The sequence below is a fragment of the Pinus tabuliformis genome, chromosome 1_2 (assembly GCF_031772625.1).
Source record: "Pinus tabuliformis cultivar Carrire ecotype Pingquan chromosome 1_2, CPIR1, whole genome shotgun sequence".
Lineage (NCBI taxonomy): Eukaryota > Viridiplantae > Streptophyta > Pinopsida > Pinales > Pinaceae > Pinus > Pinus tabuliformis.
Window position 1 is genome coordinate 876,060,558 of NC_142298.1, and position 72,089 is coordinate 876,132,646.

Below are 72,089 nucleotides of genomic sequence, written 5' to 3' on the forward strand. Positions count from 1 at the left end.
CTTAGACATCTAGGACACTAGGTGTAGGAAGAGCTTCCTTTAGCTACCACATTTAGCTAGATATGTATGATCCAGGTGTATATGATATTATGTCCAATGTGTACTATTTTTATTTTGTTCACTTAAACACTTTGTTCGAACTCTTAATGCTTTGGCTATAGGTTTTAATATGAGTTTTTCTATGGTGTTTCATAAATTTTCTCATAGAAATGTGTCATCTTGATGGTTTGGGTATATTCTTCGTGATTTGAGTAGGTGCTATACATTGATCTTATTACACCCCTTATTTACTTTAGTCAGAGTTTATTCCATGTCTCTCTTAACAACACATGTGAAGGCCTTCTAAGCTATGGCTAGCTTCTAATAGGATATTTTTAAGCTCTAAGTGAACTTCCTAAAAAATAATGGGCTACCTATAACTATTTAAGTTTATTGATAACATTGTTTACATATTTAAGCATATTTTTCACCTCCTTAAAGATTGATAGCTATTTCCCTTATGTGTAAAACTATGTTGTAGAGGCTACAACCACCCTCCAAAATTTTTCCTTAGCTTTGTTTTGGAGCCCCCCTACCAACCTTTCACAGCAACATGTCAAGCTTCATCAAGTACACAAGCTTCAAGGATTTTCTTGCAAATAGACAACCTGTCCATCAAAGCTTGTTGCATTCCCCTCACAAGTTGTTTCCCCTGAACTTGGTCTAGCTGCAGGCTAGCAACTCCATCAAGAAATTGCACAATTCTAGAGCACAACCAACCTTCCCTCCAAAAACTGCGTAACTTTGTCTGGCAGCTTGCTGGGATCTAGAATTGGGCAAATCTGCTAGTCAAGTTTCACCCAGAAAATTGCGTAATTCCTCCCAGTAGGGTTGCTTATCCTAGGAATTGTGCAATCCTGGGTAGCGGTCAGCTACTTTGACTAGAAATTACACAAATCTCCTTGGCAGCCAGCATAGCTCCCTCCCAAAAATGCGAATTTCTCCCAGCGGTTGAGCAGGCTCTTGCATGTGCAGTTGGTTGGACCGGTTCCACTTGGGACCACGAAAACATGGCTTGCATGCATGGGTTGATTTTTCTAGGAATAGAAAAAGAAACATGAAAAAAGAATCCCTAGATTTTAGGGATATTTTTTTAGCAGTTGGAGGTTACATGCAAAGATTATTTTAGAATATTTCCTCCCAGTGTCACTTTTTCCTACATTTGTGGCATGAGCGTCATGAGCTTCAAACATATTTATTCGACACTTTAGAGCTCATTTATTCACATCGTTCTTCGATCTTTTACATCCCACAACACATCTAGGACTCTTCAACACATCCAACTTATCTATTCACAGGTAAGTGGTCTCAACTTGTCTTTTGTAGAATTTCTGTCACTTTTTGTGTTTTTTCTTGTGTGAGTACTATTTTCTTGATTTATTTGAAATATTGTTGTCGTTTACATGCATACTAGCTTGTACTAGCACCACTTCAATTTTCGTTAGCATCTCACTGCTATCGCATGCATGAAACTGTTTTGCATGGACAGTCGCTGATTCAGAGACCTTCTCCACCCACATGCATGTTGTTCTGTTTTCTAAATTTTTCATTCATTATGTGCATGCACGATCATTTTCTTATGCTTACGCTGAGTATCTCCATGCATTCACCTTCACATTTGCTTTTAGTTCCTGTCGGTGGGTCTCGGTAGCCTTGGCATGGACTCTGCGACGCCAAGACAACATTGCACAATCCTGAGAACGAAGGCTCTATCTTCCTCTCAGGAAATGCACATTTCTACCTAGGAGATATCCTCGAGGCTTGCATTGCACAATTCTAAGGGACAGTGACTGCTGGCCCAGAAAATTGCGCAATGTAGTCACTGGGCCTGCAACCACTGATAGCTAAAATTACGCATTGCGTAATTCTAACAGCCAACAGGCCAACCTAGATTATGCATTTCACAAATATGGCAGCGATTCAGCCTCCCTAGACAGCCTAGACTACCTTTTACGTAGTTCTAGCAGCTAGTGAGCCAGCCTCCCAGAAGAAATTGTGCAATCCTTGCCTATCAATCCGCAGGTATGTTGCATGTCTTTCCTTAAGTTTTCTTTGGTTTTCACTGACATATTTCTTGCCATGCATGTCTCTTTGTCTCCATATCTAGCAGGCGTTCATCCACCTCTTTGAAGTTCAAGAACAATGGCCTCAAAGAGAGCAGGATCAAAGGACATTGTCAGAAGTGCAACTGGAGCAGCAGTTGAGTGAGTGTCCGCAAGTTTACCGATCTATGAAGATACCAAGCTGATTCTATATAAGGACATCAAGCTGAAATGGCAAGATGTCAACGATGCATTTGCAGGAACATTTTGGGAAGACCTCAAAGACTGCCAGGTAAATGTGAACATCCACAAGTCTGACTTGTACTGAATTGCATGTAGGTATCCCTTGCTCCCATGCGCAGACATGATACATTGGATCGTATCGAACACCAATCCTGAGACGATGACATTGAAAAGTGTCGGTGGGATGGAGATTGCCACCTTAAAGGCACAAGATTATGATAAGATGTATCAGATGATAGAGCTGATAACCATCATGGAGACACCCTTCATCTTACCCAGCAGTAATGCCAACTCCAAAGACATTTTGAATAAATGGGTGAAGGAGCCAGCTAAATTCAAGATGACACCCAACCATATCTACAAGATGAAGATACTATTAAAGGCATATCAATAGTTGGTCATCTTTTCATATCGACTATATGGGAAAGAAAGCACGAAAACCTTCCCAAAGAGTTGGGTGATAATGTTGGACCAACTGGCTAGAGAGGGTAAAGTATGTAACTGGTCCAGCATGTTGGATCATCAATTGAAGGAATAGGTAACAAGGGCTTGACATCCGCCCAAAGGTATGCAAGCAAAGATCTACATGTCTGCCTACATCTTGGATGCAATCTATGCCCAACAGGAGTTCCCAGGCTTGAAGTGGGCATGGACATCAACAGAGATTGTTGTGAACACTTACTGTAAGATGTTGTCCAAATACAGCTTTAGAGCAGTTATCACACAGTTGTTCAATCATTTTCTCACCCCAGTTTACAAGATGATATTCAAACATGATCCACCTTGCATGTTGAAGGTGACAATGGAGGCACTAACATACATTATTGATTGGTATGCCTCACCGTTTGGCACCTTCATACAGATTTACAGTGCGGGGAAGCCTCCAGATGTTCTACCAAATTTTCTCTTGGACATAATCGTCATGCATGAAGTATCAAATCACATCTCGGCATGATTGACAGATAGGCTGCACTAGAAGAAGAAGGAACCTTGGCTTGCTCTTTCGCTACACATTGGGTTATATGAGATCCAGAGTTTCAAGCATGCGGGGGTCGAAGCTGTGCAGATGAAGAAGTACCCATTCAACCTCCAAAGTTACAATCCGTATGACCCACATTGTCTTGAGAAATATCACTACATGAGTGTACAATTGAACTGGATCCATGGGGCATGTCATTGGGCTGAGGAGGACCCATGGAGATATTGTTACAACTCCTCCAGACTTAATGAACTAGTCGGCTTTGTTGTGGAATTGCTAGCGAAGCAACATGAAGCAACATCCCAGAAAGCTCCAGAAGTAGCAGCAGAAACATAGGTGAACATACTAGTGCATGACAAGGGTAAGAGGAAGATTGTTGATCGCATGGAGGAAGAGCAAAGCTGCAAGTTCTGAGCATATCCACTTGTGGAGAAAGAAGTTATGGCTATAGAAGTGAAGAGGAAACAATACGATAAGTGAAATGCACAAAGGCAGAGAGAGAAAAGGAGAATGGAGGAAACAAAGACGAAGTTGCATGAGTTGAAGGAACAACTCTTGAAGGATTAGGATTTGTATAGACATGAGAAGGAAGTGCAGCAATAATAGGTACAACAGGGGGCACATCTTATGCAGACTGATGAAAGAATTCCCATATAGGTAGTGGACTCATCAAAATAGTTGGCATTAGTCAAATAAGGTGAGCCATCGTAGGAGTATGAATTTGCTTAGGAGATAGAGCGAGCACTTGAACAAATGGATACGGATATGGAGCAGAGGGAATTACAGTAAGACACCGACCTCATGCCTCACCACCAAGAGGTCGACCCACTAGCTTCACCACATCCAAAAGATGAGAAAGTCCTAAAAGACCAAGGAGACACTAAGATCCTTGGAGATCATCCGAAAGGAGAGATGCACAACATCTCGTTTGACGAGTCTCAACATAGAGTTGTGCAATCTCGTAGAGTGTCAACTCCAGAAGATCATACATCTCCTGCACATTATGAGGAACAAGTAAATTTTTCTGACATGCACAAACATCCAGCAACATTAGACGATGCTACCAGAGCTTATGCCGAAGCTACTAGCTCGAGTGTTTTGTTTCCGATAGCTAAGAATGAGGGAATGATGAAGGAACTACAAATGGCCAAGTTGGGAGGAGAATTGGTTACAACATCTACCCTATCAGAATTGAAGAAGTAAATACTAGATGAAGTGTTGTCCCTTGACACAGTCATGTAGGCGTTGTATTCCAAGTTTGGTACCATGCATAAGGCAGTCATCCATCTCAATGGATGGAATCATCGATGTTCTAGAAGAGCATGTATCTTGTCCAACGTGCATGGTGTTGTTGATTACATGCAAACATGGACGATGAGATACAAGGGAGCCCCACATCACTTGCCTAAGATGATCAAGCCCAAAGCAGTCGAGCAAAAGGCATGCATCCGGAGTCAAATCTGGAACTATGAAGAGCTCCTGTAGCTCATCACTACTCTACAGGCTTCCCATGCAGGTGTATTCAAGAGTATGGATGTTATGGTGTGTGCACATGTAATCCCATATATTGGGACTCTCACCCAGGCAAAGAAAAAGGAGCAGGTCTGACTAGATCTTGACTCATACTTTGACGAGTTGATGTGCATAGCCACCAGCCTAGACTTGCCAGTCAGTGTAGACACCATGCACAAGTATGTCGCTGGTATGGCCGCGCTGAAGACAATGATGCATATGCTTTCATACGAATTAGATAGAGGAACCCAAGTAGTGTACCGGGATGCTATGGAGGCAAGAGTCAGGTTCCAGAAATATGTCACCTTGGAGTACATGGACACCATTGTGGACTATCGATCTTGGCATCATTTCGCTACTATCGATCATTGAGAGGATGTCAAAGAGTTAGACTTCCCGCAGTCGTCTGAGTCATAGTGATGTTTTGCATGGCTTTCTAAAGCCATTTTGTCTCACATGAGTACATGTGCATTGTAATGTAACAACTTGTCAAGTGTAATTTCAAGTGTCGATAGTTGGACGTAACAGTCATAGAGTAGATGAAGATTCATGAGGGTAGATGAAATGTCACAAAGGGGAATGTCGAGGGTCACTCGACCCTTTACTATAAATAGTCCCTCATAACTCTTTGTAAAGGATTTTGGTCAGCCAAGCTTCGATAGGACTATCTTGGAGAAATCTTGGGCAATATTGTAACGCACCTTGGCTTCTCCACTGCGCAGAGCTAGTATATCTCTTTGGAGGAGCAGGTGGTTATGGTTGTAATATTCTACAATTGGAACTAGCAGGTGTACATGGATGTATTGTATGACTGGAACTTACATTTCTTAATATAACAGAGCCAACACGTTTTCATGCATATTTTGTTATTTTAGTTGGACTATTTTGGTTGTTGTAGCAACATATGTTATTTAACTTATGCATTTGTGTATGAACTATTTTGTATGAAATTGTACGAATCTTGTTGCAGATGTGCTATTAGTTTGAACATCACTTTGGATTTCTCACTATATTGCTTACCAGCCGACTGTTGTACCTTAAGAAACCAATTTCCTAGCGGTAGAGAAATTGTGCTTAAGGCATTAATAATTATTGTTTGTTGTCACTTATTTGTCACTTTATTATCTGTTGTACTCTCAAATGAAGGACCTGGAAAACTTGGTCTTTAACCTTAATACACATGTGATTCGAAAATCTCAGAATGCCATTTGTTGCTAGGTATAAATGATGATGAAGAAAGTTTGAAGGAGAAGTGAAAGATAATATGCTGCTTAACACAGAACCTACTATCTGTCACTTAGAAGAATTATGAAAATGAGAACTTAATGATAGACAATATGCTGCTTGACACAGAAACTACTATTTGTGACCCTTGGAGAAGTTAAAGATAATATGCTACCTTACACAGAAACTATTATCTATAACTTAGAAAGAAAGGTGAAAACTTCAAGTATAGGAGCTCTCTTTTAAGGAATTTTAACTTTATCTACATAAGCAAATAAAGAACTACAACTTCATTACTATACTTGAAAGAAGAAAACATAAGATGACACATGACAGAGAAGTTACAAAATTATACCCAACAATTCATGGAAACTTCTGATTCTTTCATTAATCAACAATTATATCAAGAATATAGTGGCCTAGTCTCTGGGTTCTCCAAATTTGAACCCCTCTTTGTAAATTTTCATCTTTTTATACATTGTGGAATAGTTGTTGATTTCTGAAAATGTCAAATTATTTAACTGCTTCTCTAACTATCTGAAGTAAAACTATTACAGAATTTTACAGAGGGTAAAATACACCTTAAAGAACATGAAATAATAGGAAAATAACTTAATTTAGAAGAGGATGATAACTGTTAGCTTGCTCTATTAATCCGCTGCAAAGTTCCTTTGTATATGCCTTAATGATGTTTAATTTGTTTTAGCCGTAATGAAATGTGTTTGACTTGTGTAAACCCGGGCTTACATATGTATCAAGCATTTTGATTGGCAAAAATACAAAGAAAACATACCCGATTGTCTTCCTCTTTAGATTCAGCTCTAACACTTATTTTCCTCTTTACACAACGAAATCAACGCAAACCTTTGATTAATACGAAACTCAAAAAAGATTAATCTTGCTCCATAAATCCGTCGGATCTGCCTGTTTAGTGCTCCATTGACTTTGCATTGCAAATCGCAATTGGCCCTTTCAAATGTTATATCAATGTAAACCTTTACAATACGCGATAAGGCAGACACACCAAGAGTTTAAAACATAATGCATATATTTTTAGGTCCAGTCATTCTCCACCATATATTTCAACCCCACGATCCGACTGCTGATATTAATTTAGGGTGGGTTATTTGCATGAGAGTTACCTGCCCGAAATGAGTGGCTTTTCTCTGTCCTTTAGTGCTACGTGTCAACCATTGAATGGAATTGGGCACTTACCTCTAAATACTGTTTACCACTTTGCATCCTGTTGAAATCATGCTTATAGTTTTAAAACCACCCTTTTTCATCTTGGTTAAAGCCCAGACTTGTTCGTGCACGATGACCATAGATCTTCGACCATCGATGGTGGTGACACACCTTCGGATTTCTCTTCTAGTAGCACTTCTAGTTAATCTCCGCCATTCATTCCTTCATTCCAATCTACATGATTTAATCTGGATCGTTCATTTCCTTCAACCTTATATGTTGATCTCCAAGATCCAACAGTTCCTGTGCGTTCATTCTTCATCTGTCCACTCACTTTGACTTTGTGCCATTTCTTCAGTATCTTGTGGTTCCAAGGGCTTTAAAACATAATATATATGTGTTTTGGGTTTGACTATCGCAAATCGCAATCGGCCAAAGCTGAGGTGCTATGTTATAACTGCCCACTGTGATTTGCAATTGCGATTTAATCGCATCGTTGCGCCATTTCTTCAGTATCTTGTGGTTCTAGGGCTTTAAAACATAATATATATGTGTTTCAGATACGACTATTGTGAATCACAGCTGGCCAATGCTGAGGTGCTATGTTATAACTGCCCACTGTGATTTGTAATTGCGATTTAATTGCATCGCTAACACACACACACACACACACACACACACACACATATATATATATATATATATATATATATATATATATATATATATATATATATTGGTTATGGCTACATATAACCATTTATATTATGATTTGGTTTGATCCTTGGCTGTACCGAGGCCGATTCTTTTATTCTTACTTGTTCCTTTAGTGATTTCCGATATACCATTATCACTTCTTCCTTTTGCTTTTATCTATTTTTTGAAATATTTTCAAGTTCTTGAATGAAAAATGAATACTACAAGAAACAAAAATGCATGTTACAACATCTGGCTCCACTCGGGGATAGTGCTTTTTCTATAGAAGCACTAAGAACCGTGGATTAGTGCCTTCACTTCGGGCATGGAGTCATATATCGCTTCGCATAAATTTAAATTCTATGGCATTTCTACACTGATTTCACTCTAGTATTTACAATGAAATGATGCTTATTCCTCAGAAAGAAGTAATGCTTTAAGTATTGCCCATTGACAAGCAGCTGTAGAGTTTCACCATCAAGATTCTCAAGAATGAAGGTATTATTGGATCTTACTTCAGCAATTCTAAAAGGGCCATACCAAAGAGGATCAAACTTCCCATGTTTACCCTTATCTTCTCTTATGGTATCCCATCTCAATATTAAATCTGCAACTTTAAAATCAATTTCCTTGGCTTTTCTGTAAAAAAAAAATTTCATCTTGGATTGATACATAATCAAGTTGTCTCTTACCTTGTCCATGTTCTTGCTTAGCTCCGCCACTTTATTCACTCTTATTATCAAAGAATTTGGTTCTTCTTTCGCCTCCTAAATCATTGCAATCATTGGTTTCACAAGTTGACTTGGAAACAAAGCCTGAGTTTCATGTACTAATACAAAAGGTGATTTCCCTATAGATCTTCTTGTAGTTACTCTAGCAGCCCATAGAGCAAACTTTAAGCTAGAATCCCAATCTCTTTGATTTTCTGCAAAGGTTTTCTTAAGGATCTTCATCAAAGTTTTGTTAGTAGATTTAGCTAATCCATTTCCCTGCAGATGGTAAGATGTTGAATGGGAAAAAATAACATTATAGTTATGACGAAAAGAAATGAACTTACTTGAATTGAAGACTTGAGCATTGTATGTTATAATTTTAATGGGGGATCCAAATTTGCTAAAAATATTTTCTTCCAGGAACTTCATTACTATCTGATCTTTTTCTCTCTTAGTAGGTATAGCCTCTACCCATTTGGTGAAATAATCCGCTGCTATGAGAACCCACTTGTGTTGTCTACTTGAAGGTGGATTGATTTCTCCAACAAAGTCCAATCCCCATTGTCTAAATCGCAACTCTATGAAAATTGGAATCAAAGGTAAAGGGGCTAATCTCTTTTTCTAGGAAAAATTTGACACTTATATGTTTCACCAAATAAGGAAGGCCAATAAAATCCCACTTGAAGGATCTTATGTGTAGTTACTTTCCAACTGTAATGTCCTCCACATAACCCCTCATAATAATCTTTGATTGTTTCTGTAAATTCATCCTCTATTAAACATAGCAATAAGATTCTAGCAAGATCCTTCTAGTACAATTTGCCTTCCACAATCACATATGGTTGTGCCTTGATCTTTAGTGCCCTATACTTTGTTCTATCTAAGGATTGGGGATAGGAAAGAAAGAACAAATAATGAATTATATGTGTATACCATTCTGAACACACAAAAATTTATACCCGATCTTCATACCTGGATCTTGCTTTCCTTCACTTTCTTCAATTGTTTTTTCATCCACGGGTGCTAGCAAGTTGATTCCCAATGCCTGAAAGTTTGATTCTGTCAACATTTTTTCCAATCCTTGTCCTTTCACCAACTTTGTGGGTTTTATGTCCAAATCATATTCTTGGATCTTGGCTATCCATTTTCCTCTTCTGCCTTCTACATCTCGCTGTAGTAATACATCTTTCACTACAACATTTGGCACATAAGCAATGATTTTTTATCGCAGCACATCAGTTCTAAAAGCTTTCATGGCTTTTACTAGAGCATACACCTGTTTCTCAAGAATATTATATTTCAGCTCAAAATCCCTAAGAATCTTACTAAAGAATGCAACTGGCTGCTCTTTGTCTTCATCATTCTTTTGCAATAAGATAGTAGCTATTGAACTTGATGATGAAAATGAAAAAACTTGGAAAGTCTTTTGGTAATCAGGGATGATTAAGACTGGAACTACCTGTAATGCCTCTTTAATCTTGGAAAATGATTCTCTAGCTTCTTTGGTCCAATTCACTTCATTCTCCTTCTTTAGCATATTAGTAATTACTTTTACAATTTCTGCATAGTTGGATACAAATATTCTCAGGAAGTTTATCTTTCCTAGAAACTTTTGAATATCCTTTTTACTCCTAGGAAATGGTATTTTTTGCACAACTTGTACTCTGGCTGGATCTATTTTCACTCCATCTATGGAAACAATGTGCCCCAATAGTTTTCTTTCTTCCAGAGCAAAAATGAATTTCTTGGGATTTAAGGAAAGTCCAAATCTTCTACATTTGTCAAAAGTCTTTTCCAAATGGTCCAAATGTTCTTCATCAAACTTTGAGAAAATAGTAATATCATCCAAATACATTACTACAAATTTATCTCCAAAATGTCCATAGCCCTTTGAAATGTAGCTTCTGCGTTCATCAATCCAAAAGGCATTTGGCATACATAAAGGTTCCCCAGGGAGTTGTGAACATCGTTTTCTTATCATCCTCCTTATCCACAACCACCTGGTTATAACCAGAAAATCCATCTAGTATTGAAATTATAAAAGATCCCATTATCTTTTGTAGCACATGATCCATTTTAGGAAATGGATAGTTATCTTTCAAGGAAGCCCTGTTGAGATTTCTGAAATCCACACATAACCTTATTTCTCCATTTTTCTTTCTCACAGGCACTAAATTAGCCACCCAATCAGAATACCTGAGCGGAACTATTATTTTGGCATCAAGCAACTTCTTGACCTCCCTTTCAATTGCTGGTAGAAGTAACAAATTTATCTGTCTAAGCTTCTGTTTGAAGGGTTTAATTACCTCCTTCAAAGGAATCTTGTGCTGAATAATATTTACATCATAGGTTTTGAGATCTTCATAGGACCATGCAAAGACATCAACATAATTCTTTAAAATTTTAATATATCTCTCTTGAAAATTAGGTGAAACTCCACCGTATAAGTTTAGTAACCTGGGATTCTCTTGAGTTCCAATGTTGTGATCTTGAATATGTTCATCTTGTGAAATTTTCCCAGAGTCAATAACCACATCATTGGAATTAAAAAACCTTTCAAGAGGAAAAAGTCCCTTTGGCAGAATATTATCTTTCAATTGAAAGATCTTCTGATTTGCTATTGAATCTTTTAAACCACTGACTTCTGCAATTTTTGTTGTCTCTTCTTCATCTTGATCAATTTCTGTGCCTGAAACTCTTCAACTATAGTAAAAAACTCTTTAATCCACTAATAATCCTCAAAAACATGCCAATTCTTAACATTATCAGGGACAGAGGGTCTGTGTATCATCTCTATCTCATATCTTAGTCTTGGATTAATAGCAGGCTTGAAAGTACTAGCATCCACAACTAATGAATCTGCTAATCTATTCTCATCTCTTGGAATGAATTGAATGTTAAAAGCTTCAAAAAAGTTCTCAATAAAATCCCATACCTCATTTTTGTATACTCTAAGCCTAGGGTGCTTTATTTGGCAGTGATCTTTTATTTTCTTAATAATCAGCTTTGAATCTCCAAAAGCAGAAATTTACTGAACTCGCATCTGTTTAGCTGTTTGTAAAGCAATAATCAAGGACTCAATTTCTACCACATTGTTTGTTGCCTCGAACTCTAATTTAAAGGAAAAAGGGAACATATTACCTCCAGGTGCAATTAGAAGAAAACCAACACTTGTTCCTTCTTTGGAATAAGCTCCATCAAAGAAGCATTTCCACACTCCTTTAGTTTGCAGCTCTATAATTACATTGGCTGAAGTAAGTTACTTTTGATTATCTTCAACCAGCTCTGCATTATCATGCAATGTGAAACAAGAAAATTCATCCTTCTCCTCACTATATACAAGTGAATTACTTGCTCCATTTTTTGTAATTGTTTTTACAAATCTAGTTTCTCTATACAATCTCCTCTCTTCCCCACCAAAAATTGGTATAACAGCATATGTAAAATCCAATTTCAAAACACCACCCAATTTAGCCCCCCATGACCTAGATACAAGCATTCCAAATCTAGCAGGGATATCTTCTACTACTACATCTATGACCAAGCTTCTAGTTGGAATTTGGGCTAGTGACACTGCCAAATCCTTAATAACCCCCAGAAACTTGACTTTGTTTGAATCAAAAGAATACAAGTCCCTATAAGTTTTGGTCAGTTGTAGATTTAGTTGCTTCATCACTGATAAAGGCATAAGATTATGTGAACCTCCTGAATCAAACATACAATTATGTAGGAGGAAATCATGAACCAATAAGGAAATATAAAAAGGAGGTATTGAAGAATCTACTTCCTCTACATGTGGACCAAAAACACTACTGGTTTATCTTCCTGCAAATTTATAGTGTCATTTATACTATCATTTTCTTTTAAATTAAAAAACTTAGCAATCTCCTTTTGATAAATAGGTGTTTTGGCCAATTTTGTAAGGGGAACTTGTATTCTTACCTTTTCCAACTCCTTAGTAAGACTAAACAAGTGACCCTGTTTAGCAGTCCTTTCGTTCTCATCTTCACCTTTCTTCATGACTAGAATTACTTGAGGAATTGAAACAAGTTTCTCCAAAGGAATTTTTTTAGTTTGATCTTGAGAAAACGCACCTTGAAGTATTTGTGTCTTGCCATTTGCATTCTATTGTTGCTTTCCTTTATTTAATTGTTGTGTAGGTTGAGATTCTTGTGGAGTCGCCTTTGGTGAGGAAGTTGAAACTTGCTACTCACTTTCATTTTCTTGATTTCTTGATCTTTTCCTCAATCTCAAGTAATTTTTCTTATGTAGTTCAGCCTGCATAAAATCAGAGAATTGTTTCCAATATTCATCAATTCATTTTCATCATGAATGGCATCTGTTTCATCATATACATACTCTTCTCCTTCGATACCAAGTTCATCTTCATCTACTGCATATAATGTAGAAATTTTTTCTTCAGGTTGTTCTTCACCAGGATCTGCTTATATATATAATGGTGCTTGAATCTAATTTTGATCTTTTCTTTCCTTTTGCAAGATTTGCAAAGGTTGTCTTCTGTATTGGGGATTAAAGTTCTTATTATACTGTGTTTGTCTCTAAGAATTCTTATTTCCTAACTCTAATTTATTTAACTTATTTGACAAAGTTTTAATCACATTACACATATCCTCCAATGCTTGACTTTGAGAGGATTCCATCTTTGCCTTTCCCTTGTCTTGGATAGGCTGTATCTCTAGTGATTTTCCTACAGCCACTAGATTTGCTTCTATCTCTAATGCATTTGTTTGGATTTGGTCAAGGGTTGGAGCTCTTCTCTCCCTTAATGTGAATCCAAAATTTCATTCAAAAGCCCTTACAAAATTTATTTTTGCACCAGTAGGAGGAGGCTTAATCTCCGCTGGGAGACTATTGTACAATTTGTTAAATCTTCTGACAAATTTGACCACAGCTTCATCAGACTTCTTCTTTATTGCATTAAACTCTATTAATGAATACCCATGGTCTTTTTTTTCTCCCCATCTCTGAATCAATAAATGTTCCATCTCTTACCAAGAAGGAATAGTATTATTGTGAAGTCCTTTGAACCATTTCCTTGCTTCTCTATCCAAGGACTGAACAAAAAGTCTTAGAACAACATCTAAATGTTCAACATTTAGGCTTTCTGTAAAATTACAAAATACTACTACATGATTCTCTGTTGTCTATTCATCTTCCCCTAAAAAACAAGGAAGAGTTTTGAGGTAATCTTGTGGCATTTGATTGCATACCTATTCACCAAGAATGCAGGTGCTGCCATGTTTATTGAACTATGATTACCAACAAATGTGGAACCTGACTGAGAGGTAAATGGAATGTGCAAAGGTGGGTTATTGGTTCAAGTTGAATAATTATAGTAGGTAAATGAAAAGTAACAGACTCTAAAGATTGCTCTTGACAGTTAGGTTCCTGAAATGAAAATGATGAAAAAGATGACTCTTTATCTGATGGATGTTCGGATAAGTTGATGCTTGATGCAGACAATGTAGGAATTGGTGTAATTGGGATCTTAGACTTTCCAACCCTCCTAGAAAGTAGCCTTTTAGGATCTGAAAGAGCTTGAACCTTCTGTTGTGAAGTATCTGACCTTGTATGGGGTCTCCTTGAAGCCAGAGTTATTGCTTTGATTCAAAACAACCAAATATTTCCTCCTCACTGAAAAACTAGAGGAAATATTGAAAAACCCAGGGAAAAGTGTTCTTATCTTCTCTCCCCGGCAATGGTGCCAATTAATGTTGTACTTTAAGAAACCAATTTCTTGGTTGTATAGAAATTGTGCATAAGACATTAATAATTATTGTTTGTTGTCACTTATTTGTCACTTTATGGTTTGTTGTATTCTCAAATGAAGGACCTGGAAAACTTGGTCTTTAACCTTAATACATATGTGACCAGAAAATCTCAGAATGCCATTTGTTGCTCGGTATAAATGATGAATGAAGAAAGTTTGAAGGAGAAGTTAAAGATAATATGCTTCTTAACACAGAACCTACTATTCGTTACTTAGAAGAATTATGAAAATGAGAACTGAATCATAAACAATATGCTGCTTTACACAGAAACTACTATTTGCAACCCTTGGAGAAGTTAAAGATAATATGCTGCCTTACACAGAAACTATTATCTATAACTTAGAAAGGAAGGTGAAAACTTTAAGTATAGGAGCGCTCTTTTAAGGAATTTTAGCAAGTAAAGACATGAAACTTCATTACTATACTTGAAAGAAGAAAACATAAGATGACACATGACAGAGAAGTTACAAAATTATTCCCAACAATTCATGGAAACTTCTGATTCTTTCATTAATCAACAGTTATATCAGGAATACAGTGACCTAGTCTCCAGGTTCTCCAAAATTCGAACCCCCTTGTCGGCCGGATAAGTCGTTCTTGCGGACAAGACTGACCTCCCTAGTATCTAATGATATCTAGTGACAAGCAAACCAAATAAATGCTATCTTTCTCTAAATATGCAATTTATAGATAAAGGCAAACAAGTGTTTTAGGCCTACCTTGGGTCCAGTGCAAGTTTGTGGAAGCCACGCCCCATTGATCCAAATGAGCTCCCTTGTAAAGAATCTGCAAACACAAACAAGCACACACATTAAATAGAACTTGCAAAGACAATATAATAAAGCATATTTGTCATGATGATCAAGGAATTCATGAAACAAATCACATAAGACAATTTGTTGAGAAAAATGAATCTGATTGTATTAACTTTAATCAAAGAAGAACTTTACAACCTTTGTGCCTTGATGCTGTACAAGCTCCTCCCAGGGTCCAGCAAGAATTTCCTCTACTTTGACAAGTTTCACTCTCTTCCCAATGAAGCCAAAAGGTATGTAATCTCTCCTCTCAAGCTTAACTAGGAAGTCTCAATTCCAACATCATTTACCCTCAAAAATGTTCAGCTTCTAACCTCCCTAGCAACCAGCCCAATGCCTCAATTTATAGTGCAAAGGAGGGAAGTTACTAGGTCCACCTTCAAAGGGATAGAGTCCTCCTTCAAAGGGATAAGCTCGTCTCATCAAGGGGTTAGCTCCTTTAGTTATGGGATGCATGAACCACCTAGGAGCGAACCAACCACATCAAGATTCCTTCTAGAAGCATCCAGAATTAACCCAAAGTGAGTTTTTAAGAATAAACTTGCGCCTTTTTGAATTTCACAGGGGTCCGTACCCACTCCTTTAGAGATAGAGCGGGCAGGTCCACAGGTAACATGACCTAGGGGTGCGGGACCACAGGTAATGGTAAGAGAAAGTGCGGAACCAGAGTTTTATAGATTTTCAAAGACTTTCTCTCATTTTTAAAGCTTGACATGAAGAGCTGAGGTTTGAGACTTGCGAAGGAGGACAATACGAGTGATGATAGACCCACACTGACGGCAAATAGTCATGGTGAAAATATTTTGTGTAACACCCCTCTTTGTAAATTTTCATCTTTTTATACACTATGGAACAGTTGTTGATTTCTAAAACTGTGAAATTATTTAACTACTTCTCTAACTATATGAAGTAAAACTATTACATAATTTTACAGAGGGTAAAAGACACCTCAAAGAACACGAAATAACAAGAAAATAAGTGAATTTAGAAGAGGACGATAACTGTTGGCTTGCTCTGTTAATCTGCTGCCAAGTTCCTCTATATATGTCTTAATGATGTTTAATTAATTTTAGCCGTAATGAAATGTGTTTGACTTGTGTAAACCTAGGCTTACATATGTATTGGGCATTTTGATTGGCCAAAATACAAAGAAAACATACCTGATTGTCTTCCTTTTCAGATTCAGCTCTAACACTGATTTTCCTCTTTACTCAGTGAAATCAATGTGAACCTTTGATTAATACGGAACTCAGAAAGAATTAATCTTGCTCCATAAATCCGTCAGATCTGCCTATTCAGTGCTCCATTGACTTCGCATTGCAAATCGCAATCGGCCCTTTCAAATGTTATATCAATGTAAGCCTTTACAATACGCGATAAAGTAGACGCACCGAGAGTTTAAAACATAATGAATATATTTTCGGGTCTGGCCATTCTCCACCGTAGATTTCAACCCTAGGATTCGACGGTTGATATCAATTTCGGGTGGGATATTTGCACGAGAGTTACCTGCCCGAGATGAGCGGTTTTTCTCTCTCTTTTAGTGCTACATGTTAACCATTGAATGGAATTGGGCACTTTCCTCTAAATACCATTTACCACTTTGCATCTGCCTGAAATCCCGCTTATAATTTTAAATCTGCCCTTCGTCTTGGTTAACGCCAAGACTTTTTCACGCCCGATGACTTTAGATCTTCGACCATCAACAATGATGACGCACCTTTGGATTTCTCTTCCACTAGCGCTTCTGGTTAATCTCCACTGTTCATTCCTTGATTCCAATCTACGTGATTTAATCTGGATCATTCATTTCCTTCCACCTTATCCATTGATCTCCAAGATCCAACAGTTCTTGTGCGTTCATTCTTCATTTGTCCACTCACTTTGACTTTGCACCATTTCTTTAGTATGTTATGGTTCTGGGGCTTTAAAACATAATATATATGTGTTTTGGGTCCGACTATCGCAAATTGCAATCGGATTTGTGATTGCGATTTAATTGCATCACTAACATATGTATATGTATATGTATATGTATATGTATATGTATATGTATATGTATATGTATATATATATATATATATATATATATATATATATATATATATATATATATATATACACATATATATATATATACATATATATATATACACACACACACATATATATATATATATATATATATATATATATATATATATATATATATATATATATATATACATATACATATATATATATATATATATATATATATATATATATATACATATATATATATATATATACATATACATATATATATATATATATATACATATACATATACATATACATATACATATATTGGTTATGGCTACATATAACCATTTATATTATGATTTGATTTGATCCTTGGCTATACCAGGGCCGATTCTTTTATTCTTACTTGTTCCTTTAGCGATTTCTGATATACCATTATCACTTCTTCCTCATGCTTTTATCTATTTTTTGAAATATTTTCAAGTTCTTGAATGAAAAATGAATACTACAAGCAACAAAAATGCATGTTACTACACCAGCGAAGCATCTTTGCTCATATGTTCCCTTCTAAATTGAGTACTATTACAGGTTTCCAAGGGGCACACTCACCTCATTCCCCATGTGTTAGAACATCTCATGCACCTTCCTTGATTTGCCACAACTGTCACACCCTTGCTAGCAATAGGGACATCTTACTTGCCTCTATGTGAAATCGTGGTCAAGGCATTACCGTAAAACCCACTAGAACTCCTATATGAAATGGTCTGAGTTCTAATTAGGACATCTTACTAGGGATATCCCCTGATATGTTGGCAGGTCCAACACCGTCAACATTTCTAGTGCTAAAAGGAGGGCCAGATGACAATTTGTGTCCTCTCATCCTGTTTTGAACCTTTGTACATCTATCATGGATTCTTGCACTCTCCTCCTTCCATGATGTTTTTCACATGCCGAATCTATTACCATCATGAAGGAGTTTTTCAATCTCTTGTCCACATACATGTATGATGGTGAAGGTGAAGTGGCTTGGACTGAGTTGTTACATGAATTTCTTTTCATGCTTCATGGGGAAGATGGATATTCTGATGAACAGGCCAATCTGTTGCTCACATACTCATTTTACGAATCTCCACATCATTGGCTGTGTAGCCTATCGACTGATAGCGTGCACTCACTTGAGCACTTTGGTGATCTCATTGAAGACAATTTCCATCATTTTGATCCAAAACATATTGACTGAAAACTGTTACAACAACGGAAGGCTCCACATGAATCGCCTATGGATTTTTGGCAGCGCTTTCATGATTTGTAGTTTCAAGCTCTGAAGAGCCAGATGAAATTTTTCTATCTTTGGGACCAATTTGAGTATTTCCTTAAGAAATATGCTCATCCCAAGAACAAGTTTGAAATCAAGCCTCACTCAGTATTCTTTAGTGATGGAGCTGTGCAATCACAGATGGATGCAGTCAATATCACAAGTGATTGTCCACTGTCTCCTCATCAAACAGCTCTGCCACTATAGAGTGATGTGGGAGATCATGCTCACACATTTGTTCAACTATCACATCCTCCCAACATCACTTTGCTTAATTTTCATGCAGATTTGCTTGTGAATCCATTGAGTTTTCATATTCATTTTGTATCAAAACCTCCGTCTTCATACTTGGTCATTCCTTCGAATGATACTGCCTTGTGCTCTTCCATTCCAGAATCTACACCTGTTGTGAAAGAGGATCAAGCCACTAATGGAGTTGGTGTTTCAAAACCAACATGCACTATCATTCATGAAGAGTATGACTGGGGGCTTGAGCATCAAGACTCGGTGAAGGATGACTCCCCTCCATTCGAGCCTCCTCTATTCTTCCCTAACATCTTTGGTGAATCTGCCATCCATGATTTCGCATGTGTGTCTTCATCTACAGATGCACCCATTCTTGATCACTCGTAGGACACACCGGATGTCAGTCCATCATCCGAAAATGGAGAGGATAAGTTATTCATTGAAAATCCACTTGATATTTCATCTTCCTTTTCCAGAAAAACAGAGGCTAAATTTTTTCGCTTTTCATCTACCCCTCTGTTTGATTCATCAGATCATGAGGATGCCGATGAAATCATTGATTTTCCTGATCATGGCTATCGTGATCCATTTACTCCCATATTTGATCACGATCATGATTTTATCGTAGTTGATTTTTCAAAGCCACCGATTTATGATGATCTGTCTAATGATGAAGTCGAAACATCCTAGACTGTCTAGGAACTTCAGCCTGAGATGACGGTTATATCAGGCCCTTGCTGTCCTGAGGTTGGTTTCACTTCCGATCAGGGAATTGTTCAATCACCCGAGGTTCCTCATCAATCATATGTATGCATTGAAGATCAATATCATGAACACATCATGCTTCCTCCACTCGAACTACATGATCCCATCACTCATTCATGGTAGGAATATTACACTGTAAGCACACGCATGCGACGCAAGTTGTCTTTGTTTCTTTCATTTGCTTGCATGTCACAGTCAAGAGTATGTGTATGCTTCAAAGTTGCATGCAGTGTCGCACAACACCATGACAAGTAGATGGACCACATGTCATGTACTTGCACTCACTTATGTCCTGTGGACACTTTGAAACATGAAGTGTGTTTGTCTTTATTGTTATATCTTTCTTGTTTGTTGGTTTGCATAATTGGGTTGCTCGCCAACCAAGCCTTCACCAACATGGGTCAACCAATGTGCTGGTGGCTACATTGGAAATATCACTTCACGTGATTAGGCCCATGCACTGTGTTATCACCCTAAAACTTTTGTTTCTAAACTTTGGAAAGTTTGCCTTGTTTCTAGTCATAGTCTTATAATAGGTTTTGAGTCATCTCATCTCAATACTGTCATTCTCTTTTCCCAATAAAGTTTGACAGCCTCATTCCATGTCCTAGAAGCCTCACCATGTGTTTAGAAGTCATATATCACATAATTTTGAAAATTTTTGAAATTAGCTATGAAATCGTGGATTCTGAACTAGGAGTTTTCATACCGTGCTATGAAACCACTGAAAAAAGCTCATTTCAGCATAAAAGACTATGTTTTCTGCTTTTACTAGTCGACTTCCAGAAGGGTTCTTGACCAACTGAGAACTCAATTTTGAAAAATAAAAGAGGCTTTTCTTCCTAACATACTTAACCACCAAAACCCCTTTCAGTTTCTTCAAATTCGTTATGAGGTTGGAGAAATTTATGGTTAAACTTGCACTACAAAACTGCTAAATGCCAAGCTTTGTCTTCTTGTTTTAGCAGTATTTTTCAAGATCAATTTATGGTCACATGAAAAGATATTTTGGAATTCAAAGGGAGGTTTCTATTCATAAACTCTCCAGCTACAATAACCTATCTCACTTTCTTCATAAGTGTTATCAGCTGGGAGATACTAAGATTTCTTTGAAACCCTAATTTCACAGAACAGATTTTTCCTATTTTACACGTGTTTTTCAAGGACAGATTCTAGACAACTGGAGAAGTTTTTTTTTAAAAAAAAAGTGGTTTTTGTTCTATACAGCATGGAATAAAGAAACCTCTTTCATTTTCATAAAATATTTCATGGATGAGAAGATAAAGGCTCTGTCCCACATGCCAATTTTCGAGGATCCTAAACCTAAAAACAGGGAAACATGTTCCCTAATTTCTAGGGTTTATCATCAGTAATAAGGTGACAAAGTGGGAGGCTTCATCAAGTTCAACCTCATGAGGTTGCAACTTTCGAGGAATGAATTTAATTTTTAGCTAAGGTGGTTTATTCATAACAAGGAGTTGTACTCCTAATTGTATTAGGACTCTAGGACTGTTAGTTAGTTGTCAAATGCATTTAAAGGTTTGTTTTATGGTTAGAATAGGTGTCACTCATAGCAAATTCGAATTATATTGATGAGGGATGAGGGAATCCATGTTGTAAATGCTATATATAGAGAAATAGGTCGAATTAGCAAAAGGGTTGGAGACTTTTTGGCTCAGCTACTGCTCTATGTGCAGACTGTGTATATTTTTAACCTAATGTATAGTTTCTACTTAAACAACTCAATATTCTGTTGAGGCCTCGAAGATCGCTGCCACAACAAAGGGGAAACCACCCGGTCCAGACCTTAGTGCAGCTCCTTTTCCGTTTGGAATAGTGGTTCCGACTGGGGATAATGGGACCAGTTTCCCAAGAATTATAAGTGAATGGGATGGGTGAATGACTTATGACATAAGATGGTAATAAGCGGATAGCTAAACTACAAACAAAATGTAATAACTATAATTGGATCCCGGGACATATCACTTGGTAAAGCGTAGCGTTTGATGGTCTGTGCTTTAACGCAGGCATATAGATGACTCTAACACTTTAAGCATAGACGTTTAAACCATTTAAACATTGCTTTGCATAATTAGTTATGCAGAGCGATTAGAGCGAATTACTACACTTAATCATTCATATCATTGATACATACATGAGTGAAAGAGATAACAAATCACCAAAACATTCAATAGTGAAACGAAATGAAGATTCGTTGTTATATCGCATACATGCATTCAACAATAGCAAAGATAATAACACAGCAATTCATATAATAAGAAAGAACACAGATACAGATAATAGTACCATGTAAGCTGATCGATCAATCCAATATGTTAATCACTATGTCGCAGTCCTTCCTTCAAATCGGAAAGCATTCCAAACAACAGACAGTCGTGCGCAGTTGTATAAAATAGCCTTCTAATCAAAATTAAGAACCGTTGGTCGAGTTTCACAAAAAGAATATAGACTGAAGCACAATAGTGCAAACTTCAGCCTTTAAGTCTTATTACAAAATTTTACGACGCTTTCCAAAACAATGAAAGGGTCTATAAATACTATACTAATCTAAATATCTAAACAACTAAAAAGCTATTAAATTGGCATCAATAAATGTTTGTTCCATCTTTCTTGGCAATCTGGCAGTTGGCGGCAATGCTTCATTCGGTGGGTTCTTTGCCTTTACTTCTTAGCTGACATATCGCCAGCATTGGCTCTACTTCTGGTGGAGTGTTGAGACGCGAAGTTAGCTGGGCATCATATGTAGCATCTTGAATGTCGGGGATCAGGCATCCGAGGGCATCTGTTAAACACTTGAGAGCAGACCTTTGAGTATGTGGCTTGACTAGAAAGAGCCAATATGTATCAGAGGTTAAAGTATTTACTCCTGTAATTAACTTCCTCTGTTCCTCCAAGTCATGGTAATTTGTTTGTTCAAGCATATCTGCTGTTGTTATGCTTCCAGGTGTGCACTTGGAAATCATGTTAGCCAAATAAAGTGTATCATTGACTAGGTCGGTCATATTGCTGGCAATTATTTTACACCTGGAAGCCACCCTTTCTGCTTTCATTACCTGAATGTTCCATTCCGTGAAGAGGATGTCTTTGTACGCTTCATGGATTCGGGACAAATTCGCCGCTTTCCCTTCGTTAGTGTCTTGCCACTCAATATAATCGGATATGGCTTCTTCGGCCTGATCTAGCTCATTACTAGCCTTCTCTATTTTCTCACACACTGTTGTAGATATTTCGCATAATTGCTCAGCCTTAGTAAGTTTTTGACATAAAAGTCTGATCTGAGATATTAATGCGCCATTTATTTGAGTTGCCTCTGCTCTGAAGACTTTCACATTCTGTGTGCTCTTGATACCTTCGAGCTGTACTGATAGTTGAGCTATTCGCTCATCTTTTGATTTCATCATTAGCTCATTTGATGTCTTCAACTGTGACAATGCCTCCGACAATTCTTTTGCCTTCTGAGTTTCACTTTGGTCTATCCTTTGTCTTTCAATTTGCAGTTGCTGGGTTAACAAATTGTTTTCCTGCTGTTGAGCCAGCAACTGCTCTTCCACCTGCGCTGCTTTGTTTTTCGCTTCAATTACCTCTGCCTGTAATGCATATATTTCATGGTCCTTAGTCTTCAACAGAAGACTTACCTCCGATGCTTTGTCGATGGTTGCTGCAGAATAAGCTCCCGCGAATTGCGACAGCTTTGTCAGATCATCGGAGGGATCCAAATCCTCCTTCCAGACAATATTGCCCGTGACTGTTTGCTCAGGCAAGATAGAAGGTTGATCAAGCCTTCGTCTTTTCTTAGAGCGCTTAATAACGGCTCTATGCTTTGGGCTGTAGAAAATATCCAGGGGAGGAATTTCTTCCACCTGGAGAACAATTTGATCGGAAGGGTCCTTATTGATTACCTCGACATCCTGTGAAATGGGTGGGTCGCTGGTCCCTCCTAGAACCTGAGAAGAAGTGGTATCAGGCGCATCGCTTGTTTTAGAGGAGCCTTTGTCTTTGGAGCCTTCCTTACCACTGATAATGGAATCGAATTGGTTCCATTGTTTAATCAATTCAGGATCGGTGGAGGTTTGCTTATGTTGCTCTGTAGGGGCTTTGCTCCGTTCTTTTTCTTGTTCTAACTTCTGCTGTTCTTCAAGTGCTTCCCGCTGCTGCTCCTCTTGCGCTTTGCGCTGTTGCTCCTCTAATTCCTTTTTCTGCCTATCTGCCAGTTCTTTTCTCTGCTTCTCAGCCTGCAGCTTCTTCTGCCTTTCCTCCTGTTGTTTATCCTGTTCTTTAGTTGTAACCGGAGGTGAATGTATCTGTTGCCGACCAGGCTCGCTTGAGGAAGACGCTGGGGTTGTGGATAATAACTCTAGGGGCAGAGTTTGCAACCTCTGTTCCCTAAGTTTATTAAACTCAGTCAACACCTCATCATTGTATTTCATTATTGCAAGCTGTTTGGCTTGGCTTATTTTCTCTGTACCTACGAACAGGTCATCAAACAGATCCTCTTGATGATCAACTTTTGTCAATTTTGCTTGTTCTAGGGCAGTGTAGGCAGTTTGCTTTGGATCATAGAGTCCGCTTGGGAGAGTGGCCAAGGATAAAGCTTGGATTTTTGTCGCTTCTTTTTCTGCGTGCTTGTAATTAAGCAGAGTAAAAACCCTAATTCTTAAAGGAAAAGAGGGCCAACCTTTCTTCTTCTCTTCTTTGAGAGTTTGTGTGACACTCTCGGCCATAATCTGGTAACAGATTTCCCGGGCTAACAGCTTGTCTGGGATATATAAAGGGGGGACGTGCGGCCTAGCCTTACTCCCAAAAACTCTGATATAGGTGAAATACTCCTCCCCGAACCAACTTGCTATGGCTGGTAAGTCAAAAGAAGCTTCATAGGAAATTCTGGAAATGGGTCTGTCATAAATAGAATAGTAAATGGGCACCATGAAACCATTACAAATTTGGTACAAATGGTCCTTGTAAGAGGACTTCCACAATTTCTGATGGTATAGATGAATGGGTGTTGGATCTTGGGTGGTCCATCTCCAACCGAGGACAGGAAACTCAGAATTAAGACACAGAGTATCCATAATGTAAGCAGAATAATAAAATGGCGGGATTTTCCTTTCGGAGACTATAGTTTTGTTTCTGAATTCACGAACAGCTACGACCAACTTATCAGAAAGAATAGTGGCCCAATCCATGATTATAGCATTGATAGCCGCTTCCATTAAGGGAACCATGTCAATATTGATATTAACAGAGTCATGTAATCCCCACAGTCTACACATCATAATCCCCGCAGAGCAATAGGGAGAAGCCAAAGAAACGTTGGAGTACTTACCCGAACTTTCATGCTTGTGCTTGGCTGGGTTCTGCCTCCAATCTCGGAGGGGTTCGGATGGTGATTCATTTTCATTTGCGAATTTCTCCACGAAGGTTCTGTTGTAGACTAGCTCCGGTTCAGGCAGATGATACATTCGCCTCAGGTCATTAGGCTTGAATGACCCGAAAATCCTTCCGTCCCTTGTATGGAAAGTTCTATCAGTGATGGGGATTTCTTCAATTGCCCAGCGCACCACATCTGTGTAAGGGAGAACCTGCTCTCTGGCCGCTATTCTGTGTAAAAAGGAGTCGGCCAAGTCTTTGAGCGTTGCATCAGATTTCCTTAGTACATCAACACTAGCTGTTCTCACTGTCACTTTTGGTTGCTCGGCCTCCAACAGATTATATGTGCCCTGCCATGTGGTCCTAGCAAGACCAGCGCACGTAGTGTCCGAGATTAAGCCTTTTTTCGAAATTGAAGCAGCTTGACCTACAACAGGTGTTGTAGTAGAACCAGAACTCTTCTTATTTTTCTTCCCCATCACGTTTAGGCTTTTCTCAACAAACGAACTCTACACAAGCGCAAGAGAAATCGTAACACGAGAAATAATGAAGACAAAGCATAATGGGAAAGATATATATCATTTGAAGCGTGGCGCTATTAATTTTCAAAAATGGCTGCGGATCCAATCACTGGTAAGAGATCGCATATGCATTAATGGTGATTTTAAGGCCTGCTACCCATTAAATGACCTTTACGCTATTATTCAGTTGAATGACCTCCCAACGCGTGCAACAGATATGATATGCCTTAGACGCAAGTATTCGTTAATCGAAGGGGCAAAGTTATTAAATACGCATGCATTACCTTATCCCTGCATTTAACGGCATTTTGAAAACTGCGCTTTATCCACCGGATTTAAATATAACTTTAAAGCTTAAAGCAATCGCTTTTTTGGAAATGCCAATTACCGATGAATAATGTCGCATCGCATGGGGGAAAGAGTTACACTATCGTTTGAAAGTAGCCCCGGCGAACGCCGATAGCGATATCGCATCGCATCGGGGAAAGACCTGAGCGCCTTATGAGAGTGCATAGGATACCGCCGACGGCCGATAGCGATATCGCATCGGGTCGGGGTTTAAAACTTAAAGCGTTTTCCCATAAGAGGCCGTGCCGATAGCCGATCGCCGATATAGCGTCGCATCGGGGTGTAAGATATGTGCTCTTTTTGTGTATGCATCGAATACCGCCGATCACCGATAGCGATATCGCATCGGCAAAGACCAAAGAGCCATTTAAATGCATCTCTCTTGTCATTGCGATATGCGATCTTGCGATCGCTTTATCGCAATAACAAAGATTGTTTTATTTTGGAAACATTGTTATTCGAAAAAGGCTCCAATTCACTAACACTTTTGATTATCATACCTTTTTCGATCAAATTCATTAATACCAATTAATTTTTTTAAAAGGGACCCATTTCATATGTTAATCATTTGTAAATACAGATGATATGAAATGGGGGGTTGTTGTAGGGCACAACAATTGGCGATTCGTTGGTAGAACCAGTTATCTCTGAAATTAATACAAACACTCAAGTTTTTCAAAAATAGAAACTCAATCAGAAGGAGAAACTTCTAATATAACTAGATATTCATGTGTTCTGAATAAAGTGAACTCCATTTTGTTAACTTTGTCCCATTTAGTTTCAAGAAACCAAATACATAATAAGTTTCAAAAATAAGTCTTTATTGGTTCATAGTGATAGAATAGAAAACTTTCCCAAATCAGCTTTTATAATTAACTCCTCTGTCATAGGTAGAGCCTCTGTTGCCAGCAAACATTTATAGTCTCGACAGGGATACCTTTTAACCATAGTATTGTCCACTTTTCCATTCACATAAGAGTGTGATTAACAGAATGAATCCATAAAATGTTTTCATATTTTATTTTTCATCTGTTTTTCTTTGTAATAAATAAGATAAAAAGCCACTGTCCTGGTTTGGTAGCCAGTTTATGACAATGCCATTCACTAGTAATAATTTAACTGATCAAGCTGGCTCGTGATGAGACCCCTTGTCTTGAAATTTCAAGCCATTACCCTGTTTTGGTAGGCAGTATTGGTAATGTCAGTTAACCTCTTTCCCTATGAACATGGTAAGTAGGCTTATGATAAGACCTCTTATCTTTAATCTTTTATATTTTAGAATTACACTCTGAGTAATCATAACCTTTAGTGAATGGGGTGAACAATTTTCTCCTTAAGAGTAGGTGGATGACAGGTGAAGAGTTGAAGATACTGAAAATGGGTTAGCCTCTATCTTCTAACAGATAACCTTTGGAGACTAGTTTTGGAAACAGAAAATGATTCAGAACTTTTACCTCCTGAAAGGAGTCTTCAAAATTTAGATTATAGTTTCAGAACACAATGATATCTAATTTCCTAGAAATTATTTCTTTTGATTGAGGGTTCTATTATCTAAAAAAAAATATTTATATTATTTTTGTGAAACAGCTTCCTCAAACACAACAAACGGTCAATGGAGATACTCTACAGTTTTATTTCCTACCAATCCTACAAACTACGCAAATCTACAAAAGGAGAAGGGGTTACCTTCTCAATTAAAGAATTTCTTCAGGATCAGGCCATTGACAGGGAGAGAATCTCTCATCCCTGATAAGTCTTGCAATATAAAAGTTGAATGGCCTATCTTTTCACAGATCTGAAATGGTCCGAGCCACATTTTCTGAAATTTAGTATGCTTACCTTTATCTTCATGGGCCTTGTCCCATTTGAGAACCAAGTCACCAACTTGAAGTTGTTTTGAACCAGATGATGCTGAGTCAAAAGATGCTTTGATGATTTGTTGATGTTTGGCATGAGTGATTCTGGCTTTTTCCCTCTCTTCTTCTAATTTGAGAATTTGGTCATGTCTAAGTTGGATAGAAGAAGACGGAGTCTCTTGAATGAACTGCACTAGGGCTAAAGATGGAAGAACAAGATTTGTAGGTAACACGGCTTCTTTTCCATATACCAGATTGAAAGGAGAGGTCCCTATAGAAGCCTTTTGTGTTATTCTATCAACCCATAATGCAAAGACCAAAGATTTATGCCAATTTCTATGATTCTGTTCAACAGTTCGCTTAATGATTTTGATGAGATTCTTATTAGTAGATTCGGCTAAACCGTTCCCTTGGGGATAATAATTGGAAGAATATTTCAGTTTAAACCCTCTTTTAATAGCAAAATCATATATAACGTTTCCTGAAAAATAAGAAGCATTATCAAAAACAAGAGCGTTTGGAACACCAAACCTGGTAATGATGAATTGGTCAATGAACTCGATGATTGCCTCTGCATTTGCCGCCTTCAAAGGAATAGCCTCTACCCATTTAGTAAAATAATCAGTAGCGGTAAGGATATACCTATGTTGTTTGGAAGATGGTGGAGTAATTTCCCCGATGATATCTAATCCCCATTGTTCGAATGGCTGTTCATTGTTGACAGGTTGAAGAGGGAAAGCTGATTTTCGTTGTCTTCCACCAAATGTTTGGCAATTAAGGCATTTTCTTACGTGCTCATGGAAATCTCTAAATAGAGTAGGCCAATAATATCCAGCATGAATAATCTTGTGAGCTGTTGTGTCAGCTCCAAAATGTCCCCCGGCTGGTCCATTATGTAGCTCCTGCAAAACCTTTTGAGCTTCAGGTTTCTCAAGACATCTTAACAGGATAGAATCATAATTTTGTTTAAACAACACATCATCAATGAGAGTGAAATTCTTAGCTTTTAACCTAACGGCCCTTTTATTCTTGTAAGATAAATTTGGAGGAGCATAACCGTTCTTCAGATAAAATATCAAATCAGCATATTGAGATTCAGAATCAGTGACACTTATCTGATTGATTGATTCAGTCTGATCCATATCGCTTGATTCAGGAATGTTCGATGCTCCTGCCAATATCCTGCAAAAACCTTGGCCCCTAACAATCTTTGCTGGCTTTATTTCTAAGTCATACTCTTGAAGCGCTGTAACCCAATTGGCTCTTTTTTCACCCAATTCTTTCTGAATTAATAGTTGCCTAACTGCCGGGAAAGGAACTATTACTTTTGTATGGGTTTTTAGAAGGAAGGGTCTATAATGCTTGACTGCTTTGAATACAGCAAAGGCTTGTTTTTCAACGTCTGAATAATTCAATTCGGCACCTTGAAGATTTGAACTGAAAAATGATATGGGTGCTTCTAAGTTATTATCATTCAGTTGTGTGAGTACTGCGGCATATGAAGTGTTGGACGCGATAGTATATAGTGTAAAATGATTAGAAAAATTTGGAGTATTCAAGGCTGGGGCATTAATTATTGACTGTTTGATAACATCAAAAGCTTGTTTTTCTTCTGATCCCCATTTGAAGACTGAATTCTTCTTGATCATTGTCTGAAGTGGTAATACAATCTGTGAAAAATCTGGAACAAATCGTTTGACAAAATTAATCTGACCTAAAAACGACTGCATTGATTTTTTGTTATGTGGGAAAGGGATTTCAGAAATTTCATTAATCCGATCAGGGTCAATATAAATACCATCTTTGGATACTATAAATCCTAAGAGTTTTCCTTGGTCTAGAGCAAAGAAGGACTTTTTTGGGTTTAGAGAAATACCATATCTTTTGCATCTCTGAAAAATCTGATTTAAGTCGTGCAAATGATTATCTCTCTTTTTAGAATATACAGTAATATCGTCTAGATAGACGACTACTGATCGATTAATTAACCCTCTGAAGGCCATGTCCATAGCTCTCTGAAATGTCGCTCCGGCGTTTATCAAACCAAAAGGCATCTTCTGATATGCATAGGTTCCCCATTTTGTTCTGAATGTAGTTTTAAGCTGGTCATCGGGTTGTACCAGAACTTGATTATACCCTGAAAAACCATCTAGAAAAGACATCAATTCAGAACCTGCCACCGATTGGAGAATTTGCTCCATAGTGGGTAATGGGAAGTTGTCTTTTAAGCTCGCTTTGTTTAAATTCCTGAAATCAATACAAATTCGAATGTCGCCATTTTTCTTCCTGACTGGCACCATGTTAGAGACCCAGTTTGAATGTCGGACTGGAAAAATAATTTTGGCTTTCAAAAGCTTATTAAGTTCCGACTTAATCTGGCTCTCCAAATTTGGGTGTATTTTTCTTAATTTTTGCTGAATTGGGTTTTTATCAGGAAGCATAGGAATGGTATGCTGGATAATAGATGTGTCATATGTCTTTAAGTCATCATATTTCCAAGCAAAAACCTGTTTGTTCTTTCTCAACAATTTAATAAATGCTTCCTTTTCATTCTGAGATAGTCCTGTTCCTAAATTGATGTTTTGAGGAGACTCTTTAGTTCCTAGATTTATCAATTCAAACCTAAGGGTAGAACTTTGAAGCTTTGTGTTAATTACAGGTTTAAACCTGTCTTTAATATCATAAAGATCTTCTAATTTTACCACTGGTTTGGGGATCGAATTTTCTTTGAGCACTTCTTTCATCTAGGAATCATGATCATCTTCGTCAATAACTTGCTTATCATAAGAATTCTCAGAAGTTAAAAATTGCAAAATATCATCATCATGATTAAATACTCTCCAATTAGTGACATTGTCAGGAATTGAGGGTCTGAAAAGTAATTCTACAGAAAATCTATCAAGGCTGTAGTCTTCAGAAGGTAGAAGCTTTGAAGCTACATTGGCTAGTAAATCTGCGGCTGAATTTTGAGATCGAGGTATAGAAGAAATGTTGAATGCCAAAAAGTGTGAGGTAAGCTCTTGAACGAGCGATTGGTAATGTTTAAGGTGAGTCGAAAGGCAATGAATTGCATTTCTAACCTGTTTGACAATGATTTCCGAATCACCGAATACCTTTAGATATCGCACCTCCAAGCCGATTGCTTTGTATAATCCTTGGATTAAAGCTTCGTATTCGGCAGTATTGTTAGTGCACTCAAACTCTAACCTACAAGACAACATTGTCTTTTCTCCTTGTGGACTAACCAATATACATCCAACTCCTGAACCTTCAGTGGACTTAGAGCCATCAAAATACAGAGACCAAAATAAAGGAATATTAACAAAAGTTTCTACATTTTTCTCAGCATCATTAAAACATCTGGACCTATCAGTTTGTGAAAAATTTTCTATTTGAGATGTAAAATGATTGACTGAAAAAGGAGATGGTTGGGCAACAAAGTTGCCTAAGAATGATTCTGCCGAATAATTCCCCAAAATGTTGTTGTTGAATGCTACAGGTTGGTTTTCTTGCTCGAATTCAGTAACTGTGTGGGTCATATGCTTCTCACGATCAATCCTTATTTGATTTGGCTTTCCCTTGTAGGGAAGCCACATATGTGACCAATCTGTAGAAATATACCCGTGCAGTTTTTCGGACCAATCTCTGCTCAATATTAAACCATAGAATTCAGGTATGTCGGCAATTAAAATATCAATTCTCTGTACAACCCTGGGGTCGGCAGACAACCTGATGGTTACAGAATTAATTTCCCCCACTACCTGCACTTTAGTCCTATCCAACTGCACAATATGAGTGGCTGACTTCTGTGGCTCAATATTCAGCTTAGAGCAAACTGAAGCTGGCATTATATTAGATGAAGCCCCTGAATCAATTAAACAGTTGTGCAGGTTTCTATTATAAATCTCGTATGTCAGCAGGAAGGGTGGGGTGTGAGAATTTGATTTATCTCCAATTAGAACTGAATCGGTAGCTTCAACCATACCTGCAGGAGGCTGGCCTTGATCGTTGGCAGCTCTTGTACTGGGAAGGGGAGTAGAGGGAACAGCATTCAATTCTTTGAGAAGTAACTTTTGTTGATGTTTTAATTTGCTAAGCTCAAACATAGTTATATTTGCCTTAGTTTTCTTCATGTCATCAACAATGTTATATTCCATTGAATCAGATATCACTAATGTCTTGGATGTTGAAGGAGAATTAGAAGTTGAAGGCTGATTTTGGGGAGCTACTACAGGCGATTTCTTATGGGGAACTTTTTCTTTTGCTGTAGAAGCACCCGCACTTCTTTTCTTCGATGTTGCCTGAGCAGGTTCAGAAGTACTTTTACTTCTTGTAGTAACTGGAAAGGCTTCTTCTTCATTCTCAGTATCAGAGTTTGGGAGTGTAAAATCCCACATACCATGGCATTCAGCTACTTCTTCTTCATCATCGGTTTGTAAAGTTGTTTCCTCTTCCTCTTCTTCTTGGTCTGAGTCTGCATTGGATATAACATTGGGTGGCTTTGATTCAGTTTTCTTGTAAGTTCTAAATGGTCTTTTATTTGAGGTTTCGGCCACCTGCTTCTTGATGTCAACCATTTCGTTAGACAATGTTTTAAGGACCTTTTGTAAACCTTCCATGTCATAGGGGTCCTTTGGGGTTTTCTTCTTGGAATCTTCTTTAAACGAGACTTTTTTAGCTTTTCGGTCTTCTAGAGCAGCTTTCTTCTCAAGAGCATTAATGCACTTTTCAACAGCAAGTGCTTCTTTCATGTTTTCGGCTAAGGTAGGTTTCCCAGCCCTGTCTACAAAAATAGCTATGTTAGCAGGTAGGGCGGTAATATACCATTCGCTTCGAATTTGTTCACTTGGTTTAGAATCAGTAGGGATTTTATTCAGGAGTTTATTAAATCTGGCATTAAACTCCTTTATTGGTTCCCTGTGCTCTATCCTTAGATTGGAGAGATCGTTTATTAAAGTAGCTAAGGACCTTTCATCTCCATACTTGGTAAGAAACTGCTCTTGGCATGTGTTCCAACTGGTAATTGAACTAGCAGGTAAGGAAAAATACCAGGATCCTGCTGATCCTTGTAAGGTATAGGGGAAGAGTCTTACAACAACATCTTGCTCTGTCACTCCTTTTAAGTTAACTGCCAACATAAAATTGTTAATATGTTCTTCAGCTTGGGTTCCGTTATCTGGATTAAATTTAGGCAGCCATTTTTCGGGAGCATCTGGTAGATCATGTAATGGTCCGGGCATGTTGACTGCACCAGGCCTAGTCCATGGGTCTGCCATTATGCTAGCGACAGTGGTTGACACTACTGTTGGGGTTCCAGATGTTGGGTGAGATATTGGAGATGAAGAGTGAATAGGTTGGGATATTGAGGCTCCTGCTCCCTGATGAACAACAATTTGTAATGGAGGGGTGGGTGGTTGACTTTGCAGATGAGGAGATGAAATGGAGGATGTGGAAGAAAAATCACCACTATCAGATCCTTCAGTATTTTTCTTTGGCTTTTTCCTTTTGGGTAAAGGAAACTCAGTAGGTTCAATACCAAGTTTTTCGCTCTGAAGTCTAGTAAGAGGATGAGTGAGGTTGAACTGCGAAGTCGCACTGCTTTCTGATATCTCAGATTTCTGTGGTGAAATCGAGAAGCTCTGAAGTTTATGGATTAGAGACTGAACTTCAGGAGATTCAAGACTTAGTTGTTCTGGGATATGATGGGATTGAGCAGTGGTGGTAGATTCCTCTTCTTCTTGGTTATGGGCTGGTGAACCAGCGTGTAATTGAGAAGAACGAGGAGATTTGGAGGGAGAATTACTCTTAGAATGACTTGCCGATTTAGGTCTGCTTGCCATTCACAGTCAAGGCCCTCCTTCTAGCGCCAATTTTGTTGAGGCCTCGAAGATCGCTGCCACAACAAAGGGGAAACCACCCGGTCCGGACCTTAGTGCAGCTCCTTTTCCGTTTGGAATAGTGGTTCCGACTGGGGATAATGGGACCAGTTTCCCAATAATTATAAGTGAATGGGATGGGTGAATGACTTATGACATAAGATGGTAATAAGCGGACAGCTAAACTACAAACAAAATGTAATAACTATAATTGGATCCTGGGACTTATCACTTGGTAAAGCGTAGCGTTTGATGGTCTGTGCTTTAAGGCAGGCATATAGATGACTCTAACACTTTAAGCATAGACGTTTAAACCATTTAAACATTGCTCTGCATAATTAGTTATGCAGAGCGATTAGAGTGAATTACTACACTTAATCATTCATATCATTGATACATACATGAGTGAAAGAGATAACAAATCACCAAAACATTCAATAGTGAAACGAAATGAAGATTCGTTGTTATATTGCATACATGCATTCAACAATAGCAAAGATAATAACACATCAATTCATATAATAAGAAAGAACACAGATACAGATAATAGTACCATGTAAGCTGATCGATCAATCCAATATGTTAATCACTATGTCGCAGTCCTTCCTTCAAATCGGAAAGCATTCCAAACAACAGACAGTCGTGCGCAGTTGTATAAAATAGCCTTCTAATCAAAATTAAGAACCGTTGGTCGAGTTTCACAAAAAGAATATAGACTGAAGCACAATAGTGCAAACTTCAGCCTTTAAGTCTTATTACAAAATTTTACGACCCTTTCCAAAACAATGAAAGGGTCTATAAATACTATACTAATCTAAATATCTAAACAACTGAAAAGCTATTAAATTGGCATCAATAAATGTTTGTTCCATCTTTCTTGGCAATCTGGCAGTTGGCGGCAATGCTTCATTCGGTGGGTTCTTTGCCTTTACTTCTTAGCTGACATATCGCCAGCATTGGCTCTACTTTTGGTGGAGTGTTGAGACACGAAGTTAGCTGGGCATCATATGTAGCATCTTGAATGTCGGGGATCAGGCATCCGAGGGCATCTGTTAAACACTTGAGAGCAGACCTTTGAGTATGTGGCTTGACTAGAAAGAGCCAATATGTATCAGAGGTTAAAGTATTTACTCCTGTAATTAACTTCCTCTGTTCCTCCAAGTCATGGTAATTTGTTTGTTCAAGCATATCTGCTGTTGTTATGCTTGCAGGTGTGCACTTGGAAATCATGTTAGCCAAATAAAGTGTATCATTGACTAGGTCGGTCATATTGCTGGCAATTATTTTACACCTGGAAGCCGCCCTTTCTGCTTTCATTACCTGAATGTTCCATTCCGTGAAGAGGATGTCTTTGTACGCTTCATGGATTCGGGACAAATTCGCCGCTTTCCCTTCGTTAGTGTCTTGCCACTCAATATAATCGGATATGGCTTCTTCGGCCTGATCTAGCTCATTCCTGGCCTTCTCTATTTGCTCACACACTGTTGTAGATATTTCGCATAATTGCTCAGCCTTAGTAAGTTTTTGACATAAAAGTCTGATCTGAGATATTAATGCGCCATTTATTTGAGTTGCCTCTGCTCTGAAGACTTTCACATTCTGTGTGCTCTTGATACCTTCGAGCTGTACTGATAGTTGAGCTATTCGCTCATCTTTTGATTTCATCATCAGCTCATTTGATGTCTTCAACTGTGACAATGCCTCCGACAATTCTTTTGCCTTCTGAGTTTCACTTTGGTCTATCCTTTGTCTTTCAATTTGCAGTTGCTAGGTTAACAAATTATTTTCCTGCTGTTGAGCCAGCAACTGCTCTTCCACCTGCGCTGCTTTGTTTTTCGCTTCAATTACCTCTGCCTGTAATGCATATATTTCATGGTCCTTAGTCTTCAACAGAAGACTTACCTCCGATGCTTTGTCGATGGTTGCTGCAGAATAAGCTCCCGCGAATTGCGACAGCTTTGTCAGATCATCGGAGGGATCCAAATCCTCCTTCTAGACCATATTGCCCGTGACTGTTTGCTCAGGCAAGATAGAAGGTTGATCAAGCCTTCGTCTTTTCTTAGAGCGCTTAATAACGACTCTATGCTTTGGGCTGTAGAAAATATCCAGGGGAGGAATTTCTTCCACCTGGAGAACAATTTGATCGGAAGGGTCCTTATTGATTACCTCGACATCCTGTGAAATGGGTGGGCCGCTGGTCCCTCCTAGAACCTGAGAAGAAGTGGTATCAGGCGCATCGCTTGTTTTAGAGGAGCCTTTGTCTTTGGAGCCTTCCTTACCACTGATAATGGAATCGAATTGGTTCCATTGTTTAATCAATTCAGGATCGGTGGAGGTTTGCTTATGTTGCTCTGTAGGGGCTTTGCTCCGTTCTTTTTCTTGTTCTAACTTCTGCTATTCTTCAAGTGCTTCCCGCTGCTGCTCCTCTTGCGCTTTGCGCTGTTGCTCCTCTAATTCCTTTTTCTGCCTATCTGCCAGTTCTTTTCTCTGCTTCTCAGCCTGCAGCTTCTTCTGCCTTTCCTCCTGTTGTTTATCCTGTTCTTTAGTTGTAACCGGAGGTGAATGTATCTGTTGCCGACCAGGCTCGCTTGAGGAAGACGCTGGGGTTGTGGATAATAACTCTAGGGGCAGAGTTTGCAACCTCTGTTCCCTAAGTTTATTAAACTCAGTCAACGCCTCATCATTGTATTTCATTATTGCAAGCTGTTTGGCTTGGCTTATTGTCTCTGTACCTACGAACAGGTCATCAAACAGATCCTCTTGATGATCAACTTTTGTCAATTTTGCTTGTTCTAGGGCAGTGTAGGCAGTTTGCTTTGGATCATAGAGTCTGCTTGGGAGAGTGGCCAAGGATAAAGCTTGGATTTTTGTCGCTTCTTTTTCTGCGTGCTTGTAATTAAGTAGAGTAAAAACCCCAATTCTTAAAGGAAAAGAGGGCCAACCTTTCTTCTTCTCTTCTTTGAGAGTTTGTGTGACACTCTCGGCCATAATCTGGTAACAGATTTCCCTGGCTAACAGCTTGTCTGGGATATATAAAGGGGGGACATGCGGCCTAGCCTTACTCCCAAAAACTCTGATATAGGTGAAATACTCCTCCCCGAACCAACTTGCTACGGCTGGTAAGTCGAAAGAAGCTTCATAGGAAATTCTGGAAATGGGTCTGTCATAAATAGAATAGTAAATGGGCACCATGAAACCATTACAAATTTGGTACAAATGGTCCTTGTAAGAGGACTTCCACAATTTCTGATGGTATAGATGAATGGGTGTTGGATCTTGGGTGGTCCATCTCCAACCGAGGACAGGAAAATCAGAATTAAGACACAGAGTATCCATAATGTAAGCAGAATAATAAAATGGTGGGATTTTCCTTTCGGAGACTATAGTTTTGTTTCTGAATTCACGAACAGCTACGACCAACTTATCAGAAAGAATAGTGGCCCAATCCATGATTATAGCATTGATAGCCGCTTCCATTAAGGGAACCATGTCAATATTGATATTAACAGAGTCATGTAATCCCCACAGTCTACACATCATAATCCCCGCATAGCAATAGGGAGAAGCCAAAGAAACGTTGGAGTACTTACCCGAACTTTCATGCTTGTGCTTGGCTGGGTTCTGCCTCCAATCTCGGAGGGGTTCGGATGGTGATTCATTTTCATTTGCGAATTTCTCCACGAAGGTTCTGTTGTAGACTAGCTCCGGTTCAGGCAGATGATACATTCGCCTCAGGTCATCAGGCTTGAATGACCCAAAAATCCTTCCGTCCCTTGTATGGAAAGTTCTATCAGTGATGGGGATTTCTTCAATTGCCCAGCGCACCACATCTGTGTAAGGGAGAACCTGCTCTCTGGCCGCTATTCTGTGTAAAAAGGAGTCGGCCAAGTCTTTGAGCGTTGCATCAGATTTCCTTAGTACATCAACACTAGCTGTTCTCACTGTCACTTTTGGTTGCTCGGCCTCCAACAGATTATATGTGCCCTGCCATGTGGTCCTAGCAAGACCAGCACACGTAGTGTCCGAGATTAAGCCTTTCTTCGAAATTGAAGCAGCTTGACCTGCAACAGGTGTTGTAGTAGAACCAGAACTCTTCTTATTTTTCTTCCCCATCACGTTTAGGCTTTTCTCAACAAACGAACTCTACACAAGCGCAAGAGAAATCGTAACACGAGAAATAATGAAGACAAAGCATAATGGGAAAGATATATATCATTTGAAGCGTGGCGCTATTAATTTTCAAAAATGGCTGCGGATCCAATCACTGGTAAGAGATCGCATATGCATTAATGGTGATTTTAAGGCCTGCTACCCATTAAATGACCTTTACGCTGTTATTCAGTTGAATGACCTCCCAACGCGTGCAACATATATGATATGCCTTAGACGCAAGTATTCGTTAATCGAAGGGGCAAAGTTATTAAATACGCATGCATTACCTTATCCCTGCATTTAGCGGCATTTTGAAAACTGCGCTTTATCCACCGGATTTAAATATAACTTTAAAACTTAAAGCAATCGCTTTTTTGGAAATGCCGATTACCGATGAATAATGTCGCATCGCATGGGGGAAAGAGTTACACTATCGTTTGAAAGTAGCCCCGGCGAACGCCGATAGCGATATCGCATCGCATCGGGGAAAGACCTGAGCGCCTTATGAGAGTGCATAGGATACCGCCGACGGCCGATAGCGATATCGCATCGGGTCGGGGTTTAAAACTTAAAGCGTTTTCCCATAAGAGGCCGTGCCGATAGCCGATCGCCGATATAGCGTCGCATCGGGGTGTAAGATATGTGCTCTTTTTGTGTATGCATCGAATACCGCCGATCGCCGATAGCGATATCGCATCGGCAAAGACCAAAGAGCCATTTAAATGCATCTCTCTTGTCATTGCGATATGCGATCTTGCGATCGCTTTATCGCAATAACAAAGATTGTTTTATTTTGGAAACATTGTTATTCGAAAAAGGCTCCAATTCACTAACACTTTTGATTATCATACCTTTTTCGATCAAATTCATTAATACCAATTAATTTTTTTAAAAGGGACCCATTTCATATGTTAATCATTTGTAAATACAGATGATATGAAATGGGGGGTTGTTGTAGGGCACAACATATTCATGAAGAGTTATTGTATGTTCTTGTTTTAATGGCATCTTCTAGTACTTACATTGTAGTGGTGTTTACTTATGATACTCGGAACTCATCAATGATGCTCTGACTTCCTTCACAGATAAACTAACTGTGTTTCACTGTTTTATATTTGCATTTTTGCACTTGAACTCTATAATGCCTTGACTTCCATGCTAGGTAGAATGTTTTGGCTTCACTACTCAGGATTCAAAGAGAGTTTTTAATGTCCTATTGTCTCATGGCTTTCCTCTTTCACTTACTTGCAGTGGTATGAATACATGTTACTTAGAACTCATCAATGATGCTCTAACTTCCTTCATGTATTTATAAACTGTGTTTCCTTGCATTGTATCTTTGTTTTGTTGATGTATAAAAACTCTCTATGCCCTGACTTTCATGTTAAGTTGATCTTGCTATGGTATTGAAACATACTTTGACTCCATAGCCCAATGGTATCCAGCCTTCATCTTTCAACCTATAAACATATAAAATCACAAACAATAGAGTTATCCATCTATCCATATCTTTAATCAATATCGTTAACCCTTTGAGAAAGCCCTCTCAGGCTGAGGAGGCTAAGCCTTAGCTAAAATATTGATTTGAAATAGTTACACTGAGATAGTCTGAACAACAGCCTATCAAGGTCCTATTTTGGTGATAACACACTGTTAGCTTAGGAGTAGGAGTAGTATTTGCTTTCAGTTCGTTTGCTTACTTGCTTTGCTTTTTTTTTGTTTTCCTACTTGTTTTCTTACTTCACTTTCAATTTTCTTCTACTTTGTTTTGTTGTTTTGTTTGTAGGTTAGTCTCGCATGAAACCATGTCTGACTCTTGACGAAAGCTGGGTAAAGTACAAGAGGCCTTGTACATCTATCACTACTTGGTTATCTGTCATCCTGCCTATGTATGAACAACTTGTTACTTTTAGTCCATGATACGTCGATGGAAAATACAAACTGTTTGAAGTGAACCTTGGTGAAAACACAACACTTGTGTGCTAACTAGTGTCACCTAATCTAGTCGGTTGTTTTGGGTTAACCCTTATTAGCTCAGTCGAGTAGAGTAATGTGAGGGGGAAAACCTTAAAAAGCACGTTAGAGGTATATAATAAAATACTTCTCTGAAGGAACAACCTCTTTTGCTCTCAATAAATCAGGATCCCTCTTCCGCCTCTAAAATGAATAAGTGTTATGCATGGTTATGAAAAAATGAAAAGTGAAAATGAAAAGATGAAAACTGAATAAGGTGAAAGAAGAGAAAGGCTTCCTATGCAGAGAGGTGATAAAAGTAACTCTGCTGGGGTAATGACCAGGCTCACTTGCAGCGGAGTGATGCTAGTGTTCCTACGTGACTCTGTTGGGGTACTATCCAGGCCTGCTGGTAGCGGGGTAACACCAGAGATGAAACTAAGGCTCTGATGAATATACTACTTGTGCACCAATATACCCCTCAACCCCAATCGAAACAACTATGTTTCCTTGGCTTGGAATGTGTGTCAATCGACCAAGAGCTTGGTACATGCTACATCTGACAATCAAACTAGTGTGAAACCAAGATGAAATGAGAACTGAACAATACTTCCAGAGGTGTTAGACTCACATTTCATGAACAAGGTCCATTCAGAGAGCTAGAGTTCTACCAGTGTGTCACCAAGTGTTGTAGCGGCTGCAGCCACCCTCCAAAATTTTGCCTTAGCTTCGTTTTGGAGCTCCTCTACCAACCTTTCATAGCAAAATTTATTGCTTCTTCAAGTACACAAGATTTAGTGATTTTCTTACAGAAAGACATCCTAGCCATCAAATATTGTTGCATTCCCCTCACACATTGTTTCCTCAGGACTTGGCCAAGCAGTAAGTTGAGAAGCTCTGTTACAGATCCATTTGGGCACATCACTCCCATCATCCAGATTGGTGTTTTAGGGGTCATCAAACCCTAATTTTAGTTGCTACATGCCCTAAACAAGTCAACCTATTGAATGCCTCCTTCCCAGACAGTTTCATGGCCTGAAGACATCTTGAAATGACTCATTGAAGGACTATCATAGGTAGGCCCATGTAAGGGTGCTCTGCAGAGCACTTAGGCCCATGCAAGTGTGCTCTGTAGAGCACTTAGGCCCACTTTCACCTGTGATGGGCGAGATTGAGAGAAATTTTCATAGGGTTATGTGAATATTCCTTGGTTCTAAATCATTCTAGAAGGATCCCACCTCTTATTCGCTCCTATGAGCTTGAAATTGGATAGGTTAAGGATCCACTAGCCTCTTATCCTCTCATCCCTTCCTCCATGAAAACTAACTCTATGTTTGGAATTCCATTCAATACCCTCATTGATGACAAAACCTCCTCCATCTTCCTATAAATTGAGCACTCATCTAAGTGATTAAGGGGGTTGAACTTTGATGATTGTAAGGAGATAATCCTAGTTTGAGATTTGAGACTATTGTAAGTGTTGTTATGCTATTGGAATGTCATTCTTATGATGTGACATGGATGGAACCAAAGCTGGAGGAGTGACTTCAAATCAGGCTTGATGGTTGTAACTCCTTCTTCCATTCAATAAAGTATTTGAACCTTTTTTCCATATGCATATATTTTTATATGATGCTTATATGTGTGAATGTATTTGATTCCATTTACTTGTATTGAATAGATCTTTTTCTTTGATCGGTTCTTTGTCTTCTATTTGTGTTTACAGGTACTTCTCAAGTGTGTTAAGTACAAGAAGGAGCGACAGGATTGATACAAAGGAGACAAGAGAAAAGCGAAACTACAAGTAGGTTTTCTCATCTTCTTTGTCTGATATATTTCTTATAGGAAAAGGCTAAAGTGCTTTAAACTATTGTTCTAGATATGGCTACTTATCTAGGGAATTAGTAGTTATTCGTAGATAAAAAATTCTCCAAAACAAATTGGAGACTCCACTAGGGAACGATCATCGTTCCAAGTAGCTTATCCACATCCTATGACACTCTAGCAGACCTTAATTCCTTTCATTGATTGTATTTTAGCCTTGTTGAAGTGTTATTTGGTCAAAAATTGAGGTTAGATGACTCTTGAGTGGCCTCTGAGGAATCAGCGTAGGCTTAGTTAGGGGACAGTGCTTTGTAGAGCACCTTTGAGTGAGAGACAGTTCTCTGCAGTGAAGTTAGGCCCTCTTTGACCTACGTTGATCCACCTTAGGGAAAATTTTCACCCTTGGATTGGGTTTTTCCTCCAAATTTCCTTCTGTTTATGCTTGTTGAAAGATCAATGATTGTAGTATGTCTCTGAAATAAACTTCTATTTTCTCTTTCCAGCCCTACTTTGACTTGATTGATTAATGTTTCTTAAATGATTTCTTTGTCATTATCGATTCATCGTTAAATTTAGATTATAGTTGATTAATCTTTGTTCGAAAGAAAGTGTCGTAAAAGTCTTCTTTTCCTTCGAAACTAAACTATCGTAAAGTCTTCGTTCTTATAAAAAGATTGATTGATTGTATGTGCATTATTTCCTTTTTTTTCATCATAACATTGAAGGATTCAAAAATAAAAGCTTGCATCGTTCATATTGTAGTTTGTGAATGCTTGAAAGGAATAGCTAGGGAAATTGCATTAGATGTGCTCTTTGATCTTTGTCAAATATTTGATTGCTTTATCCCTACTAGCTAAGGTTTTCATTGTTCAATTGAATGAAAATAATGCTTATCATATTAGTTTCATTTTAGGAATTGCAAACATACTTCACGTGGTGAACCTTGAAAGGAAAATTCTAAAGAAGATCAACTTAAAATTTATCTGAATTTACCTAATGGAGCATTGTCACCTAATGAAAAACATTTAATGGTTCTAGGCTAGAGACATATTCCGGCGTCGTAAAAAAAATTATTTGTCGCTAACTTGTCTACAATAGATCCTAAGTGTGATACCTCATTCCACGTACGTGAGTGTATCGTAGCTTGTCCATGTACCTTCGAGTATATAGGGCAGTGTTACAGTACGTAAAGTATATGGGAATGCTCTCACTGTGCGGTTTTGCATTAGACAATGCTTATACAGATTGGGCATCCACGTACTTTTGGGTATATATGGGAGGACAACACTAGGTTTTTATCCATCCTTAGGTAATCGAGTCGGCCGCCTTGTACACTGTGATACACCGAACACAACATTTAGGGAGATTGCCTGCCCGTACTTCTCAGTTCGTTGGGAGGTATTCTATAGTTCAAAGTTTCTTGGTAAACCTTTTTCCTAGATTATCCCTCTTTTTTTTTGTTGTGTTACTTTGATTAAAATAAAATTAATTGACTACGGATAACATCCTCCATGCTCACTCCTTAGTTGATCTTAGGTTGAAACATATGGCGACAAATCCGGAGTCCATCGATCAAGGAATTGTTTTTGATGGGAATCCTAGTCCTTTTCCTCCTTTCGGAAATATTGGTGCTCCATATATGGCTACATTGTCCCTTCTGGGATTTACCATTGGCTTGCCAGTATAGTTGTTTCCAACCTCCTTGGTTCAAAATGTCGTGATTTCTCTGCAATTGAGTACTCCTCCAACTGGACAAAATCAATCTCCAGTTGATCCTAAAGTTGACCCTTTTCCTTCTTCCTTGGTTGTTTCTTCCTCCCCTTCTTCCTCTTTGCCTAGTGAAAGTATTGGTACTAGTAACCAGGTGGCTAAGAAGAAGAAGAAAATTCAGCAGGGGGCCAACCAAGTAACCATTGCTTTGAATGCAACTTTTGATGAGAAACCATCCGATAAGCCTCACAAAGTTTGATATCCATGCAAACTTTGTACGGGAGACCATCTTCTTCGAAATTGTCCTAGAATTCCTCAGATCTTCGAAGAATGGTCTTCTCGTTCACATCATCCTATGTCATCAAATTTTGAAGATCATGCTGGTGACACACCATCAACTAGTGGTAGTAAATTTCATGGAAAGAAGGGAAAAGTTAAGTTTCCCTATAGGTTATGTGAAGGGAATCACCCCATTCACCTTTGTCCCTATCTAGATGAATCCAAAATTGTGTTAGATAATCGTCCTGCTTCACTGCAGTGAATTCCATCTGGTTACTGGAGGCTCTCCCTTAATCCTTCACTAGTTGGTGAATTTAATGACTCAAATCAACCGTCAACCAAACCCACTCTCTCTGAAATTGAATCCTATGAGTCTATACTTGACCCAATTCAATAGGTTGAGGAAACAGTTGACTCGATTCCACCTTCAGTTAATCGTACCTTTCCCGAAGAGAGTGAATATGATACCACTCAGGTTCTTTTCATTCCTTTAAATTCTAATGATCTTGGGGGCAGTTCTCTTGTTCAATCAAGACAAGAGGAAAATCACCCCACTCTCGTAACTGAAGGGGTTAATTCTCTCATTTTTACGGCACCCCCTCCAAGTAGCCTAGTCACTTCCTTTGATTGGAATCAACTAGTAGGATTCCATCTTCCTTCTTATGTGCCTTTCCAGATCATAGTATAGATTTGTAATATGATTGTATCTGGAACTATTATAGATGAAGGTGCATCAATGAGTATCCTTTCCTCAACTACTTGGAAAGCACTTGGTTCACCGCCACTTGTGCCTGTTACCCAGAATCTGTTGGCTTTTAACAGAGGAGCCAATCAACCATTAGGTATCCTTCCTTAGTTGCCTATTACATTGGGAGGAAAAATCATTTATTTGAATGTGATGGTAGTCCTAGGCCCTTTAGATTGCAATTTACTTCTTGGGCGTGACTATGTTTATGACATGGGAGCTATTGTTTCAAAACTCTTTCGAGTGATTTGTTTCCTGCATGAAGGCAGAATTTTCACTGTTGACCAACTTTCATTTCCTAGTCCAAATATGGCTTTCAGTCAGCCTTCTTCCCTAAATGGTCCTTTTCTACCAATGGTATCATCCCCACTATGGCTTGATTATGCGGCAACCCGTTCCATGCCTACATCAATTGATGATCAATTTAGTGATGTTATACATTATGTACTGGCGACATTGGAACCGGATCTCTCTAGTGGAAGCCTTGCTACGGATCCCTTCAAGAGCATTGTTCTCCCATCCGATGAGAACCTCTTGGAAGTCATGAACTCTTATCATTCTTGATTGAGGAATACGAGGATAGTTCTTTTACTATGTCAACATCATTAAAAAATGAAAAAAGGAGTATGAGGAGAGTTCCTTGTCTTGTGTCAACCTCGTTAAAAAATGAAACAAGGAATATGAGGAGAGTTCCTTGTCTTGTGTCAACCTCATTAAAAAATGAAACAAGGAATATGAGGATAGTTCCTTGTCTTGTGTCAACCTCATTAAAAAATGAAACCAAGGATATGAGGATAGTTCGTGGTCTTTTGTCAGCCTCATTAAAAAATGAAACCAAGGATATGAGGATAGTTCCTGGTCTTGTGTCAACCTCGTTAAAAAATGAAACAAAGGGTATGAGCATAGTTCTTGTCTTGTGTCAAGATCATTCAAAATGAAACAAGGAATCTGAGCAGAGTTCCTTGTCTTGTGTCAAGCTTATTAAAAAATGAGACAAGATCCCCTGGAGTAAAATTCCAAGTTGAGTATTTGATTAGATCGTGTAAAATCCTAGTCGAGTCTTTCACTTGATCTTGTAAAAGAACCTTCATTCCATCCACCTGATAGCCAGGAGTAGTCTACTTAGGTGAATGCATTGAAGCTTGGTGGGCATGCACCTAGTGGTAAAGTTAATTTTCCCCATAGGTTATGTGAAGGGAATCAACCCATTCACCCTTGTCCCTATCTGGAAAAAGCCAAAAAGGTGTTGGATAACCATCCTACTTCATCGCAAGGACTTCCAACTGGTTATAGGAGAATCTCCCTTTCATCATGCTAGGGGTATGTAAACCAATCTCAAGCATAGTTCTTCATTTAAATATTATGTAAAAATGAAACTGAATTCAAGCATAGTTCTTCATTTCAATCTTGTGTAAAAATTAAACTGAATTCAAGCATAGTTCTTCATTTCAAGCTTGTGTAAAAATGAAACTGAATTCAAGCATAGTTCTTCGTTTCAAGCTTGTGTAAACATGAAACTGAATCCAAGCATAGTTCCCTATGGTTCAAGCTTGTGTAAAAATGAACCCATTTCCATTTTTAACCCTCGTGATTTCCATTCTATCAGCCTCTTTTGTCAGATGAGCCTTGGTTATTTTCATCCCATCGCCACCATCCCTTTGGCCGATCATACACTTTCACTTGGTTGTTTTACCCTTTTTGAGGAATAGTTGCAATGAGTGGTCTTATTAGCCAGCCTCTTCACATAAATCAACATGTTTTGAGAAGTTTCAACATCACCAGAACCAGTTGCTACCCTAGACACCACTCGTTCCTCAAAGTGGAGTCCTCTTTAAGCTCTTTTCAGACCCCCGAAATATGAAAATATTGTTGAGCACTTGTCCTTTTCAGCCCATTAACATATTGGAAATGACATCTACTCAGTATAAGTTGAACCCTTTTTTGACCTGGGATAGATTATTTACGAAAAAGGAATATGTTGATTGAACATGGTCAATAGGTTTTCTCTTGTATTGTTTTATGCTTTTTCGGGCTTGAGAGACAAATCAATGAAAAAGAACTTGTGGAGTTTTATTTTTGTCCCTTTTCAAACTCTCTAAACTTGAAAAGGACCAAGTTATCTTTTTCATTAAACTCATTAAGACATCAAATAGTGACAAACTTGTCCATCTTGACAAGACCGAGTTTCACCTTCACTAGACTCGTTAAAACATTAAATAGTGATGGATTCCCCCGAAGGGTGGAATTATACAACAAGAATATGTTATCCTCCTCAAGCTTGATTAAAAATAAAGAGGTACTAGTCAATAATGACTGGGGAAAATGGAAAAAAGGGGAAAACCACTTTATGGTAGCAGGTTTCTCTTGGACATGACACTTTCACTCCATTATTGTGACTATTTGAGTTGGTTTATTAGCTTGATGGTTATCACACTGTTGGTCTATCATACCATCAATCACTTTGTTTTGGGTCAATGCTACCAATTCATTTCAGTGTCACCAACATGTTCAAGAGAAGTCATTTAGTCAAAATTCATCCTTTGCAATGCCATAAACCTTCATTTTCATGACCGCCATTCCTAAGCCCTATGTCATCAGTCAAATTCCATTTCTAAAATCACTACACTTGTTTCGTGTAATTGATGTGGGATACATCAAGGCCCTCCTATGATGAGTCACTTCTTGTCGACATCAACACATTATCCAAGAAGTTTACTTAGAAACACCCTTCCAGTACCTTGAGGCTTGCATACATCAATGGTAGGTTTCTCACTTTCAATGATAGGTTGACAACAATGGCTTTCGACCAAAAGAATTTGTATGGTGTTCAACATCAAATCATCCATTCACACCATTCAAAATGTATTATGATACCATGAGGATAATTATAATTATTTGTGATTTCTCTCACGTTTGTTAATGGCTTACATCATTGGCTGGTAACCAGATGGTATCTTCCCATGTTCAACTTCAGATCACATATTCGCATGGTTAGACTCGTACTTGAGCGAACGATTGAACAAGATAGAATACCCTAGATCTAGTTTCATCCATTTGGGCTGCGACTTCAGGAAATTTACCAAATCATCGGTACAATGGCTTTACATTGATGGTCATTCCGATCATGGGTCTATATTTGTAGACGACTGTCCATGATATATGTATTGTAATTGATGCAGGTCACCAACCACTTCGGAACGTCCTCATCACATCGTAAAGCATATCACTCGAAAATATTATTTTTGACTTCATGCTTTAGGGGGCAATAGTTATAGATCCATTTGGCCACATCACTCCCATCATCCAGTTCAATGTTTTAGGGCTCACCAAACCCTAATTTTAGTTGCTACATGACCTAAAAAGGTAAACCTATTGAATGCCTCCTTCCCGGACAGCTTCATGGCTTGAAGACATATTGAAATGACTCCTTAAAGGACCAGTGTAGGTAGGCCCATGTAAGGGTTCTCTGCAGAGCACTTAGGCCCACTTTGACCCATGCTGGGTGACATTGAGTGAAATTTTCATAGGGATCTGGGAATATTCCTTGGTTCTAGATCATTCTAGAAGTATCCCACCTCTTATCCCCTCCTATGAGCTCAAAATTGGATAGGCTAAGGATCCATTAACCTCCTATCCTCTCATCCCTTCCTCCATCGAAACTAACTCTAACTTTGGAAGGCCATTCAATACCCTCATTGATGACAAAAACTCCTCCATATTCCTATAAATTGAGAACTCATCTATGTGATCAAGGTGGTTGGACTTTGATGATTGTAAAGAGATAATGTTAGTTTGATATTTGAAACTATTGTAAGTGTTGTGATGTTGCCAGAATTTCATTCTTATGATGTGATGTGGATGGAACCAAAGCTGGGGGAGTGACTTTGAATTAGACTTGATGGTTGTAATTCCTTCTTCTATTTAATAAAGTATTTGAACCTTTTTCCCATATTCTTATCTTGTTATATGATGCTTATATGTTTGAATGTATTTGATTCTAATTAGTTGTATTCAATAGATCTTTTTCTTTGATCGGTTCTTTGTCTTCTGTTTGTGTTTACAGGTACTTCTCAAGTGTGTTAAGTATGGGAAGGAGCGACAAGATTGATGCAAAGGAGACAAGAGGAAAGTGGAACTACAAGTAGGTCTTCTTATCAAGGATAATTTTAGGGGCGAATGTTCGCCCTTTGGCGAAATTAAGGGGTTTTAAATTTTTAGTGGGCGAATATTTTGTATCATAGTACATTTTTACAAATCACCTCAAATAGCCCACCTTATTTTAAGGGAGAGAGTAAAAAAGGTAAATTTAGCCCTTGAAATTAGGACTTACAACCTTCCATTCGCCCATTTTCAAGAATAGGTTTTATTTAAGTGAATCCATTCACCCATTTTCAAGAATAGGTTTTATTTAAGTGAATCCTATGGGCCAAATACCATATTAATAAAAGAGGTATGGTAAATTAATAAAAATATAAATAAATGAGAGGTATGGCAAATAAATAAAACATTTTTTATATTTACTCCATAAGTCATCTTATATACATGTAAGGGTGTAAACAAATAAAAATATAAGTAAAGTGGAGGTATGGTAAATAAATAAACGTCTTTTTATACTTACTCAAAAGCTATGGTAAATAAATAAAAATATAAATAAACTAGACGTATCGTAAATAAATAAAACCTCTTTTTATATTTAGTCCATAACCCTCGTTCTATTTATGAAGGCTCAAGAAAGAGGTTTTATTTAAGTGAATCCTATGGGCCAAATACCATATTTGTAAAAGAGGTATGGTAAATTAATAAAAATATAAATAAACGAGAGGTATGGTAAAGAAATAAAACATTTTTTTATATTTACTCCATAAGTCACCTTATATTTACGAACACTCAAAAAATGGGTTATATTTAGGTGAAACCTATGGCCAAAATACTATGGGACAAATACCATGGACTAGATTGTTATTAACACCATGCAAAAAACCATTATTAACCCTAATATTAGAATTAATAAAAATAAAAATGGCACATGGTATTGACCCATGGTATTCACCAAAATGGCACATGGTATTGACCCATGGTATTCACCTGGAATGTAGCCTATTTAAATGGGGGAATTAAACCAGCATGTAACCTATGCTAAGATTCACTAGGACTTTACAAAGTTTTATTATTTAGTGAAAGACTCTCCAAGATCTTACAAGATTTTATAATTGAGTAAAATATTGGCCATGCCTGGTGAGAGATTCGCCAAAAAATTATATATACATATTATATTATTGATAAAATCGCCTTCCATTTTTCCTATATACCATGGAGATTCGCCCATTTATTATATTTATAAATTTAGGGGGGGTTCTTAAAATTTTCCCTGCTTCTTATCTTCTTTGTCTTATCTATTGTGGTGGGCTCCAATATTGCAGCAATAATGCTGCAACTCCTGGGACTCTTTTTTTTACTTTTATCAACCCATTAGTTCGTAACAAACTTGGAAGCGACAGTGCTATATGCACAAGTACTAGCTCTTGTTGCAGGCTGTCACTTGATCAGCTGGCACAAGTCTGCTAGGAGCTTAAGCCAACTTCTATGAGCTCTCAGAAGAAGCTTTTAACTATGATGGATGAAAGCTAACTCTAAGGAGGCTAATCTATTTGCAGAAAGAAACTAAAAACTGAAAGGAAATGCAAACCCTAGCAAACCCTAATTTTACCGACTAACCCTACTGGTGCAAGAAAAGAGATGAAAGCTGCTGAAATGGATGCCATTGACTCTTGGAAAGGTAAAATGCATGTGTCTAAGCTACTTCTGAAGTAAGATCTGAAAAGAACATCTTTTTGTATTTTTGAGTAATTTTGCAGAATTATTATGCATGTGCTTGAACTGTTTTTAACTGTGCAGAGGTTGATTGGCGAAAGGAAATGGCGTAGGTGCTTGCAGGAGGTTGGGAAGGTAAGAAGAGGGCCTAAGAGGTCCCTAACACCCTTCCAGAGAGTTTCACAGTGTTCAGACCTCGAAAAATCACTCACGTGATCTTCTACAGGATGTTCTACAAGATGTTCTACAGGATGTTCTGAAAGGGGATTTTGAAGGGTTGAAGGTAGAAGAAAGGTGGAAAAGTGGAGATGGAGGTTGGATGAAGATGTGGAGGGGTCTAAGACCTGGCATATGAAGCTGAGAAGTGATGAGGATGGTTGGATTTGTTCAGGGATGGATAGAGCAATGTTGCACAAAAATATGGAAATTAGGTCAAAGTGAGAAAAAGTGGCAAACGAAGGGCAAGAATCTCAGTTGGGGGATGGAGTAGGTTTCACTGATGGAGGAAGGGTAGGTAGGGAGGTATCACAAGCTTTTTTCACACTATTTCTTAAAACTTACCAAATAAAGACCATGCAAACAAAATATCTAGCTATTCTAACCTACTTTGACCTAGGAACCAACAACCATGATGAACAGAAATTCATTGGTAGAAAATCATGTAAAATAACTATGAAAACCAAGCAAGAATGGATTTAAGAATGTAATCACATCTGGTATCAACTTTTTCAATTGAGAAACTAACACTAACAATTGCGTGAAGAAGCAAGAACAGTGTTTTTGTGGAAGGAAGGACACCTTGGTCTCAACTCGTGTTGAGATTGCAACAAGATGATGGAGCTTAGTGAAAAGAGTCGCCTTCACTAAGTGGGCCCGCAGGCTATTTTTGGCGCAAGTCTATTTTTAGACTATGTCTATTTTTAGACATATGGATCATGTCTATGGATTGCAGGTTGCTGTTTATGGATGATTGATCAAGTTGGGAAAAAATAGATGGACTTCTATTTTTGATGAAAGTGTGAGTGATCACAATGTGAGTGATCACAGTGTGAGTGATCACAGTGTGAGTGATCAAAGTCAAAAATAGAAAAGTCAAATATTATTATCTCACAATAATATTTGGACTATAAACTTAATCTTATTCTCTTGGAGCACTTCAGTTTGAGCTACAGAGGTGGCACATGCAGCTGTAAGAAGGAAATACACTTTTCTTATGAGTTAGTTGAGTTGTTGCATGCATGACTTCAGTTAGAACTCAATCAGTTGAGTTTGGTGGAGTTGATTGTGGAGTTGAGGGAGTTGTGTTCAGTTTAGCTTTGTTAAACTAGTTGTATTTAGTCTAACTGGAAAATAGACTAGAGATGAGTTGGGTGAATTAGTTATTAATTAATTCACAAGTTATTAAATCATAATACAACTAATGAATACATCGGTTAACTCAGTTGCATGTCAGTGCATGTTCAGTTCAACAGGGACAGGTGGTAGAGTATCAGATTGCTATCAGTTGTGACTATAGTTGTGCACCAGATCTTTCACAATCAAGGGATTGAGTATGCCAATGAGTTTGCCCACGTATTTTCCCACATTATAGCTTGTGCTCACGTCCAACAAAGTGTGAGTGACTATTTTGCAAGTGAAAAACGAGTTTGGTAAGCCATTCTCATCAGTTCTTGAGTAGGTATTGAGCAGTGGAGGCAGGCAAGCAGTGGAAGAGATTTGGAGATCAGATCTGAGCTGTATTGTGTGTAACAGAGGTGGAGATACTTGTGAGAAGTATTATGCTGTGTAATGTTACATGACTCAATCATTAATATACAGATAGTTGGGGTTTTTAGTGAGATGCTTTCCCCGGGATACATACTGTGTTAATGTGTGAATGTTCTTGATGTTTTATTGTTATTGATGTTGCTATATTGATGATCAACGTAGAGGAGCTTATGTATTGTGTATGTTTTCTGCAATAGTACATGATCAGGATAATATCCATTGAATATGTGTTAAATTATTCAAAATTTCTACATGGTATCGGAGCGAGCTAGATAATTGTAGAAAAAATTTCTACATGGTATCAGAGCTGTTGATCATCAAATCTACTATTCAGGAAGTGTTTACATTCTATTTCTTCAGGCAGAGTCTGTAATCGGGCCAGGTAGCCTCTGGATTCATCCTTCCTTTGGAAGGTGAGATATCCGGTGAATGCCCATACAGTCAATCTCTGTACGAGAAATATTGTGTTCTCACGAATCTTAGATCCGAGGCGGTTGAGTTGGTTGCTGGTGGAATTCGAATTTGCAGCAGTGTTTTCTTGGTGACAACGCAGCAATGTCTTTCAACGGATTGCAAATGTTATTCCAAAGCAAGAGCGACCTGGCACTCAAGGATAAACTCAGTAACAATAAGTATGAGAATGGATCTTCATCAAAGGTATCTGATGAAGAGAATTGCGCTTTGGCTACCAAAGCAAAGAAGGGGAAGAATGAGAAAGCTTCTCATTCCGGTGCGAAAGGCAAGAAGCACGACATGTCGAAGGTGAAGTGTTTTCACTGTCACTAGCATGGACACTATGCCACAAATTGTCCGCAGAAGAAGAAGAACAAGCAAGCTGCTGGATCTGCAGGGGGAGAGGCCTTAGCTTCTCAGTTTGAGCTTGATTTTTCATTGATCGAATGCTTGGTTTCAAGTGTGAGGGGATCAGTGTGGTTCTTGGACAGTGGTGCGTCTTTTCACATGACGGGAGATAGAGATTTGTTCTCTGATATGGAGGACAAAGATCTTGGAGTGCACATCGAGATGGGCGATGATGGTAGATACAGTGCGACTGGTATCGGTACCATTTCCTTTGAGAGGGAGTCTGGTAAACCCTTTGTATTGAAGGAAGTCATGCATGTTCCAGGATTGAAGAAGAATCTCATCTTAGTGGCGATGTTAGAAGACAAGGGGTATGATGTTGTTTTCAGCGAGGGAAAGGCCTTCCTGCGCAGCAAGACAACTGGTGAGACTCGGAAGATAGGGGTTCGAGTGAGGAACCTTTATCAATTGCATGTAGATGGATGCGCAACAATGGCAGGCAAGGCAGAAGGATTGGTGAGCCGGGATGATGGCGAGTTGTGGCACAGGAGATTGGGTCACCTTCACCATGGAGCCTTGAAGATACTGTAACAGATCACTACAGGGCTTCCTAAAGGCACACTTGCGCAGTCAGATCAGTGCAAGGGGTGTACTTTGGGGAAGTTTGTGAAAGCCACCTTTCACGAGAAGGATAGTCACGCCACGACGATCCTTGAGAGAATTGACACAGACGTGTGTGGACCTTTCTCAGTTGCTTCGACAGCAAAACACAGGTATTATGTGATTTTTGTTGATGATTTCTCTCGTAAGTGCTGGATCTTCTTCATGCAGAAGAAGAGCGAGACATATTCAAATTTCTGTGAATTCAAAGCACTGGTTGAGAAGGAGTCGGGGAAGAAGGTGAAGGCTCTTAGGAGCGATAATGGTGGTGAATACATCTTGGACGAGTTCAAGGATTTCTGCAAGGGAGAAGGGATTCGTAGAGAGCTCATAGCTCCCCATAACCCACAGCAGAACGGGGTAGCTGAGCAGAAGAACAGAACGATCGTGGGTGCTGCACGGGCAATGTTGCATGATCAGGCCTACCCCTTCACTTGTGGGCGGAAGCATGCAATACAACAGTTTATGTGCAGAACCGTTGTCCTCATAGGATACTTGGCATGAGTACACCTGAGGAGACTTATTCTGGTAAGAAGCCTGATCTTTCTCATTTGAGGATTTTTGGTGCTAACGTTTACATGCATGTGACGAAGGATGCCAGGAAGAAGTTGGAGCTGACCGCAGAGGTTGGGATATTTGTGGGGTACACTGATACGCCCCACAACTATCGTGTGTATTTGCCAGACAGTGGTAAAACTGTTGTGCGACAGGATATAAAATTTCAGGAGGAGAGAGCCATGAAGTGTTCGCTTAAGAGGGAGCTACACTTGCATGCAGATGAGGAGCTATTAGTTCCTAAGGATGAGCTTCAGGACGTGGATCAGCCACAGGACGAGGTTCATGGAGTGGAAGAGACCACTCATGCAGCGCCAACCATCAGAGGGCGAAAGCACTTGACAGAAGCTGAGCGACTGGCTCAAGATGCAAAGAAAGTTGTAGGACCACCTACAGCCCAACGCAGGCAGAGACAGTCACCTGATCGGTACACTGGATACATGGCTCTTATGAGCAAGTGTGTTGTGACTGAGCCATCCTCTTTCGAGGAAGCTGTGGAGGATCCCGCATGGGTAGACGCCATGGTGGAAGAGTATGATTCTATTGTCAGAAACAGTGCATGGGAGATTGTTCCTAGACCGGAAGGGAAATCAGTGGTGGGTTCAAGATGGATCTACAAAGTTAAGCAGGCAGCTGACGGGAGTGTGGAGAAGTATAAGGCAAGATTTGTTGCCCGAGGCTTTTCACAGATTGAGGGGATCGATTATGAGGAGACCTTTGCACTTGTCGCAAGGTATTCTTCCATACGAATGATTCTTGCTCTCTCAGCGCAGATGGGATGGCACATTCATCAGATGGATGTGAAGACTGCGTTCGTCAACGGAGTCATTGAGGAGGAGGTGTACATTGAGCAACCTGAAGGCTTTGAAGTCTTCAGCAGCGAGTCGCATGTGTGCAGGCTCAAGAGAGCGCTGTATGGGTTGAAGCAAGCACCACGTGCTTGGTACACACGGATAGACAGCTATTTCACAGGACTTGGATTCTCCAGGAGCGAGACGGATCCTAACCTATATCAGATTGTGGTGGAGGGTAAGTTGCTTATCATTGTACTGTATGTTGATGATTTGATTCTAACGGGTGATGAGCTGTTGATACTGTCATGCAAGAAGGATCTTGCTACAGAGTTTGAGATGAAGGATTTGGGCCTCCTTCACTATTTCCTGGGATTGGAAATATGGCAGCGCAGTGGTGGACTGTTTGTTTCTCAGGGCAAGTATGCTCAGGAGATACTGGAGAAGTTCAACATGCATGGCTGCAAGCCTATTGATACTCCTCTTCCTGGAGGTTGGAGGAAGGAGGATGCCACTTCGGGAGAAGAAGTGGATGCCACTGTTTATTGACAGTTGGTGGGGTCGCTGATGTATTTGGTCAATACACGACCTGATATATGCTATGCAGTTAACTAGCTTTCACAAGCTATGGTTAAGCCTACCAAGCTCTTCTGGAAGGCGGGCAAGCATGTATTACGCTACTTGAGAGGCACATCGGGATATGGTTTGTGGTACAGACAGGAGGATGAGGTGAAGCTATGTGGCTTCACGGATGTAGATTGGGCAGGGAGCCCAACAGACAGAAAGAGCACATCAGGAGGGGTCTTCAGTATTGGATCGACAGCAGTTTCTTGGTACAGCAGGAAACAGAGATCCGTGGCACTCAGTTCAGCGGAGGCCGAGTATATGGCAGCAAGTTTGGCTGCATGTGAGGCTATATGGATGAGGAAGTTCCTGGTTGGTTTGTTCGGTTCTCATTTGGATCCTACTGTGATTTACTGTGATAACCAGAGTTGCATTAAACTCTCGGCTAATCCTGTATTTCATGATAGATCTAAACATATTGACATCAGGTACCATCATATCAGAGATTGTGTGCAGTGGAGGATCATGTTACTTTCGTACATTCCAACGGAGGATCAGGATGCTGATATTCTGACGAAGGCTCTTACCAGGAGCAAATTCGAGTACCACCGAGGCAGGATAGGGGTTGCTGATAATCCATATCTTGTCGAGAGGGAGTGTTGAGATTGCAACAAGATGATGGAGCTTAGTGAGAAGAGTCGCCTTCACTAAGTGGGCCTGTAGGCTATTTTTGGCGCAAGTCTATTTTTAGACTATGTCTATTTTTAGACATATGGATCATGTCTATGGATTGCAGGTTGCTGTTTATGGATGATTGATCAAGTTGGGAAAAAATAGATGGACTTCTATTTTTGATGAAAGTGTGAGTGATCACAGTGTGAGTGATCAAAGTCAAAAATAGAAAAGTCAAATATTATTATCTCACAATAATATTTGGACTATAAACTTAATCTTATTCTCTTGGAGCACTTCAGTTTGAGCTACAGAGGTGGCACATGCAGCTGTCAGAAGGAAATACGCTTTTCTTATGAGTCAGTTGAGTTGTTGCATGTATGACTTCAGTTAGAACTCAATCAGTTGAGTTTGGTGGAGTTGATTGTGGAGTTGATGGAGTTGTGTTCAGTTTAGCTTTGTTAAACTAGTTGTATTTAGTCTAACTGGAAAATAGACTAGAGATGAGTTGGGTGAATTAGTTATTAATTAATTCACAAGTTATTAACTCATAATACAACTAATGAATACATCAGTTAACTCAGTTGCATGTCAGTGCATGTTCAGTTCAACAGGGACAGGTGGTAGAGAATCAGATTGCTATCAGTTGTGACTATAGTTGTGCACCAGATCTTGCACAATCAAGGGATTGAGTATGCCAATGAGTTTGCCCACGTATTTGCCCACATTATAGCTTGTGCTCACGTCCAAAAAAGTGTGAGTGACTATTTTGCAGGTGAAAAACGAGTTTGGTAAGCCATTCTCATCAGTTCTTGAGCAGGTATTGAGCAGTGGAGGCAGGCAAGCAGTGGAAGAGATTTGGAGATCAGATCTGAGCTGTATTGTGTGTAACAGAGGTGGAGATACTTGTGAGAAGTATTATGCTGTGTAATGTTACATGACTCAATCATTAATATACAGATAGTTGGGGTTTTTAGTGAGGTGCTTTCCCCGGGATACATATTGTGTTAATGTGTGAATGCTCTTGATGTTTTATTGTTATTGATGCTGCTATATTGATGATCAACGTAGAGGAGCTTATGTATTGTGTATGTTTTCCGCAATAGTACATGATTAGGATAATCTCCATTGAATATGTGTTAAATTATTCAAAATTTCTACAGTCCCAAGGAAGGAGAGGTGAGATCCAGGGTTGCTTGATGGCCTTTTTCGAAGATCTTTTCTATTACCAACCTATCAAATCACTCTGAAACATGAAAAGCTTTTTTAATCATAAAAAATTACCTAGGTAACCAAGCAAGATTTTAATCTACTAGCAGAAATTATTTTATGAAGATAGAAAAAACATGTAACAATACACAGGAAGACCTGGCACTTGGGTTGGGCCCAACCCCAAGAGCTACAGGCTCCTAAGAAGAAGCTCAGAGTTGATGCAAACTGAAACTGATTTCCATTACTCAGAAAATAACCATGTCAAGAAATGTTTTACAGCAGAAGCTCCCAAATTAGCTGAAAGGCAGAGCAGCCCTAAAGTGCCAAATACAAAAATGTTCCAAAAAAGTAAACTACGAATGCTGGAAGCCTTCCTACTTATGCACTACGAGAACCTCCAACAACCCTCCTTAATTCAAGGGGCTTGGCTACTCAAAACTACAATTACTCAGCCACTTCACAAAAATTGCTCGGTTGCCCTTTGAAATCAACTTTGGTGGGATGCTGAACTTCGAGCTGATGGTGGAGAACTCAAGGAAGGGCCATTTAGTGTAGGAGACACCCTTCCTACGAATCCTTAGCCTTGTTCCCTCGTATTTGGCTGTCAAATGGCTCATAAATGCTTGACCTTGGTCCAGAAGTTGTTCAAAAATATGCAATAAACACATATTAGCCTTCATGGTGAAGTGACTATTCTCATTCATCCAATTAACATAAATATACTCAAAAGCATGCATAAACTATGAATAATGGTAGATTTATGGAGAATAATAGGCAAAATGAGCCCAACAAGTTACCCATTTTTGGGGCTCATCATCACCCCCCTGCCAAATGGGTTGCTCATCCTCTGAGCAACTAATCCAACTCATCATCTTTGATTGCTTTGACTACCTCTCTCACATCCTAGGCCTCTGAGGTGATGTCTTCTTATCGGTCATGGAATCCTGCTTTTCTTTCTACCTCCTCCCACTGCCTGTGTTCCTCTTCTTCTTTGACTCCTTCCGGTAGTCCTAAAAGCAAGGGAGGACTGAAATTTAGGCCGATCCAGTTGGCCTGCAGATTTTGCATTGACTGTTTATAGAGGGTATCCTTGCCAAGGCCTCCCTCATCCTGGTTGGGGAGTGGTATTCTCTTATTTTTAGATTGTGGGGCAGTGTGTTCCACCTCCTTGTGCAAGCATGAATGTAGTTATCCCCCAATAGTCTTTCCATGTCCTCAAAGTGAGCAATGGCTTGAGCTTGTCGTTCAATGTAATCTGGTAAATCCAGAGGGTTTTTGGCCAGATGCTGATGGGCATATATTAAAGCTGTTGTATCATTTGGTTCTGCCCTGATCATGAGTGGTTCACTTAGCCCTCTGTTCATAATATTCCGAATCTTTGCTGCCCTCTTTTCCTCATGATTTAACCAAGAAGCCATGGCCATAAGTTGCACATCTCCCAATGTAGCATTGGGGTCCCATAGAGTCATGTTTGGAAGGACCAAGTTGTGTAAATAGAATTCGGATAACTTGGCCTTATCTTCTGCTGAGCTGTTGTCACACAAAGTCATGAATTGATGGTAACTTTGAAATGGAATGGTGCCCCTTTGGGCCAAGGTGTTAATCTGGAACTGCAACCATTGATCTTTAAGGTATAAGGCATATGACTTGGCAGGTTGCCTACACTGCAAGGCCTCTGCTGCCCAGCTGGCCATGTAGGCCAATTGGGCTTCCTTCTCTTGTACTTGTTACTTTAGAGACTGTATTTCCTCTGCTGCCTGTGACTCCTTCTCCTGTAGCTATTTTGTTAGCGCCTCAACCTCAGCCTACAGCCTGTCCACTCTCTGCTATTCATCAGAGGTTTTTTTGTTTGCTGGAGGCTTTTCATGTTGCTGCTGTTCTCCTAGAATGGAGGGCCTGTCTTCCTTATAACGTCCCAGTAGTTGTAGATACTGTTTTAGTAGCTTGTTCTCTTCCTGTAGTTTTTCCCTTTGACTACTTTCCACATGCTTCACCATGGCCAATTCTTTCCTTGACTCCTTGAGTTTTTCTTCCAGGTGGCCTATGTCTGCCACACCCTTGGACTTGGAAATCCTCATCCATGTGTGAGTCCTAATTCTTTCTTCTTCCAGTGCAAAGAAGAGCGACACTGCAAATTTATGGGGAATTATTTTCCTGGCTTCTAACAGGTTATAGTATGAGCCCAAGCTAGGCTGAGGGCTTGGTTCCAATATTTCCTTTGTCTTTTCTTCTTCCTGTGATTGTTTGGCCGCCTTTTCCTCCAATTTCTTGGTCTCTTTTAACTTAGCCCGAGTTTCCTGTAGAGATTTCTCAGCTTCCTGTAGAATTGTCTTTGAGTCCATCGCCTTAATTCTTTCTCTTTAGGTGGAGGTTTTTGGGCTTCCTCGTTCATAGGTGATGGATATCTTTGAAGGAGACCCTTCTTTTGGTTTAGGTGTTGTGTCCTCAATGACAATTGGCTCCTTTGACTGTGGCTAGGGTCTGCCCACTTTGATCCGTGTGCTCGTTTGTGCTTTAAAGTACATGGAGATTTGCCTCTTTCACTTCCCTTTTTGTTTTGGAGATGTGCTTAAGGCGTCAAGCACAGATGCTGCCTCCCTTGCTAATATTTCAGGTGATTTCTCCTTTTGTTGTTCTTTTTCCATGCTTCCTGTAGAAGTCCTCGTGTCAACTATTTCTGTCTGTATTGCGGCCATTTCAGGATGTGTCTTTCCCTTTTGTTTCTTTGTGGCTGCTTTGGATGTGACAGCCTTCATTTGGGGTTTTTCTGCCTTCTCTACTCTCCTCTACATTCTCTTTTCCCTGGGTGTTTGTGCTGTTGTTTCTTCCTCTATTCTAGGCTTAGCAATCTGGCCCTTTCCCCCTTTTTCTTTCTGTCCTTGTTGTGCTTGAATGTCTTGTGTTCCTTCACCATTGGTTTTCTTACCTTCTTCAATGTGTTCTCCCTCCTCACTGCTGGATGAGATGATGTCTTCGGCCAGAATTCTAATATTGTCATCCCGGGACATGTGTTGGAAGATTTCCCAAGATATGGGGATAGTGTAGGTGTGCAGGGCATATTCCACTAATAGCTTGATGAGCTCATGATGGGCCAGCTGATCTGGGATCCCTTCATTTGATTTTATACCACGTTCAATTAGTGACTGAAGAAGAAAATAGGGTATGCTCAGTTTCTTTTCTGGAGGTAAATCAATTCCATGTCGTAGTTCACACAACAACCTGAAATGATAACCATAGACAATGCTAAATCTCCCTTCACATGTAATGTACTTCATAATTTGGAAACTGACCACACTCCACAGAGGAGGCAAGCTAGTTCTTCTAACCCCGTTTTTGTCTTCTACGGGATGCTCCTCAGGTAGGAAGAATGTTTTCTTGGCAACTTGGCCCAATGACCTCTCTTCTTTGCTCCAAGGGAGCCCTAATGGTAGACCAGTAACACGACTGATGAACTCAGGGGTAAGTTCTAGGGTCAAACCCCTAAAATAACTGTGGCCTGTGTCTTTGATTGAGGTCTTAGGGACATTAAGAATTCCTCCATTATCTCCTCATTATTACCCCAAATTTTGTTAAAGAATGACATCCAATTGGCTCGAGTGAAAATGTCCACCACCTCAGGATGCTCATGCAGTTTGCTAGGGTCCGAGGGTTCTTTCCTTATGAATCCCCCTCGCATGGTGAGAGTGCTTTTTTTATACTTTAATCAAAAAAAGGAATGTTGTCTATGGTTTCCCCCCTGAACTCAAGAAGGGATTTCTCAGGTATCCACTATTAATTAGAAACTATTCCCTGGTTTTCAAGACTACTATTGCCCAGAACTCGACTGTCTGTTTATGAAAGGAAGAATTTTGTTTCTATAGACAGAGTATAGAGCTCAATTTTTCTTCTCAGCACACATACAGATATACAAATTCAAAATTTTTCATACATAGGCTGGCCTCCATAGTTTCATATCTTCCCTATAGGAGAATTTTAAAAATAGGAACGTGGAGGAGAATCTTGATGCAGAAACAACTGAGAAACCTAGTGCAACACACAGGCAAACGTTTTACTTCCAATTCCCAGGTAGATTTTTCTGATACCATTCAATTCACCACCTTTTCAAATCATACCATGCATAGAAGAGTTTTTCAAGCCTACCTTGTTTGGAGCTCCAAATTCGACGAAGAAAAATCCCAAGCTTTTCTACTTCAGAAAGCTGTGCAGGGTTTCCTATAGAACCCTTCTTGTAGAGGACTCCCTGGTTCCTGTAGAATGTCTCTGTGCCTCTAAGTGAGCCTGATATGCAGGAGATTCTCGAAAATAGGTAGAAAAACCAGTGGAGGACGACTGGTTAACAGTTTTTGGAAGCGGAGGACACGTACTTTAGTTGAGGACATTGCAAGTGCAAAATGAACAGAAGGTGGTGTGAGTTTCAGCCAAGCATATATGAATTGCGGAGTGATTCGTGGTGAGGGGATGAGGTGACCGGACTGAACCGTTGATTTGATATCAAGGCCATAATTCCTCTACGTGTTTCTGACTGCCATCACCTCCCCTCTACCGTTAACTGCCGCCATCGCTACCAGTCCCGACGATTTCTTCCTGAATGGACACTCCACACATGTTGGCTGCACACCTCATTGGAAATTTTGAATGTAGCTGGCTTGTTTGGATCCCACGAGGCTATGTAACTAGCCGAGGGTGGCCAGTTGACTGGCCACTGATTCCATTCAATCCGAACCATTTCCATAGGCATGCAGCTCTTAAAATATAGTTTATGCAATTTGACAAATGAGTTTAGACACTTACCTGCGTGGTCACGGCCACGTTATGTAGATTTCGGGTCTTGGAACCACTCCTTTGTTTGCTGCTGCTCCGTGCACAGGTGTTAGAACCCATTCCTTCCTTCGTTCATGCTGCATGCACGAGTTTTGGAACCCATTCCTTTGTTTCCTACCGCTGCATGCTTAGGTTTTTCTTGGCTTCGACTGCTGACGATATTTTCTTGTTCGAGATGAGCCCTTTGCATGTTTCCTTTGTCATTTTCGGCTGTCTCTGTCTCCAGAGTATGTCTCCTAGAGGGATCGGTTGCTACAGGATTCCTATAGGATGTCCTGTAGCTACTTCTCCTCCTGGTATGCAAGCTAACATGAGCAGGGCTATACTGATGTCGAGGGGTTTGGCTGACGAGGAGTCCAGATGGAGATTGACAGGTATGGGAAGTGAAGAAAAAATTGCTCTTGATTTGTCAATAAAAGGTTTTGCTGGCAATATGAGGAAAACAGGGTTTTTTTGTGACTTTACGGGAACAAATAATAGGATGGGTGCAACGGAGGTGTAAAGAGATGAAACATGGTGACATGTGGTGATGGATGGAAACAAGGGTGGTTGCACGCCTAGCAGGCAGATTCCAACCTTTAGATTCCCTTCCAAGATCAATTTTGGCCTGTCTGAAGGTTCTATAGGATCTTCCTATAGAAGACATGGAACTTCCTGTAGAAGGCCCAGAACTTCCTGTAGAAGGTAAAATCTTAACCCGAATGTGATAAAATCCTAGGAAAATGGAGTGGTCATGGAGGAAGTGTCTGTGAGGGATACGTGTAGCCTGTTGTGACCTCTGTCCTTGTTTTGCGGGACCCCCCCAACTTGCAATGTCTTCCCTGTGTCCTGCAATTATTCAATAGAAATTAGGTTGATTTCCTTTTTTTTTTTTTGGTGTGACAGCTCGGGCGCCTCCAGGAGGTTTTCACCCTCGCTGTCTGCCCCAGGTGCCTCTAAGAGGTTTTCACCCAAGGATCTTTTTATTCTTTTCTGTTTTTTCCTTTTTTTTTCTCTCTCTTTTTTTTTTTTTTGATGATCAAGGTGTGGGTGGAGTAGAGACAGGGCCCTACACCACCAGCACTGATTTATCCAGAGTTTCAATGAACTCTTGCTTGGAAAGGGGCTTCATGTAGATTTACAATCGATGCCTATTGACGAGCATGGGGATGGCTTCTTCATCAATGGTCCTAATAAGGACTGAACCATTTTCGTTGCATTTCTCCACTGCATATGGTCCTAGCCACCTTGTCCTCAGCTTCCCTTTGAAATCCTTATATCTTGAGTCATATAACAGTGCCCAATCTCCTGGCTGAAATTGCTTTTCGTTAAGGTGCCAGTCTTGCCATATCTTTCTATGAAGTTGAACTACTTCTGAGTGGAGGAGGGCCTGCATTCTCAGTTCATCTAATGCATTCAGCTGTAGTAACCTTTCCTATTGCGCATGGCTGAGATCCAGGTCCAACTGAGCTGCCAACCTTAATGTGTTGTACTTGAACTCTATGGACAACAGAGCCTTCTTCCCGTAGACCAACTCATAAGGTGTGAAAGCTGTTGTGGTTTTCCAAGTGGTGTTGTAGGCCTAGGTGGCCTCAACCAAGTGATCTGCCCAATCCTTTCTGCTACTGCTCATCACTTTAGTCAAAATCTCTTCTAAAGCCCTATTAGTGACTTCCACCTACATATTTGCTTGCGGATGATAAGGGGTGGAAGTTTTGTGCTTGATCTTGTGATGAGTGAGCAGGTCTTCAATCAGGTTAGAGGTGAACTGACTTCCTTGATCTGTGACTAATTCTCTTGGGTAGCCAAACTTGTAGAAGATATTTTCCCTTAAAAACTCAGCCACCTTTTCTTCTGTTGCTGCCTTGATTGCTTTTGTTTCTGCCCACTTTGTCAGGTAGTCTGTGCACACAATGATGTAAGACTTTTTCTTTGAAGGAGGGTTGATAGGACCCACAAAATCCATGCCCCACTTCTCAAATGGCTCGAAATTCACTTGAGGTTAGAGGGGCATTTCATCCCTTGGAGTCGGTTTCCCCATCCTTTGATATTGGTCACATTGGCTGATGTATCTTCTGACATCTTGATGAAGAGTGGGCCAATATTAGCCTGCCTGTAGAATTTTGAAGGCAGTCCTTTTTGCTGCAAAGTGGCCTCCACAGGGTCCATCGTGACAAGTTAGGAGAATGTCAAAAACTTCCTCCTCCCTAACACAACACCTCAGGATCTGATTTGGGCCGAGTTTAAACAAGTTGCCCCCAATCGAAGTAAAGGGGGCACTTTTACTCATGATTCTGCTCTTCTCTTTTGAGGATAGGTGTGGAGGGAACTGTGCTGAGACCAAGTAGTTTGCTATATCAGCAAACCATGGAGAGAGTACTGAAATAGAAAATAGGTGTTCATCTGGCATCTGGTCATCCACCGTCCCCTCTTCACCTGTAGGCAAATGTAATATAGACAGAAAATTAGCAACAACATTTTCCTTTCCTGGCTTGTCAACAATGGTTAAGTCAAATTGCTGCAATAAAAATAACCATCTAATGATACGAGCATTCACCTCAGGTTTATTCATCAAATACCTTATCGCAACATGATCAATGTGTACAAATGTTTGATAACCAGTGATGTAGTGTCTGAACTTGTTTAGGGAATGGACTACAGCTAGGAGCTCTTTCTCGGTCACAGTATAGTTTAATTCTGCCTTGGACAGGTTTTTGCTGACAAAGTATATGGCATATGGTAGCTTCTCTTCAACTTGTCCTAAGGCTGCCCCTATGGCTTTGTTCAAGGCATCAATGTGGATGTGGAAAGGTAGGGCCCAGTTGGGACCTCTCAAGATTGGGGTAGTTACCAGCTTATCTTTCAACTCATCCAAAGCCTCTTGGTAGTTGTCAGTCCATTTAAACTCAACATCTTTGCCCAAAAGACCAAACAATGGTGAGGCTAGCTTACTAAAATCTTTAATGAATCTTCTATAGTATCCTGCTAAGCCTAGAAAAGTTTGAACATCTCTTACCTTTTGAGGAGGTGGAACCTTTTGGATGATAGAAATTTTGTTAGGATCCACCTGTAATCCTTGCTGAGAGATTGTATGACCTAGCACGGTCCCTTCAGTCATCAAGAATTCACATTTTTCAGGACTGAGGGACAAGTTCATTTCGATACACTTGGTTAAAACTTTTCCCAGGTTAGTCAATGCTTCTTGGAAGTCGGACCCATAAGCAGTAAAGTCATCCATATAGATTTCTACCAAATCATGAACCAGCTCGGCAAATATGCTCAGTAATTCTCTCTGGAAAGTGGCAGGAGCATTGCATAGCCCAAAGGGAAGGACCCGATAGGCAAAGGTACCCCATGGACAAGTGAAAGTGATCTTATCTTGGTCTTCCAGGCTGATTTGGATTTGATTATACCCGCTAAACCCATCTAGGAAAGAAAAGAACTTCTTCCCTGCTAGCCCATCTAGCACTTGATCTATGAAAGGCAAAGGGAAATGGTCCTTCTTGATGGCTTTGTTAAGTTCTCGATAATCTACATTGGTTCTCCACTTCCCATTTTTCTTGGGCACAAGAACTAGAGGAGAAACCCATTCATTGTCCGAGATGGCGTAGATGAATCCTGCATCCAACAACTTTTGTAGTTCTTCTTTAACAATGTCCTTAAGGGCTGGATTCATTCTCCACTGAGGCTACCTGACTAGTTTGCAATCCTCTTTAATGTAAATGTGATGGGTATAGACTGACGGATGGACTCGTTTCATCTCCTTATAGCTCCAATCGAAAGCATCCAAATGGCGGTTCAATAAGCTACACAGCTCCTTCTCCTGAGAGGGAGATAAGGATGAGCTTATCTTCAAGGTTCTTTTAGGGCCAAATTCCACATTCTTAACTCTTGGAAGGTCGAATCAACCACACAGAGGTTCACTACAACACTGGCTTAGGTATCTTCCACCAATTCCTCTAATGGCAGCACACCGGGAGGTGGACTTTGAATCAAATTCTCAATTAGGTCATCCTCTGTTTGAGGCCCTCCCCGGGTGGCTTCCATTATGCACACTGGTGCAGGGCAGACTTCATCCTCATCTTCCTCCTCGAACCAGAGAGGTAAGTCATGTTCTAGCAGAGGTTGGGCAGGAGGATATAGGACTAGCTGTTTGGACATAGGGCCATTCTTGATGGTCATGCTCCTAGCTTGACAACTGATGTAAGCATCCATAGTAGCTAACCAAGGCCTTCCCAAAATGAGGGGGTATCCAGTGAGTTTTTCCTTTGGCCGAAGGACCAAAAAGTCCGCAGGGTACTCCCAAGAATCAACAGAGACCAGGACATCCTCCACAATCCCTTTGGGAGTAACGGTGGAGCGGTCTGCTAACTTCAGTACTGTCGAGGTCTTTCTTAAGGAACTCTAAAGGTTGAGTTTAAGAATAGTGTCCCTGGTCATCACATTAATGGCAGCCCCTAGATCGATCAGGGTGTGGGGGATTATGGTGCCATTGATGTGGACATCAACTACAGGACTCCCAGGATCCAAATATTTTGGACAGATTATATGCCCCAACATCAAATCGAACAGTTTTCCTATGACATTGATAGTCGGGGCATCTCTCTTGCACTTGCATGGGTGCCTGAAACACTTCTCCTTGATCAATTTGTTGTAGATTCGTACATCTTTTATGGCCTGGAGAAGTGGGATTTTCACACACAACTGTTTAAGTTCTCCCAGAAGTTTAGTCTCCTCTAGGTTTGGTTGTGTGGCTACTATTAGTCTCTCAAGAAAGGGTGGAATGGCTTTGGGTTCACTTTCCTATTTCCCTTCCTCATGCTCCAGGGGAGGAGGTTGGCAATCTGGAAGGACCTTTCCAAATCGAAGGTTGATTTCCTGAATCTCCACAACATAAGTAGGGCATGTCATCTCTCCAGTGTATACCTACTGGGCCTGTCTATTGTTGGGGTTCAGGTTTGGTTGAGCAGGCATCTGGGGTTGTCTTGGAGGAGCAGGAGGTAATGGTCGTGGTTGAGTAAGCGGTGGAGGCAAAATAGCAGGAGGAGAATTGTATTGGGACCTCCACCCCGATTGAGGTGCATTCCACTGAGGTTGTGGCTGAACATCAGAGTGAAATGAATGAGCAGCTGGTTGAGTATGCTATTGAGATGGATAAGACCAAGGAGGAGCTGTGGACCAGGAAGGATGAGCAAGGGGGCCCCAAGAAGGCATGTGAGCAGATTGGTTGGGGTTGTAATAAGTTTGGGATGTCCCTTGCATCCCCTGCTGGTAAGGTCTGGATCCATGTGGCCTCCTTTGGTTGAGGAAGTAGAGTGGTTCAGTGGCTCCTTCAGCCCCGTGGTACATGGCTTTAAGTTCGGGTAAGGTTGGGCACTGGTTTGTGGGGTGGTCTTCTTCACAAATGAAACATACCTCCACTAAGTGCAATGGACATTTGTTCTTAGGATGCTTCCTTGTACATCTGGGACAAAAGATGGTCAAAGCCTTCTTAGCTTCCTCTTTCTTCTGTTGAATTCAGAAAGTATCCAGTTGCATGGCATTGGTCTGTCTCATCTCACTTTTGAGGTCTTCCATTTGATTTGCAAACTCATGTTTGGAGAAGGTGGCACTCACTGAAAGTGGATTCCCCCTACCTCTTTTCCAGGTTGCCCTAGAGTGTTTTCTAAACGCAGTCTTTATGTCCTCATAAGGTAGTTGGTAGATGTCTCCTCCAGCTAGCAAATGGAGGGTATCTAGAAGGTCTTTCGGGACTCCTCGGAGCAGAATTAGCTTTAGAGATTTTGGGTCAAGTGTGCACCTGGACCTTTTATAACTAAGTTGGAACCTTTCTTCGTAGTCTTCTAAAGACTCATCACTTCCCATGCTCATCTGAAAGATCTCTCCCTTCGTTTCCTTTGACCTACAGTAGTCTCGGTATTTGTTGTTAAAGGCTTGCTGCATCTGAGCCCAAGTTGTGATACTGTTTCCAGGTAGCCGCATGAACCAGCGTAGTGCTGCATCCTTGAGGGTAGAGGGAAAGAGTTTCAACTTTTGCTTGTCTTCTGCATAGTCATAAGTTCAACAAAGGATAGAAAAATCAAACAAGAAGGTATCAGGGTCTTCAGTGGTCAATCCATGGAAGTGAGGTAAGGATGAGGGACTTATGTTTTTCATTTTCATATCCCCGTTGGTCTCTCGGATGCGAAAGGAACCTTCAATTCTCTCCCCATCTCCTATACCGTTTCTATGTTCAGCCATGGTCTCAAGAGGAATGTTTTCTTGCTCTTCTTCTATTATAGGATCTTCGTATATCTCTGGAGGTTCACCTATAGGTTCTTTTGGATCACTGCCACCGAAGAAGAGAGAAGGGTGACTCAGTGATGTGGTGGGGGTGTTGGGTAAGAATTTCCCTGTATTGTCTCCGTTCCTATGAGACATGAAGTGGAATATTTTTGGTGGAGTTTTGGTGTTTTTTTTGCTTGTACCTACAAAACTGAAAGAGATTGAACTGCAACTAACTAAAATATATCTTGCTGAAACGAAAATTTAGAATTGAAATGAAAGCAGTAAATGACTAATCTATGTTGCTGAAATGAAATTGTAGAAATGAAATGTTAAGCTACGCTTGCAGAATTGAAATTGCGGAATTGAAATGCTAATATATGAAAGTGGGAAATACCTAATCTATGCTTGCTGAAATGAAATGAAATCAGGAAATGTCTAATCTACTTTTGTGGAAATGAAATTGCAGGATGAAAATGAAACAATTACTCTACGCTTGCTAAAATAAACTACTTAACAGAAGATTGAAGTAGAAAATAGAAGAAAAGTAGCAATCACAAATACTTTGACGCTTCCCCGGCAATGGTGCAAAAAAGATGGTGGGCTCCAGTATTGCAGCAATAATGCTGCAACTCTTGGGATTCCCTTCTTTACTTTTATCAACCCAGTAGTTCATGACAAACTTGGAAGCGATGGTGCTATATGCACAAGTACTAGCTCTTGCCGCAGGTTGTCACTTGATTAGCTGGCACAAGTTTGCTAGGAGCTTAAGCCAACTTCTATGACCTCTCAGAAGAAGCTTTTAACTGTGATGGATGAAAGCTAACTCTAAGGAGGCTAATCTATTTGCAGAAAGAAACTAAAAACTAAAAGGAAATGCAAACCCTAGCAAACCCTAGGTTTACCGACTAACCCTACTGGTGCAAGAAAAGAGATGAAAGCTGCTGAAATGGATGCCATTGACTCTTGGAAAGGTAAAATGAATGTGTCTAAGATACTTCTGAAGTAAGATCTGAAAAGAACATCTTTTTGTATTTTTGAGTAATTTTGCAGAATTATTATGCATGTGCTTGAACTGTTTTTAACTGTGCAGAGGTTGATTGGTGAAAGGAAATGGGGTAGGCACTTGCAGGAGGTTGGGAAGGTAAGAAGAGGGCCTAAGAGGTCCCTAACACCCTTCCATAGAGTTTCACAGTGTTCATACCTCGAAAAATCACTCACGTGATCTTCTACAGGAAGTCTGCAGGGGTTCTACAGGATGTTCCGAAAGGGGATTTTGAAGGGTTGAAGGTGGAAGAAAGGTGGAAAAGTGGAGATGGAGGTTGGATGAGGATGTGGAGGGGTCTAGGACCTGGCGAATGAAGCTGAGAAGTGATGAGGATGGTTGGATTTGTTCAGGGATGGATAGAGCAATGTTGCACAAAAATATGGAAATTAGGTCAAAGTGAGAAAATGTGGCAAACGAAGGGCAAGAATCTCAGTTGGGTGATGGAGCAGGTTGCACTGATGGAGGAAGGGTAGGCAGGGAGGTATTGCAGGTGTTCTACACACTATTTCTTGAAACTGACCAAACGAAGACCATAAAAACCAAATATCTAGCTATTCTAACCTACTTTGACCTAGGAACCAACAACCATGATGAACAGAAATTCATTGGTAGAAAATCATGTAAAATAACTATGAAAACCAAGCAAGAATGGATCTAAGCATGTAATCACATTTGGTATCAACTTTTGCAACTGAGAAACTAACACTAGCAATTGCATGAAGAAGCAAGAACAATGTTTTTGTGGCAGCAAGGACACCTTGGTCTCAGCTCATGGTCCCGAGGAGGGAGAGGTGAGATCCAAGGTTGCTTGATGGCATTTTTTGAAGATATTTTTTGTTACCAACCTATCAAATCACTCTGAAACATCAAAAGCTTTTTTAATCATCATAAATGACCTAGGTAACCAAGCAAGATTTTAATATACTAGTAGAAATTATTTTATGAAGACAGCAAAAACATGTAACAGTACATAGAGGAAGACTTGGCACTTGGGTTGGGCCCACATGTAAACTGAAACTGATTTCCATTGCTCAGAAAATAACCATGTCAAGAATTGTTTTATAGCAGAAGCTCCCAAATGAGCTGAAAGGCAGAGCAGCCCTAAAGCGCCAAATACAAAAATGTTCCAAAAAATTAAACTACGAAGGCTGGAATCCTTCCTACTTATGTACTACGAGGACCTCCAACAGCCCTCCTTAATTCAAGGGGCTTGGCTGCTCAAAACTGCAAGTACTCAGCCACTTCACAAAAGCTGCTTGGCTGCCCTTGGAAATCAACTTTGGTGGTCTCCTGAACTTTGAGCTAATGGTGGAGAACTCAAGGAAGGGCCATTTAGTGCAGGAGACACCCTTCCTACAAATCCTCAGCCTTGTTCCCTCGTATTTGGCTGTCAAATGGCTCATAAATGCTTGACCTTGGTCCAAAAGTTGTCCAAAAATCTGCAATAAACACGTATTAGGCTTCATGGTCAAGTGACTATTCTCATTCATCCAATTAACATAAATATACTTAAAAGCATGCATAAACTATGAAGAATGGTGGATTTATGGAGAATAATAGAAAAAATGAGCCCAATAAGTTACCCATGTTTGGGGCTCATCATATTTCTTATAGGAAAAGGCTAAAGTTCTTTAAACTGTTGTTATAGATATGGCTACTTATCTAGGGAATTAGTATTTATCCGTAGATACCAAATTCTCTGAAACAAGCTCCCTCAAGAAATTGTGCAATTCTCAAGGGCAACAAACCTTCCCTCTAGAAATTGCGTAATTCTGTTTGGCAGCTTGCCGGGCTCCAGAATTGCATGCTAGCCAAACTTCATCCAAAAAATTGTGCAATTCCTCCTAGCAGGGCGACTTAGCCCACGAATTTTGCAATCATGGGTAGAAGTCAGCTGCTCTGCCTAGAAATTGTGCAAATCTCCTAGGCAGCCAACCCAGCTCGCTCCTAGAAATGTGCATTTTCTCCCAACAGTTGAGCAGGCTCTTGCATGTGCAATTTGTTTTATAGGTTCCACCCAAGAATAAGAAAACTTGACTTGCATGCATGGGTTTATTTTTCCCAGAATAGAAAAAGCAACATGCAAAAATCATCCCTAGATTTTAGGGAGCTATTTTTAGTAGCTCGAGGTTACATGCAAGGATCGTTTTAGAATCTTTCCTCCAAGTGTCACTTTTTCCTTGATTTGTGGCATGCATGTCATGAGCTTCAAAATTATTTATTCGATGCATCAGAGCTCATTCTTCACATTGATCTTGGAGCTATGACATCCCACAACACATCCAGGACTCTTCGACACATCTAGCTCAACTATTCATGGGTAAGTGGTCTCAACTTGTCTTTTACAACATTTCTGTTGTTTTTTGTGTTTTCACTTGTGTGATTGTTGTTTGATTGATTTCTTTGAATGCTTGCTATCGTTTACATGCTTACTAGCTTGTACTAGCATCATTTCAGTCTTCGTTAGCATCTCACTCTTGTCGCATGCATGAAACTGTTTTGCACGAATGGTCGCCGATTCAACGACCCACTCCACCCACATGCATGCTGTTTTGTTTTCTGAATCTTTCATTCGTTTTTTGCATGCACGATCATTTGACTCTGGTTACACTGAGTATCGACATGCATTCACCTTCACATTTGCTTTTAGTTGCCCATCAGTAGGTCTAGGTAGCCTTGGCTTGGACTCTGCCACACCAAGACATCATTGCACAATCCTAAGAAGGAAGGCTCTGTCTTCCTCCTAGGAAATGTGCATTTCTATCGAGGAGCTATCCTCCAAGTTTTTATTGTGTAATTTTTAGGGATAGTGTCTGTTGGCCCAGATAATTACACAATGCAGTAACTGGGCCTGCAACCATTGCCAGCTGAAATTGTGCGTTGCGCAATTCTAGTAGCTAG